General features: G+C 46.4%; 1 long non-coding RNA gene and 1 pseudogene across 1 annotated transcript; both read left to right on the forward strand.

Annotated features, from left to right (window-relative positions):
• Window positions 1-14,985: 14,985 nt before the first annotated feature.
• Window positions 14,986-17,868, forward strand: LOC118476693 (uncharacterized; annotated as a pseudogene).
• On the forward strand, window positions 15,588-16,472 carry LOC109945277 (uncharacterized). Its single transcript, XR_004857188.1, has 2 exons — window positions 15,588-15,814; window positions 15,897-16,472. It is a non-coding gene; the product is annotated as an uncharacterized lncRNA (long non-coding RNA).
• Window positions 17,869-72,089: the final 54,221 nt, after the last annotated feature.

Below are 72,089 nucleotides of genomic sequence, written 5' to 3' on the forward strand. Positions count from 1 at the left end.
GGCGGGAGTAAGTATTGTCTTGTAATAGTGGATGATTATTCTCGCTTCACTTGGGTGTTCTTTTTGCAGGAAAAATCTCAAACCCAAGAAACCTTAAAGGGATTCTTAAGACGAGCTCAAAACAAGTTCGGCTTAAGGATCAAGAAAATTAGAAGCGACAACGGGACGGAGTTCAAGAACTCTCAAATCGAAGGCTTCCTTGAGGAGGAGGGCATCAAGCATGAGTTCTCTTCTCCCTACACGCCACAACAAAATGGTGTAGTGGAGAGGAAGAATCGAACTCTATTGGACATGGCAAGGACCATGCTTGATGAGTACAAGACTTCGGATCGGTTTTGGGCCGAGACGGTCAACACCGCTTGCTACGCCATCAACCGATTATATCTACACCGAATCCTCAAGAAGACATCTTATGAGCTCCTAACCGGTAAAAAGCCCAACATTTCATATTTTAGAGTCTTTGGTAGCAAATGCTTTATTCTTGTTAAAAGAGGTAGAAAATCTAAATTTGCTCCTAAGACTGTAGAAGGCTTTTTACTAGGATATGATTCAAACACAAGGGCATATAGAGTCTTTAACAAGTCCACTGGACAAGTTGAAGTTTCTTGTGACGTTGTGTTTGATGAGACTAATGGCTCTCAAGTAGAGCAAGTTGATCTTGATGAGATAGGTAATGAAGAGGCTCCATGCATCGCGCTAAGGAACATGTCCATTGGGGATGTGTATCCTAAGGAATTCAAAGAGCCTCCAAATGCACAAGATCAACCATCCTCCTCCACGCAAGCATCTCCACCAACTCAAAATGAAGATGAAGCTCAAGTCGATGAAGAAGAAGATCAAGCAAATGAGCCTCCTCAAAATGACGGCAATGATCAAGGGGGAGATGCAAGTGATCAAGACAAGGAGGATGAAGAACCAAGGCCACCACACCCAAGAGTCCACCAAGCAATCCAACGAGATCACCCCGTCGATACCATTCTCGGCGATATTCATAAGGGGGTAACTACTAGATCTCGTGTTGCACATTTTTGTGAGCATTACTCTTTTGTTTCCTCTATTGAGCCACACAGGGTAGAGGAAGCACTCCAAGATTTGGATTGGGTGGTGGCAATGCAAGAGGAGCTCAACAACTTTACTAGGAATGAGGTATGGCATTTAGTTCCACGTCCTAATCAAAATGTTGTAGGAACCAAATGGGTCTTCCGCAACAAGCAAGATGAGCATGGTGTGGTGACAAGGAACAAAGCTCGACTTGTGGCCAAAGGATACTCTCAAGTCGAAGGTTTGGATTTCGGTGAAACCTATGCACCCGTAGCTAGGCTTGAGTCAATTCGTATATTATTGGCCTATGCTACTTACCATGGCTTTAAGCTTTATCAAATGGACGTGAAAAGTGCCTTCCTAAATGGACCAATCAAGGAAGAGGTCTATGTTGAGCAACCTCCCGGCTTTGAAGATAGTGAGTACCCTAACCATGTTTATAAACTCTCTAAGGCGCTTTATGGGCTCAAGCAAGCCCCAAGAGCATGGTATGAATGCCTTAGAGATTTTCTTATCGCTAATGGCTTCAAAGTTGGAAAGGCCGATCCTACTTTATTCACTAAAACTCTTGAAAATGACTTGTTCGTATGCCAAATTTATGTTGATGATATTATATTTGGGTCTACTAACGAGTCTACTTGTGAAGAATTTAGTAGGATCATGACACAAAAATTCGAGATGTCTATGATGGGGGAGTTAAAGTACTTCTTGGGATTTCAAGTGAAGCAACTCCAAGAGGGCACCTTCATTAGCCAAACGAAGTATACTCAAGACATTCTAAACAAGTTTGGGATGAAGGATGCCAAGCCCATCAAGACACCCATGGGAACTAATGGGCATCTCGACCTCGACACGGGAGGTAAGTCCGTGGAACAAAAGGTATACCGGTCGATGATAGGTTCTTTACTCTATTTATGTGCATCTCGACCGGATATTATGCTTTCCGTATGCATGTGTGCAAGATTCCAAGCCGACCCTAAGGAAGCTCACCTTACGGCCGTAAAACGAATCTTGAGATATTTGCCTTATACTCCTAAGTTTGGGCTTTGGTATCCTAGGGGATCCACTTTTGATTTAATTAGTTATTCAGATGCCGATTGGGCGGGGTGCAAAATCAATAGAAAGAGTACATCGGGGACTTGCCAGTTCTTGGGAAGATCCTTGGTGTCTTGGGCTTCAAAGAAGCAAAATTTGGTTGCTCTTTCCACCGCCGAAGCCGAGTACATTGCCTCAGGCCATTGTTGCGCGCAATTGCTTTGGATGAGGCAAACCCTGCGGGACTACGGTTACAAATTAACCAAAGTCCCTTTGCTATGTGATAATGAGAGTGCAATCAAGATGGCGGATAATCCCGTCGAGCATAGCCGCACTAAGCACATAGCCATTCAGTATCATTTTCTTAGGGATCACCAACAAAAGGGAGATATCGAGATTTCTTACATTAATACTAAAGATCAATTAGCCGATATCTTTACCAAGCCTCTTGATGAACAAACTTTTAACAAACTTAGGCATGAGCTAAATATCCTTGATTCTAGGAACTTCTTTTGTTGACTTGCACATATAGCTCATTTACATACCTTGATCATGTCTCTTTCATATGCTATGACTAATGTGTTTTTTAAAGTCTATTTCAAACCAAGTCATAGGTGTATTGAAAGGGAATTGGAGTCTTCGGCGAAGACAAAGGCTTGCACTCCGTAACTCATCCTTCGCCGTCGCTCCGTGTCACTCTCCATCTTTGGGGGAGAGAGCAAAAGGACTTCGTCTTTGGTATAATCTTAACTCATTTATTTATGACTAAATGGGAAGAAAGTACTTCAAGGGCTCTAATGATTCCGTTTTTGGCGATTCATGTCAAAGGGGGAGAAAGTATTAGCCCAAAGCAAAAGGACCGCACCACCACCTAATTTTAAAATTGGAGATTTTCAATTGATAAATTTCAAATTGGTATCTTAAATTTCAAATTGGTATCTTATTGTGTTCAAAAGGGGGAGAAAGTAGTATTTCAAAAATGATATATCAAAACCCTCTTGAACACTAAGAGGAAGATCTCATTTAGGGGGAGTTTTGTTTAGTCAAAGGAAAAGCATTTGGAACAGGGGGAGAAAATTTCAAATCTTGAAAATGCTTTGCAAAATCTTATTCATTTACCTTTGATTATTTGCAAAAGAACTTTGAAAGGGATTTACAAAATAGTTTGCAAAAACAAAACACGTGGTGCAAGCGTGGTCCAAAATGTTAAAAACAAAGACACAATCCATGCATATCTTGTAAGTATTAATATTGGCTCAATTCCAAGCAACCTTTGTACTTACATTATGCAAACTAGTTCAATTATGCACTTCTATATTTGCTTTGGTTTGTGTTGGCATCAATCACCAAAAAGGGGGAGATTGAAAGGGAATTAGGCTTACACCTAGTTCCTAAATAATTTTGGTGGTTGAACTGCCCAACACAAATAATTGGACTAACTAGTTTGCTCTAGTGTATAAGTTATACAGGTGGCAAAGGTTCACAACAAGCCAATTAAAAAGACCAAAGTTGGGTTCAAAATAGAGAGCTAAAGGCATCCCGAAAGGCTCCCTGGTCTGGCGCACCAGACTGTCCGGTGGAGCACCGGACAGTGTTCGGTGCACCAGGGGACTTCGCCCAGAACTCCTCAGCCTCGGGAATTTTCAGAGCCGGCGCGCTATAATTCACCGGACTGTTCGGTGTACACCGGACAGTGTCCGGTGCTCCATGAAGACGCGGCTCTGGAACTTGGCAGCCTCGGGAATTTGACACGGCTCCTCCGCTATAATTCACCGGACATGTCCGGTGTACACCGGACTGTCCGGTGCAACTACGGGGCAACGACTACTTCACGCCAACGGTCGCCTGCAACAGCAATTAATGCGTGCCAGAGCGCGCAGGCGTCAGGCACGCCCATGCTGGCGCACCGGACACTCTACAGTACATGTCCGGTGCGCCACCGGACATCCAGGCGGGCCCAGAAGTCAGAACTCCAACGGTCGGAATCCAACGGCTTTGGTGACGTGGCTGGCGCACCGGACATGTCCGGTGTGCACCGGACTGTCCGGTGCACCATACGACAGACAGCCTCCACCAACGGTCATGTTTGGTGGTTGGGGCTATAAATACCCCAACCACCCCACCAATCATTGCATCCAAGTTTTCCAGCTTCCAACCACTATACAAGAGCTAGCATTCATTGCAAAGCACACCAAAAGAGATCAAATCCTCTCCCAACTCCACACAAAGCTTTAGTGACTAGAGAGAGTGATTTGTAGTGTTCATTTGAGCTCTTGCGCTTGGATCTCTTCTTTTCTTTCGCATTCTTTCTTGTGATCAAACACTCACTTGTAATTGAGGCAAGAGACACCAATTGTGTGGTGGTCCTTGCGGGAAGTTTGATTCCCAAGTGATTTGAGAAGAGAAGCTCACTCGGTCCGAGGGACCGTTTGAGAGAGGGAAAGGGTTGAAAGAGACCCGGTCTTTGTGACCACCTCAACGGGGAGTAGGTTTGCGAGAACCGAACCTCGGTAAAACAAATCCTTGTGTCACACTCCTTATTTGCTCAAGATTTGTTTTGCACCCTCTCTCGCGGACTCGTTTTTATTTCTAACGCTAACCCGACTTGTAGTTGTGTTTATATTTGTAAATTTCAGTTTCGCCCTATTCACCCCCCCCTCTAGGCGACTATCACAGGCCAAGCTCGACGAGGAAGCAGGGCAACTTGTGCAGCTCCGGCAAAACATCGAGCAGGAGTGGGCAGGCCGAGCACTCGCCGGAGAAGCGCGTCATCAGGCCCGGGACGTCCAGCGTCGTATCGTCGACGATGCCAGGGCAAGGCTGCCCCCGGCCTCCAGCGGGGTCAGCCAGAATCTGGCTGCAGCAGCAATACTACTCCGAGCGATGCCGGAGCCATCCACCAACGAGGGGCGGCGTATCCAGGGAGAACTCAAGAATCTCTTGGAGGATGCCGCGGTCTGATGGGCCGAAAGTTCTGCCTCCCGAAGGCAAGGGTGACCCCCGGAGCATCGCGCAACAACTTCCCGACTCATGCGGGAAGCCTCGGTCCACACCGGGAGCACGCGGGACGCGACGCCTGCAGCCTCGGGTCTCCTCGGCAACGAGCACCACCGCCGCAACCGTCGAGCCCGCCTCGACAAGAAGGTGCGCCGAGGCTACCACCCCAGGCGTGGGGGACGCTACGACAGTGAGGAGGATCGGAGCCCCTCGCCCGAACCACCAGGTCCGCAAGCCTTCAGCCGGGCCATACGACGGGCGCCGTTCCCGACCCGGTTCCGAGCCCCGACTACCATCACCAAGTACTCGGGGGAGACAAGGCCGGAGTTGTGGCTTGTGGACTACCGGCTGGCCTGCCAGCTGGGTGGAACGGACGATGACAACCTTATCATCCGCAACCTCCCCCTGTTCCTCTCAGACGCCGACCGAGCCTGGCTGGAGCATCTGCCTCCTGCGCAGATCTCCAACTGGGACGACCTAGTCAAAGCCTTCGCTGGAAACTTCCAGGGCACGTACGTGCGCCCTGGGAACTCTTGGGATCTCCGAAGCTGCCGCCAGCAACCAGGGGAATCCCTGCGAGAGTACATCCGGCGGTTTTCGAAGCAGCACACCGAGCTTCCCAACATCACCGACTTGGATGTCATCGTGGCGTTCCTCGCCGGCACCACTTGCCACGACCTGGTGAGCAAACTAGGTCGCAAGACTCCCACCAAGGCGAGTGAGTTGATGGACATCGCCACCAAGTTCGCCTCTGGTCAGGAGGCGGTCGAAGCCATCTTCTGGAAGGACAAGAAGCATCAGGGACGCTAGCAGGAAGACGTCCCCGAGGCGTCCGCCCAGTGTGGCACGAAGAAGAAGGCGAAAAAGAAGTCGCAAGCAAAATGCGACGCCGCCGACGCAGATCTTGTCGTTGCCGCCAAGCACAGGAACCCTCGAAAGCCTCCTGGAGAGGCCAACCTGTTTGACAAACTGCTCAAGGAGTCGTGCCCCTATCACCAGGGCCCCGTCAAGCACACCCTTGAGGAATGCATCATGCTTCGGTGCTACTTCCATAAGGCCGGCCCCCCGGCGGAAGGTGGCAAAGGCTAAGACAACGACAAGAAAGAGGGCGACAAGGCAGAGGAGTTCCCCGAGGTCCACGGTTGTTTCATGATCTACGGTGGGCGAGTGGCGAACGCCTCGGCTCGGCACCGCAAGTAGGAGCGCCGGGAGGTCTGCACGGTAAAGGTGGCAGCGCCAGTCTACCTAGACTGGTCCGACAAGCCTATCACCTTCGACCAAGGCGACCACCCCGGTTGAGTGCCGAGCCCAAGAAAGTACCCGCTCGTTGTCGACCCCGTCAACGGCAAAGCCAGGCACACCAAGGTCCTCATGGACGGGGGCAGCAGGCTCAACATCATCTACGCCGAGACCCTCGAGCTCTTGGAGATCGATATGTCCACGATCCGGGCCGGTGCAGCGCCCTTTCACGGGATCATCCCCGGGAAGCGCGTCCTGCCCCTTGGACAACTCGATCTGCCCGTCTGCTTCAGAACTCGCTCCAACTTCCGAAAGGAAACCCTCACGTTCGAGGTGGTCGGGTTCCGAGGAACCTACCACGCGGTGCTGGGGAGACCGTGCTACGCCAAGTTCATGGCTGTCCCCAACTACACTTACCTCAAGCTCAAAATGCCGGGCCCCAATGGGGTCATCACCGTTGGATCCACGTACCGACACGCGTATGAATGCGACGTGGAGTGCGTGGAGTACGCTGAGGCCCTCGCCGAGTCCGAGGCCCTCATCGCCGACCTGAAGTGCCTCTCCAAGGAGGTGCCTGATGCGAAGCGTCACGCCGGCAACTTCGAACCGGCTGAGGCGGTTAAGTCCGTCCCTCTCGACCCCGACAATGACGCCTGCAAGCAAGTTCGAATCGGCTCCGAGCTTGACCCCAAATAGGAAGCAGTGCTCATCGACTTTCTCCACGCAAACGCCGAAGTTTTTGCGTGGAGTCCCTCGCACATGCCGAGCATACCGAGGGATGTCGCCGAGCACTCGCTGGATATCCGAGTTGGGGCCCGACCCGTGAAGCAGCACCTGTGCCGTTTCGACAAAGAAAAGCGCAGAGCCATAGGCGAGGAGATCCACAAGCTGATGGCTGTAGGGTTCATCAAAGAGCTATTCCATCCCGAATGGTTAGCTAACCCTGTGCTTGTGAAAAAGAAAGGTGGGAAATGGAGGATGTGCGTAGACTACACTAGTCTAAACAAAGCATGTCTGAAGGTTCCCTACCCTCTGCCTCGCATCGATCAAATTGTGGATTCCACTACTGGGTGCGAAACCCTGTCATTCCTCGACGCCTATTCAGGCTATCACCAAATCAAGATGAAAGAGTTCGACCAGCTCGCGACTTCTTTCATCACACCTTTTGGCATGTACTGCTATACTACTATGCCATTTGGCTTGAGGAATGCAGGTGCAACATACCAAAGGTGCATGAACCACGTGTTCGGAGAGCACATCGGCCGAACGGTCGAGGCTTACGTCGATGACATCGTTGTCAAGACGAGAAAAGCCTCCGACCTCCTCTCTGACCTTGAAACGACAATCAAGTGTCTAAGAGCGAAGGGCGTGAAGCTCAATCCCGAGAAGTGTGTCTTCGGAGTCCCCCGAGGCATGCTCCTGGGGTTCATCGTCTCCGAGCGGGGCATCGAGGCCAACCCGGAGAAAATCGCGACCATCACCAACATGGGGCCTATCAAAGATTTGAAAGGAGTACAAAGGGTCTTGGGATGCCTTGCGGCTCTGAGCCACTTCATCTCGCGCCTCGGCGAAAAAGGCCTACCCTTGTACCGCCTCTTAAGGAAGACCGAGCGCTTCACTTGGACCCCCGAAGCCGAGGAAGCCCTCGGAAACTTAAAGGAGCTCCTTACAAACGCGCCCATCTTGGTGCCCCCCGATGCAGGAGAAGCCCTCTTGATCTACGTAGCCGCAACCACTCAGGTGGTCAGCGCCGCGATCGTAGTCGAGAGATGAGAAGAAGGGCATACACTGCTCGTCCAGAGGCCGGTCTACTTCATCAGTGAAGTGCTATCCGAGACCAAGATCCGCTACCCGCAAATTCAGAAGCTACTGTACGCAGTAATTCTGACACGGCGAAAGTTGCGACACTACTTCGAGTCTCATCCGGTGACTGTGGTGTCATCCTTCCCCCTGGGGGAGATCATCCAGTGCCGAGAGGCCTCGGGTAGGATAGCAAAGTGGGCAGTGGAGCTCATGGGCGAGACAATCTCGTTCGCTCCTCGGAAGGCCATCAAGTCCCAAGTCTTAGCGGATTTCCTGGCGGAATGGGTCGACACCCAATTGCCAACAGCTCCGATCCAACCAGAACTTTAGACCATGTATTTCGATGGGTCGCTGATGAAACCAGAAGCAGGTGCTGGCCTGCTCTTCATCTCACCCCTCGGGAAGCATCTCCGCTACGTGTTGCGCCTCCATTTCCCGGTGTCAAACAACGTGGCCGAGTACGAGGCTCTGGTTAATGGGCTGCGCATCGCCATCGAGCTAGGGGTTCGGCGCCTCGACGCTCGTGGTGACTCACAGCTTGTCAATGACCAAGTCATGAAGAACTCCCACTGCCGCGACCGGAAGATGGAGGCCTACTGCGACAAAGTTCGGTGCCTGGAAGACAAGTTCTACGGGCTTGAGCTCAACCACATCGCTCGACGGTACAACGAGACTGCGGATGAGCTGGCTAAAATAGCCTCGGGGCGGTCAACGGTTCCCCCGGACATCTTCTCCAGAGACATACATCAACCCTACGTCAAGACCGACGACACGCCCGAGCCCGAGGAGGCCTCGGCCCAGCCCGAGGTATCCTCGACCGCCGAGGGTGAGGCACTGCGCGTTGAGGGAGAGCGGAATGGGGTCACGCCTAACCCAAACTGGCAGGCCCCGTACCTGGAATATCTCCTCCGAGGAGAGCTACCCCTCGACAAGGCCGAAGCTCGGCGACTGGCGCAGCGCGCCAAGTCGTTCGTCTTACTGGGTGATGAAAAGGAGCTCTACCACCGCAGCCCCTCAAGCAATCTCCAACGATGCATATCCGTCGCCGAAGGACAGGAGCTATTGCAAGAAATACACTCGGGGGCTTGCGGTCACCACGCAGCACCTCGAGCCCTCGTGGGGAATGCCTTCCGACAAGGCTTCTATTGGCCGACCGCGGTGGCCGATGCCACTAGGATTGTACGCTCTTGCCAAGGGTGTCAATTCTATGCGAGACAGACACACCTGCCCGCTCAGGCCCTGCAGACAATACCCATCACCTGGCCGTTTGCTGTGTGGGGTCTAGACCTCGTCGGTCCCTTGCAGAACGCACCCGGGGGCTTCTCGCACCTGCTGGTTGCCATCGACAAATTCTCTAAGTGGATCGAGGTCCGACCCCCTAACCAGCATCAGGTCCGAGCAGGCGGTGGTGTTTTTCACAAACATCATCCATCGCTTTGGGGTCCCGAACTCCATCATCATCGACAATGGCATGCAGTTCACTGGGAAGAAGTTCCTGAACTTCTGCGAGGCCCACCACATCCGTGTGGACTGGGCCGCCGTAGCTCACCCCATGACGAATGGGCAGGTGGAGCGTCCCAACGGTATGATTTTGCAGGGACTTAAATCGAGGATCTACAACGACCTCAACAAGTTTGGCAAGCGATGGATGAAAGAGCTACCCTCGGTGGTCTGGAGTCTAAGGACGACGCCGAGCCGAGCCACGGGTTTCTCGCCGTTCTTTCTAGTCTATGGGGCCGAGGCTATCTTGCCCACAGACTTAGAATACGGTTCCCCGAGGACAAAGGTGTACGATGACCGAAGCAACCAGACCAGCCGAGAAGACTCACTGGACCAGCTCGAAGAAGCTCGGGATGTGGCCTTACTACACTCGGCGCGGTATCAGCAGTCTCTGCCACGCCACCACGCCCGAGGGTTCGGCCCCAAGGCTTCCAGGTGGGAGACTTGGTACTTCGGCTGCGACAGGACGCCCGAGGGCACTACAAGCTTACTCCTCCCTGGGAAGGGCCGTTCATCATCGCAAAGATTTTGAAGCCTGGAACATACAAGCTGGCCAATGATCAAGGCGAGGTCTACAGCAATGCCTGGAACATCCAACAGCTACGTCGCTTCTACCCTTAAGATGTTTCAAGTCATTCATATACCTCGTTCTCTTTACATACATAAATAAAGTCTAACCGTCAAGGATGGGTCAGCCTTGCCTCGGCAAAGCCCGACCCTCCCTCGGGGGCTAGAAGGGGGGAACCCCCTCTGCATCAAAATTTTCCTCGGAAAAGTTTTCTACCAAAACGACTTTCGTGCTTTCCGACTATATCAATAACAGAATCCTACAAAGCGAGTAAGAGCGCACGTAAGCGGCAAGGCCGACCGAGCCGAGTGACTCCTACACCTCCGGGATACGGATACCTCACTCATCACTTTCCGCAAAAAGTAACTCTCAGTCAGATAAGCGATTCTGCTACCGACGAACAAGTCCTGATACTCGAAACAAGAGGGAAGGAAACACAGCTTTATAACACGACAATAAGATGTTTGGGCCTTGGCGTCCGCAAAAAACATACGCATACTACAGACAAAGTGTTCCTGCAGGTTCAGACATCGACAGAGGGAGCAGCAGTACCCTCGGTGTCGTTTCCACCTTCGGCGAAATCTGGCCCGGCCTCGGACGGCGACACGGGCGGAAGGATCTCCACCTCGAAGGAGGACGCCAGCACCGCGCTTGGGCCATCGCAGCCAGGGTCTCCTTCAGGGTCCCGACCCGAGCAGACACCTCGGTTGGTCGCTCCGTAGCCATAGCCAGCTGTCCCCCGAGGACCTCAGCCCGGCTCACGGCCTCGGCAGCATGACTCCGGGGTTGGTCCCGCTCGCGGATGACCTGGCCAAGCCCCAGCCGCCGCTGCTGCACCTCCTCGGCCTGGGAAGCCACCTGCTCCTGGGCCGACGAAGCCTCTTTTTGAGCCGACTCCGCCTCTGTCCACGCCGACACCGCTGCCTCCGGCTCCAGCTCATCACAGAGCGGCCGAAGGTTCTCAAACGGAGCAAGAGAGGCCTCGAGTGGCAAGGCCGACCGAGCCGAGGGACTCCTACGCCTCCGAGATACGGATACCTCACTCGTCACCTTCCGCGCAGGGCAACTCACACTCGGTTAAGCGGTTCAGCTAGCCGACAGGCGAGTCCTAGTGCTCGAAATGAGGAAGAAACACGGTATTACACTCAAATGTTCAGGCCTCGACAGCCACAATGAACAAACACCGGTACTCAGGGTGCCATTACAAACGAAACTCTGGTTCCACTCCCGCGGGTATGAACAACCTCCACACCAGAGGGCCTGCGGGACAACAAACTCCGGGTGGTTCGCCGGCGACCGCTGCACCAACAGCGCGGCAACGACCTTGAAGCCGAGCGATGGCTGAAGGGTGCCAACCCCCGTGAGGTTGCGCTCCTCCAACAGTAGCAAGACAAAGGCAACACGAACTCTCCCCATCCGGGGCTCGGAAGGAGGAAGGGCGCGATGCATGAGGGGAGTGCGAAAACACGGCTACCGCCCGGGGGATCGATCCCTTTTTAAAGGCGGCTCTCCCCACTTGCATCCTCAAGCGTCATGGGCAAAGTCTTCACCGACGTGCTCTAGGGTCCTCCCCCTACGGCACGGGAGCTGGGTCCCGCACGTCGTGCAAGCTAACCCGAAACGGAAGAAGCCAAACCGCCGCACGCGGAGCATGTAACCGCCCCGCGGTTACAAGCACTCCTCCATCCTCGCCGAAACCAGCGGTCGAAAGGGTGGACCGCCATGCAGGTGGCGTGCAACCGCACCGCGGGGGCGCACCCCTTCGGCTTCGTCGCATCCAGCATGGAGGCCCAGGATCACATGTCATGTAACCGGCGCGCCGGTTACTATGTGCAAGAAACTACACCGCCACTTGCGCCAATGCCGCGCCTTCTCGACTACGGAACCGGTGCCGCGACTCGAGGCAACCCTGCGCATGGCCCAACAGTGCCAATTGAGCACCACGATCACGGGTCAGTAAGCCGCGGGAGGAGGCGCGATGGTTGATATGGCCAAAAGTGGACCGGCAGTAATGGCGGCAGCAGACGAACGGAAGCAGCGGTCAAATCTCCTGCAAGCTCACGTCCCCTCCTGAAGCGGCAAGGGAGCCCTCTCCCACGACGTGAAGACGACGCGCCCGTGTTCCGTTCCTTGAACGACTCGTGCACGCGACCGTCCCGCGAATCTCCCGTCTCGTCGCATTAACTCCACGGCAAGGCAAGCGACACCTTTGGCAGGCGAAGCGGGCGTCGTTTCACCTCCGCCATGATGACCGCGTCAAAAAAGGTGCGCTACACCATTTAAATTCATATCCTTTTCCTCTTCACCTTTCTCTCTCTTGCTACAGGGACCGGGAAAAGGGATATTTCGAAAGGGATCCTTCTCCGCGAAGGAAGCGGGCCCCGAGCCCTCCTACTGATTAGGGGTTCGAAGGCTGGCCCCTCGGAAGGGTTCGATAGCCGCCCCAGAGCACTTGGGCTTCAAGCTCATTACTGATCAGGGGTTCGAAGGCTGGCCCCTCGGAAGGGTTTGACAGCTGCCCCAGAGCACTCGGGCTCCGCGCCCACTACTGATCAGGGGTTCGAAGGCTGGCCCCTCAGAAGGGTTCGACAGCCGCCCCAGAGCACGCAGAGTGAGGGATGACTCTGGGTACGTCCGTTACATGGCCGAGGCTCGGGCTACACTCCCGAGGTACCCTAGGACATTTTCGAGACCAGCAGGAGCGATTTTGTAGTGGAATCCCACCAGAGGGTGGCATCGAGCCCTCGGACCCTATCGAACGGGTCCGGGTCTGGCAAATCACCTGCACGTACTTTTGGAGCGTGCCTCTGGGCCACTAGCCGACCCTTATCGAATGGGGCACGGGCGTCCACTCAGATCACCCGTTAGCAACTCACTGGAGACACCATGTTCGGCGCCCTCCGAGGGCAACATGGCGCTTTTCCCCCCCTTCCTCCTTGCGGAAAGGCGACGAAGGGGCGTATAATAAAAGTCGAGACAGTCCTTGATTGTCCTCTCGCTCCGTGCAGAGGCTCGGGGGCTGCTCTCGCAACCCGGCTACGGCCAAACCGTTGACAGCGTCAACAAACCAGCCCAAAAACTCGGAACCTGACCATGCACCCGGGCTACGGCCAGACCGCATGAGGGAACAACCAGGCCGGCCGAGGCGTCACGAAAGGCATTAAGACCTCAGAGGAGTCAAACCACTCCTCCGAGGCCTCAGGGGCTACACCCGGCGGGTGCGCTCGCGCGCACCCACCGGAACAAAGTGTAACCGAGAAAGGTCGGTCCCCTCGCAAAAAAAGTGTGGCAAAGCCTCCAAGCGAGTACCAACACTCCCTTCGAGGCTCGGGGGCTACTGTCGGGTACCGTAATTAGGGGTACCCCCAACACTCCTAAACACGGCTGGTAACCACCATCAGCACGAACCGCAAAGGCTGATGGACGCGGTTCAGGTCAAGGCCTCGTCTACCAAGGGACGCGATCTTGTCTCGCCCGAGCCTGGCCTCGGGCGGTAATAGTAGTCCCGGGCGAATTCACGCCTCGCCCGAGGGCCTCCTCAAGCGACGGGCGCACCCTCGACTCGCCCGAAGCCCAACTCGGGCAGGCTTCGTTGCGAAGCAACCTTGGCCAAATCGCCTCACCAACCGACCGTATCGCAGGCGCATTCAATGCGAGGATCGCCTGACACCTTATCCTGACACACGTGCCTCAGTCGGCAAGGTCGAAGTGACCACAGTCACTTCGCCCTTTCACTGACCGACCTAACAGGAAAACAGCGCCGCTCGCCCCGCTCCGACTGCTGTGCCACCCGCCAGGGTGAGGCTGACAACAGCTAAGTTCAGCCTCAGGCGCAACAGGAAGCACCGCCTCGCCCGACCTTGGGCCTCAGCCTCAGGAGGAGGTCTCCGCCTTGCCCGACCCCAGGGCTCGGCCCCCACCTCGGCCTCGGAAGGTGGTCTCCGCCTCGCCCGACCCTAGGGCTCGGCCTCAACCTCGGCCTCGGAAGGTGGTCTCCGCCTTGCCCGACCCCAGGGCTCGACCTCAACCTCGACCTCGGGAGGAATCGCGTCCTCGCCCGACCCCGGCCTCGGCCTCAGGAGGATTCTCCGCCTCGCTCGACCTTGGGCTCGGACCGATCGCACCACGGGGGATACATCATTACCCTACCCCTAGCTATCTCAGGCTACGGGGGAACAAGACCGGCGTCCCATCCAGGCTCGCCCCGGTAACAAGTAATGATGGCTCCCCGCGTGCGTCCATGACGATGGTGGTTCTCAGCCCCCTACGGAAGCAAGGAGACGTCAACTAGATCCCAGCAGCCCCGACAGCTGTGCTTCTACAGGGCTCAAGCGCACCTCCGACGGCCACGATACCGCGTACACAGGGCTCTAGCACCTCTCCGACAGCCACATTGGCATGTACACAGGGCTCGGGCACCTCTCTGCCGGACACGTTAGCGCATAGCTACACCCCCCATTGTACACCTGGACCCCCTCCTTGCATCTATAAAAGGGAGGTCCAGGGCCTTAATGCGAGAGGGTCGCACGGGAGAACGGGCTGACGAACAGGCTCACTCTCTCTCTCTCGCGAACGCTTGTAACCCCTACTGCAAGCACACCCCCGTGGCACAGGGCAACACGAGTCGTGTTTCCCCCTTGTGTTCTATCTCGCGCCAACCCATCTGGGCTGGGACGCACAGCGACAAATTTACTCGTCGGTCCAGGGACCCCCGGGGGTCAAAACGCCGACAACTTGATTGTACACCTATATATCAATTCTACATGATTGTTGTTTTTTATGGATTTGATGCTTACATGTAGATGGATAAGAAGACCAAGGTTATAGTTTGTGTTGCTGCTGCACATAAGTTGCTGTCAATGATGGCTATGATTATTCATTCTAGAAAAAGAAAACGAAATGCAAGGAGGATAGGGATTACCTATGCACCAATGCATGAAAGGGATTGAATTAGAATTGAATATCTCAACACAAAGATTTGGAGGGATGACACAACATGTATAAACATGATTAGAATGAAAAGGGCTTGTTTCTTTCACCTAACTAAACATTTTAGAGAGCATGGTTTACTTCAGGACACTATCCATATGTGTGTTGAACAACAAGTGGCCATGTTTCTAAATACAATTGGGCATAACCTAAGAAATAGGTTGATTGGCACAAATTTTGGTAGATCTAGGGAAACAGTTAGTCGATGTTTCAATAAAGTTCTTCGTGCAATTGGTGAGCTACGAGGGGAACTAATTAGTCCACCTTCATTGGACACTCCAATCAAAATATCAGGGAACTACAGATGGGATCCGTACTTTAAGGTGTGAAACTCATCACTATTTTGTTTTTAGGTCTATATTCATGTTGCACATACGGCCCCTAATGTTTCATGCTTGTATGGCCCTTAAACTAGGACTATATTGGAGCTATTGATGGTACACATGTAAGAGCCAATGTTCCTAGAGATATGGAGCATGCCTTTCGTGGTAGGAAGTCCTATGCGACTCAAAATGTAATGGCGGCTGTAGAATTTTGATCTACGCTTCACTTATGTGTTGGCTGGTTGGGAGGGAACAACTCATGATGCTAATGTATTACGAGATGCTTTAGAACGTGTGAATGGCCTTCGCGTTCCACAAGGTAATAGTTTCACTTATGTGCTTATAAATGACAATGTTTATGGAATTATGACCATAATATATATATTATTATTATATTATAGGTAAATTCTACCTTGTAGATGCGGGATATGGAGCAAAACCGGGATTCTTGCCTTCTTTCCGTGGTGTGAGATACCATTTAAACGAATGGGGAAATAATCTCGTACAAAATGAGAAAGAGTTGTTTAATCTAAGGCACTCATCTCTTTGTGTCACAGTTGAGCGTGCATTCGGGTCATTGAAGAGAAGTTTCAAGATTTTAGATGATGCATCTCCTTTCTTCCCTTTTCCAACACAAGTCGATATTGTTGTTGCTTGTTGTATCATTCATAATTGGTTCATACAAGATGGGAGTGATGATTTTATTATACAAGATTCTAATTGGCCTAGTCATAGCCATGCTACATCTTTAGTTGGCCAAGTAAGTCAGCATGCTGCTATGGTTGCTTTGAGGCAAGGAATTGCAGACCAGATGTGGACAGACCATCAGAACTACAATGGAAACTAGTATCTTGTAATATTTGTAAGAACTATTTGTAAGGATGCTATGTTATTGAAAGGATGTATTGGCTACTGTCTTTTATCTGTAAGAACTATTTGTAAGGATGCTATGTTATTGTAAGGGCATATTGGTTGCTGATTTTAATGTTGCTATGTCATTGTAAGGAAGTATTGTTTGCTAATTTTAATGTTGCTATGTTATTGTAAGGAAGTATTGTTTTCTGATTTTAATGTTGCTATGTCATTGTAAGGAAGTATTGTTTGCTAATTTAATGTTGCTATGTTATTGTAAGGAAGTATTGTTTGCTGATTTTTATGATCTTGATACTTGTAGGGAAGAAATGAAAGCTGAAGGACAAGACTTCACTAATGGGCATGCTACCTGGACATCAGCAATGTCCTCTTTCATGTTGTCCTACCTGTCCAATGTGGTGTCAAGTGGCGAAAGGACATCGTCTGGTTTTAAGAAAGTTCATTACAATAGTTGCGCAAAAGCTATCAATGAAAAGTTCCAAATCGCCCTGAATGGCGAGCAGATTAAAAATCATCTAAAAACTTGGTCCAGAAGGTTTGCCAAGATAAATAGGATAAGAAAAGTGAGTGGTACAGGCTGGGATGAAGATAGTTTTATTATTACTATGGATGAAGAGCACTATAATGGCTATGTTAAGGTATTATTTTTTCTACCTACAATATGTGTTCAATCTGCAATATGTGTATAATCTGCTATTTAGTTTTCTATAATCTGATGCTTGTAGTAGTTGGTAATAAGCCTCTTGAACACTTCGCTGAGATGCAAACAATATTTAGTTTTCTACAATATGTGTTCAATTTGCAATATATGCAGGTTTCTATTGATCTGTTTGTCCAAATGTAGGATCACAAGAATGATGCTGATTGTTTAAATAAGCCTCTTGAACACTTTGCTGAGATGCAAACAATATTTGGAAACACCATGGCCACAGGTAAGTTTGCAAAGGATTCTAATGCAGCTTTAGGCGAAGATGATGATGTTGATAATGAAGAGGTGATGGCACATGCTTTCACTAAAAGGATGTCCACTTGTGATGATAATGCCACAACATCTTCTACAAGCAAGATCAGGAAGAAGGCAAAAACGTGATAGTGAAGAGGAGGGGTTGATTGCTGCATTCAAAAGTGTCGGGGATACCTTATCCAGTGCTATTGAGAAGGTTGCCACAGGGGACACTGATGTGCTAGATGATCTTTTTGACAGTTTGATAAACCTTCCAGGTGTGTGTGCTTTGTTCTTAACTTCAGATGTTGTAACCTGTTTTCTATTGATCTGTTTGTCCAATAAAAACTATTGTAACCTAAAACCTGAAAACCATTGTAACATATTTTTTTGACAATTTGCTAAACTTTGCAGGTTTTGAGCAGACCCACATATCTCTTTATTTGAATTATCTGGTGGCGCACCCTCACATTGTTAGAGCCTTCAACAAATTGCCATTCGACCACAAGTTAATCTGGGCTCGCAATTTCGTTAGTGAAAAGTTCCCTGGAGTGTGAGGGCAGTTGGTAGGTAGGCTTGGAGGGTTCTTTTGCTTGAACCACATGAAACAATGAAATGTGGTCTAAGTACGTCAGCGGATTTTGCTTGAACATGCAGATTTTGTGGAAGCCTTAAACTTGATATTATGTGTAATGCTAGGACATATTATTATGTATTGTGTGGAATTAATAATATGTGTGTTTTGTGGACTTAATATTAGTTGTAACATATCATGAGGTGGGGGCAATGGCTGCAAACATTTTTTTGTGCTCTGTTCTCGGACCAAACAAAGGATGGGACCAATCCATCCCCAGTTATACCTCTAACCAAACAAAAAACAAGGATCATCTCATCCTTCCGACCAAACAATACGAGGAATCATTCCATCCCCCAACCCAGGGGCCACTCTATTCCATCCTCATTTGTCCCGTAACCAAACACATCCTTAGTTTATATTAGTTAGGTAGGATTGTTGATTGCAGATTTTTGTGGGTCAGAAAATAAAAAAAAGTTGTGGGGTTGGACAGATACAGTGGAAGTGGATGGATGGATTACTCCTGGTAATTCATTTTGTGGTGGCAAATTAAAGCTTAACATAAAGCCTCCAAATTACTAATTCTTGCGTTGCAATATTTTATTCTTATTTGTAACAATGTATTTGATAACATAAGAAAAAATCAAGTGAAATTTTTATGCATATCTATTTTAAAATATTAAATTTATTCTAACAGTCTGGATTACCACTTTCAACCCTAGGTGGAGCACTACATCGACGTCCGAGTGCAGTGAAAAAATATGTAAGGGTTTTCACATCATCTATAGGCGAAGTATAAGGAAGATAGCCGAACCAACTAGGATTCAAAGGTAGTTCGAATATAGGTAAGTTAAAGGAGGTTAGTACACGTCTTTTCTTTGCCGAGTACTGGTTGACACTCGGCAAATACTTTATCGAGTGCCCGACAGAAAGTACTCGACAAAGAGGCCGTCGTCGACGTTTGGTTCACTGAAGGTTCTTTACCGAATGTATAGACTTCGGCGAGTGCAATTGGTTCTTTACCGAGTGTTTTTTTGCACTCGGTAAAGAAGCTGTCTCCAACATTGATACATCTGTCTCCACCACCGTTGTTGACCCATCTACCCGTGTTCGTTTGATATCGAATTATCGATCTGTAATGCACACACCTAGCACATTGTTGCTACAATATGTCGAAGCAATTCCGACACCGAGAAACGGGTTAGAAAAAAAATATGTTTGTGTCTAAACACATGCAACCGATCGATCTCAACCGGCCTGACCAACTGCTTCATCACCACTGGTACAGACATGTACGGACTACACGTGCAATTGTATGCAGACGTCTTGGCTGGGTCCAATAACACATCTGAGAAATTTTGAGCCCGGAATGCACGCAACGCAACATGCAAAGCAGGACCACTACTGCTCACATGCGTGTCTAGCTAGCATACAGAGAGCTCAGGTTCTTGCTTTGCTAGCTAGCCATATGATCAGCGCATCATGCATATATATCGCCCTGAAGTTTCTGTCCTGTCTAGCGTATAGCTGTCTGTAGTACCGTTTTTAAAGAGAGGCAAAAACATTGCCAGCGTATATTATCAGAAGAAGAAAAAAAATCGATCTAGTTTTTAAGGGGTCGTCGTCCTTGCATCATGAAGCCAGTTCATTTCATATATTAATTGCTGCTCTCCAGCGTCGGTCATCTGCCGGTGATCCATACTTCTCATGGACAGTGCTTGTCGCTACCAAATCCTTTCATCAGGTTGATCGTACGTTGGCATCAGCGCACACACTCACACACGTACGTACAATTCTTTTTTTTCTTTTCTTTACTTTTAAAAAACACGGCTACAATTTAATGTGTGAGATGGCTACTCCCTAACCGTCTCCTCTGTTCACATCATCGCCACCACGTACATATTGTTAAGAACTACGTTACCACGGATCACCAGATCCGCTCCCTTCCCTCCCGTCAGCAGTAGAGGCGCAAGAAGATGTAGAGAACCCGTCTCCCTTCCCATAAGCACGACAGAGGAAACACACGAGACACTGGATATAGGGTTGGGCCTCTGGCCTCTTTCTCTTCTCTATTCCATATGAGGGGTACATGTTCTATATATAGAGACGCGATAGCCCTCAGGGCTATATTCGGTATTTGCCCACATAACCCTTCATTAGGGTTTCTCAACACTCCCCCTTGGGCGAATACCACAACCAACACATGCCTCGTTAAAACTCCAAAAAAAAACCCAGTGGGAAAAATATGGAGAAAGAGTGCATGGTGATACAAATTGCATTTGCACTTTGTTGCCTCGTTAAAAACCTCATGTGAGAAACTTCAAGAAAACTCACCAAGGGAAAAAGAGTACAACAGCTGTCATCGGGACAGATTTCGATCCTCTGGGATCTAGATTCTACCGAATCTTCTACAAAGGCTAAGTTTAGAAATGTGCTCCCCCTGATCCTTGCAAAACTGTATCAATATGGCAAAATATTTTCTTCTGGAAGTATATGCACATATAGATTTAGCAAATGGATTGCATATCCTTGCAAGGACTATTTCAGGAACTTTACCTCTACTCACTTCTAGGATATACGAGGTAAGTGCACGTATCAATATAAATAAGCCACTTTGATTGATGGTGTTCGATCGGCTAGATCTATATATTTGATAGAAAGTTCCATAAAGGTTCACATATTGATCATCAAGCTCACGTCTTCAGGGCATAGAATATGACATTTATTGTCTCACGGTTGTGATCAATATAAGCATTCGCTCCCCCTGACGATGACATCTGTCAAAGTCTTTATCCCTCATAACTCAAGCATATTCTTCAAGATATATGTCTCATTGTTCATCTGGAATAACGAGAATGAATGAGGTTGGGGTGCTATCATTTTCTATCTTACACCACAATTTATACATAGTTGTGCAAAGCAAATAACATGTCCTTCAATAGGACTTAGGGGATAATATAGTTGCAATAGTACATATTCTAAATATGACACATCGCTCGAGGCGTTCATCCATTGCAACATCTATGATGGTGTAACAAAAGTCCATCTAAGATCGTAATCCATCAGGGATTTTTCATCGATCAGATACATCATTATAGTCTGTCATTCTGGCACAATGGGGATATGTTGCCAGTAACACCTAAACCTTATAGGTTTCTGCCATCAGGGCTTTAGAGGATACCGTAATTCCACATCTAGTGGAAATTACCATGAGTAAAACTCATGGAATGCACATGTGCTTATTCGGTGAACTTCAAGTCCTTTGGTACCTCATCTTATTCCTTTTCGGGTCTATATGGGTCTTTATCCCTTTATAGGGATTATCAAACTTTGGTGTTCAACACAGACTTTGTTTCTTCTGGATAGGTTCCATCTGGGAACGATAGTCTCAACTACGAGATATTCTCCCTACATAAGAGAGTGATCATTCATCAGGAATGTATTATTCGGTATGAGATTTATATGTTGCATATTTATAATTCAAATATATGAGTCCTCCTAGGATCTCATGATGGATCTTCAGAATCCTATTAACTGCATATTTTAATTCATGTCATTTGCCAGATATATTACATAGCGGAACAGTGTTTATTCAACACATACGTGGGATGGGTCTCTCACAAGACCACTTGAACCATCGCATTCACCACACATTATTTCAATAGTGCCCATAAATGTCCGAACTTCAAGCTCGCGACTTTCATTTTGCGATTATTGGTTCAGCCTCGATTGCATTTATCAATGACCCGATAAGAGAGCTTAAAGCACTCATGCCTAGGACTTTGTTTTGGATCCATTTGCAATCTAGAGGGGCAAGATAGGTGTCGACATATTTGTCTCCCACATTTAATAATGATCTCCGTTATTTCCCAAAACGAAAGATTCATTGTTCTGTATTCCCAGCATAATGATATTGCGCGCATTGCTAGGAATTTCATCATCAAGATGAACCTCTTCGTGAGGCAAATCACCATCAGGGTGAATTAATCGGAGGAGAGTTATCACAGACCACGTGAATCTGCAATCAGAAACATATGCTTTGACTAAGGCTGATGGATCATATTCGCAGGCGTCCCCGAGAATAGATCAAATGCCAACAAGTCAAATGTGGATATGATATTAATCCCGGGTATATCCACATCTACATCAGGTAGAAGCATTCAGACCAATATGGTTACTCCTCAACGATTTCTGGCAAACTCCATATACACAGGAGTACACACTAAACGACAAGTTTAGTTTGTCTTTTGTGCGTTTTATAAATATTGAGGCATTACACTATATGGGCATTCCTCCCCCTAATGCCGATATCTTCTAAAAGCATACAGATAAAATCCCCAACCACAATCATCTAGTTGTGGCCAATGTATGCTATTGTGGTGATTTATTTGGGAAATATTACGCACATTACAGATAGGGGTTTTATGCAGTGAGCTTTGGACTTAGATTAATGTAGTGGCATGAATACTACATATTTCTCCTTCAACATGAAGGGTTAGTCTCAACATCCGGCGAGACACGCAACAACAAGTTGCTTCGTGGTTACAATTCTGCAAACTTATTGTTATTACTACCAAATGCATAGTCAATCATTAAGATTTAGACTGATATGCACAACACTATTTTGTCCATAAGGGTCCTTCAGGGGCTCATGCATACCATTCGTCATTTGGAGCCATTAGTTGACTTCAGATCAACAAATAAAATGACCATCAGGGTCTAACGCTCACAAAGACATTCACTGGTTGCATTATGCTTTTAAGCACATAGGAAAAATGTGTGTGTTTATATTGGTAGTGAAGTGCACGGTATCAGGCCAATGCTGCCAAGCAAAGATTTTTATATGCAGAGATGTATAGTCCAGCTCGTTTTTATCACTGCCCATGGTTTACCCAATTACTCATACCGCTCTGAAATTGGGTATCGATTTATGCAACTTTTTTTTAGGTATAATAATTTTGAGAGAGAACTTATAACAATAGTTAATTATTTGTGGTGTTGCCAGCAGGGCAAACATTTCTCCTCATATTATATACCAAATTGTTCTATATAGCATTATTTCGATCTCTTCATTGTTCAGCAAAAAGAGAAGCTTTGAAATAGAACAGACAAGGCCAAGAATTCATTTTATCTGGAAAAAATCACCATATAACTAGCTTTTGATGAAGCAAATGATGATAATTGCTTGGCAAGAATGAAACAATACTGGTATCCGCCTAGGATCCATCTTCAACAACAGATAGTACTACTCTCATACGAAGAAAACATCACGAGTAGAGAGGATACAACAGGTCTCTACAAGATCTTCATATTTCTATCACAAATTATCATCACTAGTAGTCTAGTGGTCAATATATATGGCTCTTCTGGCTCCAAGGACCAAGGACATGTTAATGTCTATTTTAGCTTCAAGCTCTGTGGTGATGTGGGATTTCATTGTTATTTATCTACTCTTCTCACTTCTGGTAGATCGGAGGTAGATAATGGTAAGCATGCAAAAGAGTGGAATTTAGTGTAGTTCGGCTACATAAAACCCAGGTATGTGTCCATTCAGGACCGACCTTTACCATTTAGCTTACAGTGTATACCAAACTTATCAAAGGACTATCTTGAGTCAATTCAGTGACTATAAGTATTTACAATTATGTATGCGACACAAGCATAGAGGTCCTAGATAGAACGAGTAAAGTGGTTCTACAGGAACACACTATGGTTTTCACACCGACATAGTGAAAAAAATTCTCAAAATAACCTCTCGGTATACTCGCAACTTCGTGTTGCTAGCGATTACATGTCCATTTATCCCATAGTTTGCTTCATGTCATTCAGCGACAAAGAGAGCAATGTGCTAACATCTGGTTGAGCAATGTATGACTGAGATTTCTGGTCTTAAATTATTTGGTAAAGTCTTTTTTTCTTACTAATAGAATCCCAATTTGTGATGTCTTATATGCCAAAAAGGCTTCCATGCATTATATATCTCCAGGTTACTTCAGGTAAAACTTTATGCGTGAGGAAAGAGAGCACGAAATTAACTTACCTGTGTTCTATATTATTTCATTTACTTTCCCAGATTATTCAAGCACTATAGAGCTTGATATAGTTGTATGGCCACTTGGCAATATAAATAAATATATGATGCCACACAACACAAGCAAATAAAATATAGAGCTAAGCAAAATTGTTTACGAAGGTTGCGCATAATGTGACTTTAGGGCTTGAACGACCCACCACAATCCACGTGAGTACAAGCTCTATCGTATCTAGCGTCAACGCGTGTGTGGCCATCTGGGCTACGATAACGCAACAAGCCTCCATAACAAACGCAACAGGCGCAGTTGTGGTTCGGTAATTGGGGTACACGACAAGTCCACACAACGTGCGCAACAGACGCAATTGTGGCTCGGTGATAACGACAGACGAACAGTGCCTACAGGGCATGCGAAAAATACGTGACTCGGCGATGCCGGTCCAACTCAACAGGAGTGGTCCTATTAAGCGAGAGTGAGACATAGCAATCACATGACGCAGCCAAGTTCGAACGGCACAAATACTGCGTCGTGTTGCCAGGGCGCAGTCAATATTCAGCTAATGTCATAACTCAACCGATAATAACATAGCTTGATCAGTGTGTCCGAGTACCCCTATAATATTTAACCGCTCGACGTGAGTCAAAAACTCAACATAATATAAATATTTAGAGCGATTTAAGTATGCACAATACAACCTTCGTATGTATTTTTATTTTCTACTAATTATCTACTACAGGAAATAAAAGCAGAAAACAAACACAATAATTAATGCATAAACATAACACGGGTGTAAAAGATATTTTCTCATATATTAAGCATGTATTTTCTACTAATTATTTGCTTCATAAAATAATTAATGAAGATAGAAATTGTAGCATGCATACAAATTGTATAAATTTACCAGAAAATTATTCATACAAGATATGAGTAAACTACATAAAGTTTTTTTTGTTCAAGATTTCCTTTTCTCCGATGGCTCATGCCGTGCATGGAGGGAGGAGAGCTTCCGGTATTTATGGATCTTAAGGTAGGCGTCACAGCTATTTTGTGCTTATCCAATCTCCATGCGGTGGGATGCTTATCCATGCTGAGTCCGTGCATGCCGCATGCTGAGTGCGTTCGTGCATGGCGGCAGCCGCTTGATTAGCTCGTCCAAGACGCGGACAAGGCACATAGTCTGGCACGATGCCACCTCGCCTCGGTTCCACCGTACAGCGAGCGCCGCCAGGTCCACGGGCGGGCGTCATCAAGCCGCCGCGCCGTCACGCGCGAGTCAGATCCCTGCGCGCTTCTCTGTACAGCTACCTCCTTCACCTCCTCGCGAGCACTTCCGGTGCGGTACGCGGGCGTGGCTCCGGCTTGGGCGCACGGGGTCATGGAGCTGCCAGCAGGGCGGTTTGTGCGGCGCAGGAATGTGAAGTTCCGCTATCGGAGCAGTTCGTGCGGCGCGCAACGTGCGACTAGGAGAGTCATCGCCAATTTACTTTCTAGGTGAACAGTTCCTATGAAATGTATGCAATTTATCGACGAAAAATTATACCGGTCGATTGCGTAGAGGAGTAATCGAAGACTGTCGCGTAGGACAGTTTGGCTAGGCCAGAGACCTGCCGGTTTGACGGAGAGTTGATGCAGATCTGATCCCGCAGCAACGTCGAGGTAGAGCGTGCTGATAACGTGTTAAGAACTACGTTACCACGGATCACCAGATCCGCTCCCTTCCCTCCCGTCAGCAGTAGAGGCGCAAGAAGATGTAGAGAACCCGTCTCCCTTCCCATAAGCACGACAGAGGAAACACACGAGACACTGGATATAGGGTTGGGCTTCTGTCCTCTTTCTCTTCTCTATTCCATATGAGGGGTACATGTTCTATATATAGAGACGCGATAGCCCTCAGGGCTATATTCGGTATTTGCCCACATAACCCTTCATTAGGGTTTCTCAACACATATGAGCGATTCAATTCACCGTCTTGCTGTCATGACCCCTATTGGATTCAGACATCCGAATTGTAGCTTCAAGTTGGCCAAGCAGGCTGCTGTTTGAATGTCGTCCATATATCTGAATATGTTCCATCCAGGTGCAAAAAATTTCACCTTCACATGCAAGCTGGTTTTTCGGAAGGTCAAATTATCCAGATAGCTTTGTTTCACGGATTTTTCATACCGTGAATATTCTGTGGCCAGAAATCACAAAGCAACGCATGCATGTCGTATCACAGCTCTAGCAGAACCGAATAGAGCGAGTGGTCTTCAGTGTGGGCATGGGTACTGTTGGGGACTTGCTCTCAAATGCTATGAATTAAGAACAAGGCAACATAAAATGTCAAATATCAATGCCCTTCGTCCGCTGAAGCATTATTTTCTCAAGGATTTAATGAACTTCAGACAAAGACCATGAGCAGAATATTACGAAGGTTATACCTTCGTAATTAAAATTACAAAGATAATACAAGGTAACATACAATATGAAACATTAAAGGCGAATATATCGAAAATAAGTGACATTATTCACATATCTTATCATACGAATTTAAGATGCTTGAACATAATGTTTTATGAACATTTATACCTCTGCCTTGACAAATAATAATTCCCGAGTGAAGCGTTTGCAATTACAAGAATGCATGAACAGTAAAGGAATACTGTTCACTATTTATAGGCACAGGACACGGCCCGTGAGAAATTACAATCATACCCCTCGTAAAAATTTACAACAATGACTCGTACTCTTATGGACTAAAAAGTCATTCTATCTTTAAGTCGGTTTGTAATTCCGAAGCTTCACGAAGTGGCACCTTCGGTATCGCATACAAGCAGCTTCAACCGAAGCTGTTTCTTTCTACAGGACCTTCGGCGACGAAGCATGGTCCCAACAGTAGCCCCTTCGCGGTGCTAGATCGTTTTTCGTAACGAGCTTGATCCGTGAAAAAAGTCTCTTAGGCTTCAGGAAGCCGAAGGTCCGAAAAACACCTTCCCTGAGCTCGTTGTCGAGAAACGATACAACTTTCAAGCGTGCAGCGGTCCCACCATGCAGATTCACTGTTCTGGTTCTTGCGGCCCACCGTTCAGCGGGTGCGAGGAACTGTTTGCCTGGTGTAAAAATCCTGATGATTCACCTTCTTACCTGTAACACTATATAAACAGACGGGTAGGTGTGAAGTTACCACAGCATTCATTGCTATTGTACTGTTTTGCTGCCAAAATTTTTGACCATAGTCGAAGCTTAACTTTCGCATTCAAACGAAGCTCCAATTTAGAATTTGCTTCGTCAGAAGAATAGCTTCGGAAGAGAAGACTATTATTTTCAAGAAAATTTTCAAGAAATTCAAAATTAAATGGTCAGAGTGCGCTCTACTGCTAGAGTTGAACGTGAGGGAGACGAAGCCGAAGGTGTGGAGACTGTTCCTATCTCGGAAGCAATGCAGCGATCTGGATTGGTGACGTCGGGAGAAGCTCCCGCTGACGAAGCAGAACAGGCTGCTGCCGAAGCAGAACAAGGAGATATTGAGGAGGCTGATTCTGATGATGATTACAATATCTTAGTACCGAGCAAGCCTAGCCATCTGGACTTTGGAAAGTCGACTATCTCCAAGGCTGATCTTTCCAAGATGGTGAAATCGGGCTACTTCAGTGAAGATGAGAAAAAGCTGATTCGCTTCGGTGGAGAGGAAACTACCCCGAAGCCAGAGAAGGATGAAATAGTGATTTTCAAGAGTTTTCTTAAAGCTGGCTTGAGATTTCCTTTGAATAGGATGATTGCTGATGTGCTTCAAAAGTTTGGGATTTATTTTCACCAACTGACTCCTAACGCCATTGTTAGGCTCAGGGTTTATATTTGGGCTCTCCGAAAGCCAAGCAGTGGAGCCATTTGCCGAAGGTTTCTGCCGAGTACACGAGCTACACTACCAAACAAAGGCCAGAAAGGATGGGCTACATGAAAATTTTGGTTGTTACAACTTTGCATATCGAAAAACCACAAAATTTCCTGTCATCAGCTATCGAAGCAAGTGGCTAGCAGGCTGGAAATCGGAATGGTTCTACGTCAAGGTTGATGACGACAAGGAGAAGCTTGTGCAGAGTCCGCTTGAACTAATCTTCGGAGAAACCCGACCTCAGTGCAATATGACACCAAAAGGTCCAACCCAAAAAGCGTTGGCTGAATTCAGAATTTTTGCAGAGCACATTGGCACTAGGGATTTAGTGCAGGAATTTCTTGCCTTCAGAGTATTTCCAACTATGAAGGAGTGGACTATGCCGAAGCCTATAGGGGAGAAGAAAGAAGGGGAGCTTGTCCAGCTACCCTACCATTATAAGTTCAAGAAATATTTTAAGGCTCCTTGCCAAGAATGGCTCGATACAATCGAAATAATGAGTACTGAAATTCTTGGAAATTACTCTAAAAAGGAGGACCAATTGATGACAGCAGCCTTCGGCACCCGGCCGAAACGAAGGCTAAACAGAGTACTTGATGCTATAGGCTTCGAATATCCTGACTATGGGCGATTGGGCGGAGATGCTGGCGGCCCGAAGAGAAAAAGAATTGCTAGCGCTGTTGACGAAGAGAGCACCCAGGTGGCTAAAAAGAAAAAGGAGATTTCTGAAAAACTGAGTCCTGAAAAGCTGAGCCCTGAGCCGAAGGTGGCTGCTGCAAGAAATAGAAAAACTGCATCTCCAGAACCAAAAACGTTGGTTCGGGAAGAAGATACTCCTACAACACCTTCTGTTGCCGATGTAGAAGAGATTATGAAGGTAATGACTGAACCCTTGCCTGTCAAGCTAAGTCCGCTGGCGCCGGAACTGACGAAGTTTTTTCAGAAGGACAAAGCAGCTTCGGCAGAAGAAGGTCCTGCACTGCGGAAAAAACGAAGAATTATTCAGATAGCAGATGTGATTCATCAGACGCCGCCACCGGCGACAGTGTCGAAAGTTGCTTTTGTCGAGGCCGCTGAAGCAAAAGGCGCCACAACCGAAACTACCAGGGTGGAAACCCCCGAAGCTGAAACCGGCGCAGCCGAAGCTACCGGGGCTACAGAAGATCTGAACCTGGAAGACACACTTGAAGTTATTGATAATATACTTCTGAAAATGGCTGAGGAAGAAGCTGCTGTGGTTACAGCGAGCACAGCTACTGAAAAGGGGAAAAAACAAGTTGAAGAGACTTTGGAAGAAAAAGATTTTAACTTTCAAGATTTACTTGGGCAAGAATTGACAGATGCTGAAAAAGAAGAGCTTAAAAAATATGCCATATCCTGCGGATATAAGCCAGGAGCTACACTGTTTGGTGGGGTTAACGAAGGAAAGCTGAGATGCCTTCGAAACCGCAGCGAAGCTAAAATTGTTAGGACCCTCTCCAAAAATATTGGCCTACCGAAGCTGGAAGCGGACCTCTGCCGCTACCAACGACACCATATCGCTGGAAGCTTACTTTATGCTAATTTTAAGGTAACAAATATTAATGCTATTTTATTATTATTATTATTATTTAGGTCGTTTTTTAACGAATATTGTTTTGACAGAGCATATTGTTAAGTAAGGTTCTAAAAATGCAACAAGATCTCGAAGACGAGAAAAACAAAGCCACCATCCAAGATTTGGCTGAAAAAGTTGAAAATTACGAAGTTGATCTGAAAAAGAAGGACTTCACCATCCAAGACCTTGAAATCATGGTTAAGGAGCACGAAGGTGCATTAGAAAAGAAAGACTTTGTTATCCAGTCTATAGAAGGCTCCTTGACTGAAGTCCAAGCAGAGAACGACAGCTTAAAGAATGAATTGCTGAAACAATCAGAAAAATTTGAGCAAGAAAAGAAACACCTTGAAGCAAGCCTAAAAACTGAGATGGATAAAAATTCAAATTTGCAGAAATCCTTGAAGGACCTACAAGAGAAATGCCTAAGCTTCGGCAGCCGATGCGTGCAGCGGCTGAAGGATGTGTTTCATTCTGTCGGAGCCAGCTCTGCAAAATTTACACCTTCAGCTGAAAATCTGCCCAGCACATTAGAATATATTGAAGGCGAGGTTGATGCCCTTGACGAAGGTATTGGTGGGCATGCCGACTTCTGCGCCCTGGTAGCTTCTCGAGGCACAGCTACCGCTTTTCTGAAGGCTGGCTGTACGCATGGAAATATTGTGAATAGACCAAACTTCAGCTTATCAGCATCAGATCTGATAGATATCCCAAGCCTGGCCCGAAGCATTGGGAATAGATTCATGACCCAGATCTGGGTAAGTGGCGGGCGAAAAATGGCGGGTGACGAAGCTCGTAGTCATTTTAAGCAGGTAAGAAACTGATATTTGTTACTTTTACCTTTTCCTTGAAATTTGCACCTTTCTTATTCTGCTATTTGGTATACGCAGGATGACGAAGCTGAAGTTTGACGAAGCCTAGCCTGAAGCTTGATAGTTGCTTACAATGTATTTTTCTGCAAAAATTCTAGAGAAACTTTTGTAATATAGTTATGGAACAACTCATGTAAATTTGTACATACCTTGTAATATATTTTGTTTCTGCTATCTGTGTACAATCTGCTTTGTTGTGGACGAAACTTCTCTTTTGAGCCGAAGGTGAAAAACACCTTCCCTTCTTTTCGTACACAACGAAGCATAAAAAAAATTTCCTTCAAAGTTTTTCCTCATTGCTGAAGTACCTGTCTTGTTTGTGTGGTATGATGATGATTCTATATATATCTAAATGAATGTTTATGAATGCAAATGACATAATGAAAATGTATCGTGCAAATGAATATTGGGACACATGTTCAAAAACCATAATCACAGCCCTTCATCCCCTTAGGAATGATTCAAATCTTTTTGCCGTTTACTTTTCGGCCTCACCGTTTACTTTTCGGTGTATCAGCGTTGACTTTTCACTGTAAGCCTCCCTTGGGAGCTTCTTCGCCTTTTACTTTCAGCGGAATCAGCGTTTATTTTTCGCTGTAAGCTCTGCATTCCCTTAGGAACGACTTTTGAGCTTCTCCCTGTTTCCTTTTTCTTTTTTCCTTTGCATTTACATTTACATTTTTGGGGGATATCACTCTTATAGAATTGAAATAAGGAAAATTACATGTTGTGGCCCCATTAAAAATCTTTCTCCCCCTTTGGAAAGGAAAAGGGTGCCACAAAAAAGAATAGAAAAAATTACATCAACCTAAACATAATATCGCTGAAGCTCATCTGCATTCCATGATCTAGGAATGTCGTTGTCGTCCATATCCTTCAATCTGTAGGAACCGGGTCTTGACGAAGATACTACCAAAAAGGGGCCTTCCCATTTCAGCTGTAATTTGCCTACTGTTTCAGGGTTGGCTACTCTTCGAAGTACCAAGTGTCCTGGTTCAATGTTCTTCAGCTTGACCTTTCTGTCACGTCATTTTATTGTTTCAGCTTGATATTTATTGATGTTTTCCACAGCCTGAAGTCTGAACCCTTCTATAGCATCTTTTTCTACAGAGCAATCAGCTTCGTCTTCGCCTTCTGCCGAAGCTACTGTTCTTATTGATCCTGCTTTGGCCTCCTCCGGGGTTATTGCTTCGTCATCAAACAATAATTTGAAGGGCGTAAAACCTGTTGATCTTGACATGGTTGTGTTATGGCTCCACACCACTTTGATTAACTCGTCTGGCCACTTTCCCTTGGGCTGATTGAAGATTGACTTCATTATTCCTGTCATTATGATCCCATTAGCTCTTTCGACAAGTCCATTTGACTCTAGATGTCGGACTGATGCAAAATGGATTTTCGTGCCAATTTGATCACAAAATTCTCTAAAGGCTTCGGAATCGAACTGTGTCCCATTGTCCACAGTAATGGCCTTCGGCACTCCGAAGCGACAAACAATGTTTTGCCAGAAAAACTTTTGAATAGTAAATGAAGTTATTATGGCTAAGGGCTTTGCCTCAATCCACTTGGAGAAATATTCCACTGCCACTACCACATATCTTAAGTTCCCCTGTGCTGGTGGTAATGGGCCTAGCAAATCAAGGCCCCACCTTTGCAACGGCCAAATGGGTTGTATTAATTGAGTTAAAGACGAAGGTTGTTTTTGATCTCTTGCACATTTCTGATAACCTTCGCACTTTTGGACTAAATCCGCTGCATCTGAAGCTGCCTTTGGCCAATAAAATCCTTGACGAAAAACTTTCCCAAGCAAAGGCCTAGGTCCAATGTGAGATCCACACAGGCCTGCGTGTATTTCCTTCATCAATTCTATGCCTTTGGCTCTAGATAAACACTTGAGCAACGGGGAACAGACCCCTCGCTTGTATAGTTCCCCTTCTATTATGACATATGGTCGAGCTCTTGCTTCTATCCTCCTGTTATAAGCTTCGTCATCTGAAAGAAAATTACCCTGAAGGAAAGAGATGAGTTCAGTTCTCCAATCTTCACTATAGACAGGGGATATGTTAAGAACCGCTCTTTCAAGAAGCTCAACCGTAGGTGCTTTTATTGTTTCAAAAAATACTTCCAAAGGCAAAGGCAGCCCCTGTGCTGCTGACTTAGCCAATAGATCAGCGTATTCATTTTCTCCACGAGGAATATTTTTAACAGAGAATCCTTTGAAGGAAGCCTCAATCCTTCGGACTGTATCTAAATATTTTTCAAGCTTCGGGTCTCTTGCTTTATAGCTCTTGTCAATATGACCAGAAATAACTTGGGAGTCAGTTTTAAGAATGGCCCTTCTGATTCCCATTGCCTTTAACTTCCAAAGACCCAAGAGCAGAGCTTCGTACTCAGCGATATTATTTGTGCAACTAAAATCATGTCTTGCCGCATAACAAGTTTTAACTTTGGAAGGTGAAATCAACACAGCAGCCGCTCCTGCCCCGAAGGTTCCCCAAGACCCATCGCAAAATAATGTCCATGCTTCGGCATCTTTATTCGTTTCTTCCTCCTGAGCCCCTGGCGTCCAGTCAGCAATGAAGTCTGCCAACGCTTGGGACTGAATCAAAGATCTATGGACATAATCAATACAAAATTCATTGAGCTCTGCAGCCCATTTTCCAATTCTTCCAGTAGCTTCTCGGTTTCTCATAATATCCTTCAGAGGTTGTGAAGAAGGAACAATTATGTTGTAGGCTTGAAAATAATGCTGAAGCTTCCTGGAGGCTATCAAAACAGCATACAGTACCTTCTCCAATTCTGTATAATTTTTCTTTGATAAACTAAGAACTTCGGATACGAAATATATTGGGGCCTGCCTCTAAACTTGGCCTTCAAGCTTCTCCTGGACAAGTGCTGCACTTACTGCTGAATGCGAAGCTGCCACATATAACAAAGGAGCCCCTGGTGTTGGTGGAGTTAATGTTGTTAGATCTATCAGATATTGCTTCAGTTCTTCGAAGGCCGTCTGCTGAATTGGTCCCCATTGAAAAACTTTGGCTGACTTCAGCACTTCGAAAAATGGTAAATTTCTTTCTGCTGATCTAGATATGAATCTGTTGAGAGATGCCAGCCTTCCTGTCAATCTTTGAGCCCCCTTCTTTGTACTTGGTGGTTCCATTCGAAGTATAGCTTCGATTTTGCTTGGATTAGCCTCAATTCCCTTTGTTGAAACTAAGCAACCAAGAAATTTCCCCTTCTTTACTCCGAAGACACATTTTCTGGATTCAGCTTTAAGCCGGCCTGTCTAAAATTTGCGAAGGTCTCCTGCAGATCAGCAATGTGGTTATCCTGCTTTGTGCTTTTTATAATGATATCATCAACATAGGTTAGCACATTCCTGCCTATCTGAGAATGGAGGACCTTCGCTGTCATTCTGCTGAAACTTCCTCCGGCATTCTTGAGCCCCTCAGGCATCCGAAGGTAACAATATGTTCCACTGGGGGTTATGAAGCTGGTTTTCGGTTCATCCTCCTTCTTCATCCAGACTTGGTGATAGCCTGAATAACAATCCAGCAGACTCATAAGCTCTGATGAAGCTGCTGCATCAACTAAGGAATCTATCCTTGGTAATGGAAATTCGTCCTTCGGACAGGCCTTATTGAGATCAGTAAAATCGATGCACATTCTCCATTTGCCATTGGCCTTCTTTACCATAACAGTGTTAGCCAACCATTCTGGATATTTTACCTCTCTGATAACTCCAGCACTGAGGAGTCTTTTCACTTCGTTGCGAGCACCTTCGGCTTTGTCATCAGACATCTTCCGAAGCCTTTGCTTTCTTGGTCTGAAGGATGGATCAACATTGAGCGAGTGCTCAATAACATCCCTGTTTACCCCGCAAAGATCATTAGCTGACCACGCAAAAACATCTTTGTTGTTGAACAAAAACCTTATCAAGGTTTTCTCCTGCTCTTCGGACAGTTGAGATCCCAATAGCACCTTCTGCTCTGCTATGTCCTCACATAAGAGCATGGGCTTCGGCTGATCAGCCGAAGCAGCTTTTTTCCTTCTGAACTTGTATTGCTCACAAGCTTCAGCTCCATCTATGTTATGGATTGCTTTGGAGTCTGTCCAATTTCCTTCGGCCCTTCTGGCAGCTTCCTGACTTCCATGAATAGCAATGGGCCCTTGGTCCGAAGGTATCTTCATGCAAAGATAGGCTGGATGAAGGATTGCTTCGAAGGCGTTGAGAGTACCACGACCAATGATTGCATTGTAAGGGTATTCCATATCAACAATATCAAATACAACTTGTTCAGTCCTTGTATTGTTAATGAATCCGAAGGTTATTGGCATTGTGATTTTTCCAAGTGCTACGATCTGCCTTCCTCCAAAGCCACAAAGGGGATGTGTGGCATCATGAATTTTATCCTCGGGCTCTTGCATCTGTCTGAAGGCCTTAGCAAATATGATATCAGCTGCGCTGCCTGTATCAACCAAAACATTATGGACCAGAAATCCTTTGATCACACAAGAGATAACCATAGCATCGTTGTGTGGGTAATCCTTGAGTTGAAGATCCTCTTGGGAGAAGGTAATTGGAATGTGAGACCATCTTGACTTGATGAAGGGTCCCTGCACCCCGACATGTTGTACCCTTCTTTGTGCCTCCTTCTTCTGCTTCTTGTTGGCTGGCTCTGAGCATGAACCGCCTGTTATCGGGAGTACCAGCTTCGGAGCCGAAGCAGCTCCAGCTTGATTGTTGAACGAAGCCATCAGCTCAAAAAAGTGGAAGTGAATTCACCGGAGGTGGGCGCCAATGTTGGGGATTTGCTCTCAAATGCTATGAATTAAGAACAAGGCAACATAAAATGTCAAATATCAATGCCCTTCGTCCGCTGAAGCATTATTTCCTCAAGGATTTAATGAACTTCGGACGAAGACCATGAGCAGAATATTACGAAGGTTATACCTTCGTAATTAAAATTACAAAGATAATACAAGGTAACATACAATGTGAAACATTAAAGACGAATATATCGGAAATAAGTGACATTATTCACATATCTTATCATACGAATTTAAGATGCTTGAACATAATGTTTTATGAACATTTATACCTCTGCCTTGACAAATAATAATTCCCGAGTGAAGCGTTTGCAATTACAAGAATGCATGAACAGTAAAGGAATAATGTTCACTATTTATAGGCACAGGACACGGCCCGTGAGGAATTACAATCATACCCCTCGTAAAAATTTACAACAATGACTCGGACTCTTATGGACTAAAAAGTCATTCTATCTTTAAGTCGGTTTGTAATTCTGAAGCTTCACGAAGTGGCACCTTCGGCATCGCGTACAAGCAGCTTCAGCCGAAGCTATTTCTTTCTACAGGACCTTCGGCGACGAAGCATGGTCCCAACAGGCACCATGCTCTCTAAAGCTGAAGATGTGCGTGGCAAAATCAAGTGGGAAACGGAAAGTAGAAGGAAAGCTGCACTGCACACAGTGTTGTAATTATGCTCACAAAAATCAGGCAATAAGCGAACACTGCCACACGTTGGGTGGGTGCGTCCAGCACATGTAATATATCCATGCATGGACTAGCACTATCGGAATTATCTTCTTTGCCGAGTATCTGAAGCACTCGGTAAAACCTGAAAAACACTTGACGAAGACTTTATCGACTGTGACACTCGGCAAAGAAAGATCGGCGAACTATACAACGGCAACAGTTTGTTTATCGAGTACTTTTTATCAAGCACTCGGCTCTCAGGAGGTACTCGGTAAAGAAAGTCGCATTCACAGCACTAGGTGACGGCGACGGAGTCTTTGCCGAATATCATAGAGTGACAATCGGTAAAGGCTCACTCTTTGCCAAGTATACACTATACTGATGCTCTACAGCGCCACAACCACAGTTGCTTGCCTGTGAGTGTGCTGATGCTCTCTTCCAGTTATTTGCACTGTTTTTTCCTTCTTCAAGGACTCAATCAGCAGCGGTGATTTCGCTCTCATCATCATGGCCTTGGTGGCATCCTTTGTACTGTTGATGTAGTATTATGGATAGATTCCTCTGGTAGATGGTTGATTTCGAAACGAAACAAAGCCTGAATTCTATCCTAGTTTTGTTGTCGTCGTCGTCCATCCTTTGCACTGTTGATGTAGTATCGGGAGTATGAGATTCTCTCAAAGGGGGAACAGTACTATGAAATCATGCATGTGGAATAATAATATCACGTGAACCAGCTAGCTAGTGCCGTATATGGGTGAATTTGGGGTCAGCGATTTGTGGAATGTTGCTGTAGAGAATCGCCATAATTCACAAACGGTCCGAGAAGTCCGTCCGGATGTCAACTTGGGCGGCGGTAGGTCAATGATGATAGAGGGTTAATACCCTACCATAATGCAGAGCCAGCGTGTATCCACTGATCTTAATCGAATGGAGCTGACGGAGTGTCCGATCTGACTTGCAGCAATATTACTTGCAACAACTTCCTGCTACTTAATGGATGCATGCTAAAAGCTAGCATCTAGGTCTACACCGTTGATTAATGATGACAGTAGATTTATTATGAATAACGTGTATTTTGCATATATAATACTCCCTCCACTTCATAAAATACTATATATGACATGATGCTTTTCTTCATGTGTAGTCTATCCCTAGTTTATTTAGCGCTTGTTTTAGCATTTAACTTAATATTTAAAGTGTGCGATTATCTAACAATCCAAAAAGCTTTGCTAATGTGATGAAATCTGGTACGTTCAGTGGATCGAACTTTAAGAGATGGTATAGAAAACTTGGTTTGTGCCTAACCTGTGGGGAATAGTATCCTCCGGTTCCTCATGGGCACTAAAATAGATCATGTGCCGCCTGATGGGTTTCGTGCTGAGTCGCCCTGCGGGATGGACTAGCAGCATATAGCCAACTTAGGTAAGCGCGACCCAAACTGATGAAGATCGATGTCCGAGTTAAGCGCCGTTGAAGCCCGGATGTGTCGGATGATGCCGTTGCAAACACCCGAAGGGCTTGGCATTCGACGATAACTCGGGCAGTTATACGATGAAGGCTCCAGATATGAAGGGACACGATCTGCGGCAAAGAAGGAGATAAGCAAGTAGATAGTAATCGCAACTTGTAATGGGACAACTCTCTCAGGTTGTGTATATAAGGCCGAGGGGGACCCCCTACCATTTCATCTATCATCACCCACCACTCGAACTCATCTTCACCTACAATCCTTAGCTTGTAATCCTCATACTCCGGAGATCAATATCAGGCCCCCAACAGGAAGTAGGGTATTACGTAATTCTAAGAGGCCTGAACCTATATAACTCCGCGAGTAATCCCAGCGTGCCTCTACACGAACCATCGAGTCGCGATCAACGACGACGTCCTACCCAAAAGTTGTAACACCCTGAATTTGGGGGTATAAATTTTCGTCTCTGATATTCACCAAATTCAAGCGTTACTCTCTTTTCTCTTCCCGTTTCGCTCCTTCTTCCCATTTTGAAAGTAGTATAGAGACTGGTGTCCGTATCGCATGTAAACAAAAACCTAAGTTGACATGTATGTTGCATCATGCCGAAGCATATTTATTTTGTCTGATGTTATGTATAATCGCGCATTCGTATCGTTTCGGTTTTCGGTTCGCGATTTAAATGCGATTAGAGGTAAGCGAGTGCGAGTATTGAGTTGTCGGCCTGGCCTGCGGCTCGGCCTGGCCCATGGCGCGGCCCACCCCGGCCCAGCCTAGGCGCGGCCCACCCCGGCCCAGCCCAGGCGCGCCCCTAGCGCCCTCCCCCCATACGCCCCCTCTCTCTCATTTCTCTTTTCCCAGCAACTTCCCTCTCCCTCTCTTCCACCTCTCTCCACCTCCCCTTGCCCTAGGTGGGATTCCGGTGAGCGGTTGCCACCGCTCGTGGAGCCCCGAGTTGAGCTCCCCATCTCTTCCCCTCTCCTCTCCTCTCCCTCCTCCCTACCTCCCCTGCGCGGCCCCTGGCCGCCCCTTCCCTGGCGCGCGCTTGGCCCTGCCCGCCGATCGCCGCCTCCCGACGCGGCCCCTGACCGGCGCCCCTGGCGCGGCCCCTACCGGCCCCCGGCGTGGCTCCTGTACGACGCCCCCCCGGTGCGCCCCTATCCGGCCCCCCCCGGCGCGCGTAGCCCTAACCCCGTGTGTGCAGCCCTAACGCTGGTAGCGTTTAAATTCAGTTCAAATTCTGTTTTAAATTCAGTTTAATTCTTGTGCTGTGTCGCGCGCTTCGTCGCGCGACGATTCATTTTAAATTCAGATTATTTAGTGTGTTACGTCGTGCACATTGTCGCGCGACTTTCATTTTAAATTCAAATTTATTAGTGTGTTGCGTCACGCGCTTCGTCGCGCGACGTTTCGTTTTAAATTCAGTTTATTTAGCATATCCGTCGCGCGCTTCGTCGTGCGACGCTTCGTGTTAATTTAAGATTTAATTCAAGTATTTCGTTGCACGATCTACCGAGCGACAATCCAATTTAATTTCAGGTTGAGTCGCGTTGCGTCGCGCGACGGTTCGTTTATTTTCCGTTTAGATTATGCATTATGTTACTCGTTTCATCGCGCGACAATCCTTTTAAATTTACATAGAGTTGTTTATAATAATTAAGCGTATAGTGTAACTTTGGTTTATGCATAGCACGATTATTAAATTAATGTAGTTATGTTCAGACAAGTATTGTAATTCATAGTTGCTTAACATGATCACCTTTCGACCGTAGCATCGACCGCTGTATTTTCTTTCTCGCATAGATGCGAGCTCTGCACCAAGCGTCTGCTTATTGGTGGCATTCTATTATGTGGTGTATTGTTTCTTTTTATATTAAGCTTGTGGAATGTATGTTTGAACTCGTATAGATAACGATCCGCTGGCGGAGTCCGAAGGAGTTGCAGGTGAAGATCCTGAGCAGCAGCTAGTTAGTGAAGGTAAGTGTCCCTTGACCCATCTATGTCCCATACAATTTATAATTCACCTTTCCGCATTTACACAATTTATACCTAAGGGTTGACTAGCTTTGTTTATCATGTCCTTGTTCACCTATGTGGGTTGGGTCATTTTGGTTTAGCTCTATGCTAGTGCTTCACCCTAATCAATGAACATGATGAGATTATTTATGCTACGTTGTTTACCCCTTTTGATTATGATGATGATATTGTGACATTTATGGGGGCTCGAGCAGTTTCTCGAGTGCCTCTCCGTAAGGACTGGTTCGTTGGATGACCACCCGGGAAAACAGTACAACCATGAGGGTGGTATAGGACGCCCTTAGCTGAATAATTTGAGGAACTAAGGTGCAGTTTGCTTCGCCGACGTGCCGTCAATGGGGCTTAGTGTATGTGGCTCGCTCTGCTGAGGGTGGTTTGCCCCTTGGGGAGGACAACAGTACATTTAGGAAACCTAACGGGCGACTACAACTTCAGAGAATCTTTGTAAAGGCTACGTAGTCAAACCTTGCCTATTCACCTTGGTAGTGTTTTGTCACACCCAGATTTGAGGGACAAAGCCGGGTGCATCTCATATATGCGCCAAAAAAGACAACACATTTAATAACATAGTGTATAGAGATAAATGTCACAATATAATCAGAGTACTTATTACATAGCGGAAGTCTTTACAAAATAAAAGATAAATATAGATCGAACTAAAGTCCATCCTTGGCACTATAAAGTCAACTAGGAGACGCCACCTAGATCAAATCAAACTCCTCGTTGTGTGGCTCCTCTTGAACCACCTATTCTTCTCTTGGGGGGTGAGACAGCAAGGGTGAGCTCACATATGTTCATCACTCAACAAGTTGTGAGGAATAATGTGCATGAACTCAACAAAGGTGGGAGTTCATGTGATGTGTAAGGCTGATCAACAATAGGGGTTAAAGCTGGGCATTGCTTTTAATAAGTTGGTCAAATTTTATTAGCAATTACTAAATGTAAGTAAATACCGAACCATAATAAATAACTGAACAAAATTAATAAATAATCCCATGCAATGCATATGACAAATTGAATTTAAGTTTCATAAATTAATCATGCGAGAGTCCTGAGCTGCTCAAGACCGCGAGCTCGGCTAGTATACCAGTTTTACACTCTGCAGAGGTTGTACCCTGTACCCACAAGTCATGTTACCCATCTGCCAAGCGGTCATGAATCCCATACACCTCTACCAAAGAAGCAAGGAAGTGTAACACTACAAGACCTTTACAAAGTTTCACTAGCTTCCAAAACCCCACTACAGTTTATGGGAAGAGCACTTGCAAGAATCCCACGTCTGACCCATCGCAGCAAAATCAACCCGAGAACCTCCCTGCATGCAACTGCCCTACGGGCAAGGTAGTCTTCCACTAACTTTCCTAATTAGTCAGCCAAGAGCGTCCCATTCCACCCTTGTGGTGGCACATGTTTCTCAAGTTAAGCTCCATGTTCCAATTAAAGTTAATAATGATCTTGACATGAACATAAATTAAATAACAAAATAATTGGAACATGTATATAATGAAATATTAACCCAAAACCAATAAAGCAATATCAAAACTACCCAAATGATTCAGGAGTAAACAAGGTAAAAAGGATAAACAGACTAGGGTGATCTATTGGGTCCCATCAAAATTAAACCTATGTATTAATGAGTGATAATAAAGAACATTATTGGGTAAAAAGTCGTCAAGGGCACAACTTACCTTCAATGAGCTCCTGCTCATGCTGAACACCAGAATCCCCAGCCACTGGTCTTCTACTCACCACAATACAAACAAGCATATTATATAGAGAAAATTAACATCACACCAAACATGTAAACAAAATACATAATAATAATCTACACATTAAAATAGGATCATAGGAACATGAATCATTAATTTTGGAGTTATAGATTTTAAGTTATGAATTTCTAAAGATTCTATGTGTTTCGTACAAGATTAAATAGGATATAAATTTTAATTTGACTTTCATGTCAAAACAGTGGAACTAATTTATAAACAATAATATTATAAAATTATAGAAATTGGAATGGATTAATTTGGACTTCATATGAATTTTGTATGAATTAAACAAGTTCTAGGATTTACTTTCACATTAAAAATCATTTTCTAATTACTTTTACTGGATTTTATAACTCTCTGGACTGGGCATCAAATTCTTAGAATACAGGGGCCTCTACACAAGATTTCCTAGACTTAGTAAACGGTCACAAGGGACTATGGGTTGGTTACTGGATTCTACAAGGGCTCTTTAGAAGTATGTCTCGATGAAGAGGTACGCGGCCATCTGAGCCGTCCAGAATAGATCCCGCGGCCCAGATTAAAACATCCCAACAACAAAACGGTACACATTTCTGACCGTGCGATCAGAGATCCACGACCAGGAGTTTACCATGATGCGAGTTCGTCTCAGCCCTCGGATCATCGACCAACGACCATGATTTAAAATAGCAGATCGATTCCTACGCGCCCGATCTAGATCGGACGACCCCAATCGCATCAATCCACTCGACACCAGGACTTGATTTTGATCGTCAAACACATATCCTATGGTGGACACCATCACTCACCGCGCCACCTGATCATGTAGGCCCATTTCCTGATCTACGCTCCAAATTCTATCTTCCCCCTCCTTTCTTCGTCGCTCACACGGCGGCGCCAGGCTTCCTCGCGGCGGAGCGCAGGTCACCGGCGCACATCGATTGGCCGACACACGGTCCTATCCCACAATCCACTGACGCTACACCACCCCCGGATGACGACGAACATGCATAGGTAACACTTACCGACGATCGAGGCGCACAGACGCTGAACCGCGGCGAGGTGCGGATGAGCGAGTATTCCGAGCTACCCGAGGTACTTTTATCGGTAGCACGCGCCAATACGAGCTCTCCCCCGGCCACAGGACGAGCGCAGATGAAGGTTTAGGCGAGAGGTCCGGACGGCGGATCCTGCGGCTGGAGATGGATTAACGTGGTGGCGCCCTGTATGTCCAACAGAGGGAGAGAGAGTTGCAGCAGAGGAAAAAGGATCGATCGAGGACCACGACTCTTCATATAGGCATAAGGCGGTCGGAGTTTGAGCAACGAAATTCCCGAGTCCGCGGGGTGACTTCCGCCATTGGTGGCGAGGTAGTCGGAGCGGACGACCAACGACCTGGTCCCACCATCAGTGGTTGATAGAATTTGCGCAGATGGTGTAGTGGGTCTCGGCAGGCCGCCCAGGTTGTCACGGGTCCGGAAATTTTGCTGCCACGATCACCGAGCATGGCGACATCAGATTCGGTCTTCGGTTGAAGGAGAGAAGGAAATGGATGACTGATGGGCCCACCAGACAGTGCGCGTGAGGCGACGGAGGCGGAATGGTAGCGAGTCTGACCCAGGGGCCCCACCTGCACGAGGCTTGGACCAGCGCTCACAGGGAAAGTGGCTAATGGGTCGGTCCCGCCCGCCAGTTGAGCTGGAACGCGGGAGGTAGTAGGCCGCCCGCGGGGAAAGGTAGAATGGGTCACGACAATGGTTTGGGCCCAGGCGCTTTCTCCTTTTATTTTTTTCTATTTTCCTTGCTTCTTTCAAAATTCATATTTAAATTCCAATTTAAATTCAAAGTTTGGAGTGAATTTGTCTTAACACTAAATGTTCAATTTTTTCTGAACGTAGTACAGATAAGTTGTATTTATTTATAAATTTATTTTGTTTTGTATAGTATTTTCTCTCTTGCTTTATATATATATATATATATATATATATATATATATATATATATATATATATATATATATATATCTCCAATTTCCTAAAGTGCACCTTTTTGGGTTAACTTCAAATTCTCAACTCAATTATTGTATTTTATTACTACTCTTATTTTATTATTAAATGCACAAACAAACTCCGATATGATGCATTAAATATTTTTATTAGATATCTTGTCCTTTTGATTAGGGTTAATCCCATGTTATAATAATGAGATGGCAAACCTTGATCATATCCTCTTTTTTTTATTTACAAAATTCAAATTCCTAGATAAAGTTTAGGAATTCACCTTTTTAATACATACACAAAATAAATTATGAAGCAATAGATATATATTTATTTTAATTGATTTATTTGTTTGATAGATGTTTGAAATATGAAAAACACTCATATTGTTTTCTTTCTTTTTTTAGAAAAATAGTATTTTGAATGTGGGATAAGAAGTAAATGTTACTTCAAAATTAGATATTCATGTAAATAAATGCTTATGGTGCATCATTTAATGATATGCATCATCATTTAGTTGAATAGAAAACTTTTTATTACTTATTTTCTAAGATAATTCTTGGTTTTCAAAATCCAGCCCTCAATTTTCAATACTCAAGTATAATTTGAGATATCTGAATTTACTATTTTATTTCTTTATACATTTATTTCATTATTTTTTTCTTATACAAATTTTGGGCCTTACAAATCCTACCCCCTTAACAGAAATCTCATCCTCAATATTTGTAAGAAAAGGGTGTATAACTATGTTATCTCAAAACATATGCACAAACAAAAATCTCGGCATGATGCATAATGTATTAGCTACACATAGGGTCAATTAGACCTTATTATTCCTCCTAAAATAGTATCATACCAAATACTAACTAAAGTAACATTTAGGTCTTACAAATAGTAATAATGTATATATATATTTACGTAGCTTGGTGGAGCTGGTGGTGGTGGAGGTAGTGGGCGTTGTTGTTGTTATCTTTCCAACCGTGCTTACCTCATTTCTTGACGTATCTCCAGCCGGTCCTGACGTATTTCCTGGCGTTCTTGTCTTATCTGATTTTGCATTTCGGTAAATATGTTTGCCATTTGTTGTATTACCATCATTTGGGCAACAACCACTTGATCGATTCCAACCGATGGAGGATCTAGAGGATTCATTTCTGTTTGCTGTTGCTTGATAATCTTCCCTTCCTGGTATTGACCATGAGAGTTAGAAGCATATGGTAGGATAGTTTTGCAATGAAAAGTATTTGGTAAGCAGAATGAATAGGCCAGTAGCTAGTTATGATCTGAAGATTCTTTAGCAGGGCTTAATCTTTGTTTTATGTCAATCTTGGGATAACTAGTCGTATAAGGTGAATGTCCAAAGTTAATATAGAATTTGTCAAGATGAGATAAACTATATGGTGTAGGTCAAAAACTTGTTTGACATTTCGTGGGGACAGATAGATTATGCAATCCATCATGACTCTATTGGTTGGGTTAGCTCTTATGCTCATGGTTGAGTTGGTCTAATGTGCTAAGTTAAGTTAACACCTGGCTAGTAGGGTTTAATCTCTTCCACCAGTACCACTAATATGTTTAAGTAGACCACATTAGATTAGGTCATATTAGCTTAGATCACATTAGATTCTGTAATCCTATTTAGGAATACCATTTAGTTAAGCATAACAAGCTGACTTTATCTTTATGAAATTCTAGTATTTTTTATACACCTGAAATTCTTTTTATGTCATTAGAAGGTGTGGTATAGAAACAAGGGTACATCATGTTTTAGCTATTTGGTGAGTGTTGACATAGAATGAGTGTACTATGGCATAATCGAGCTTCCTTTGGGGGTCTGAATTAGGGACCATCGGTCGTGGTGTTAGATGCCATCATCTGAGTTGGGATAACAATTGTGGGTACATGGGGTAGGTAGATTAAATAGACTGTTACTTTGCTTTTGGGATAAATGGGTTGGGCAACCTATAACATAGGCTAGGTCGTGGTTTCACGAACGAGTTTTGGTCTAAGACACCAATTTAGGTTTAAAACTCATTTATAGGAATATGGTCCAATCTATGTGACCAGTATTAAATACTTGTTTAAGTAACTTCCTTTAAATTAGATCATGTCAGATTAGGTAGGGTCTAGGTTAGATTGGATATAACTAGATTAGACTAGTCTGAGTTAGATAGATCTACCAGGGTAGAAGATATATTATTAGGATATGTTAGAATCTTTTGAGATAGGAGTGATTATATGGTGTAGGTAGATCAGAATCTCTGTTGGGTTAAAATAGAGGAGTTATGCAACCATCGAATGGTTAAGGTAGTTGCATATGGCCAGGTTGGACTAAGACTCCAATTCAGATTAAAACATATTTATAAGAGTATGATCCAATCTTATTTTACCAGTATTATCTAACATGTTTGTCCATTATATTAGATCTGATAAGATTAGATGTGATCAGAATTAAATTAGTGTAATCATATTAGACTAGATAAGATCTACTTAATTTATTTTGGAATAGATCATGAGGTAAGCAAAATGGTGGGGATAAGTATACATACTAGGACAAGATGAATTTATAAGAATAAGATAGAATCTTTTGAGATTAGTTAGATCTATTGGGATAAGATGAAAATCTTTTCGAGATGAGATGAATCTATTAAGGTAAGAGAGTATCTTTTAAGATAAGATGGGTCTATTAAGATAAGAGAGAATCTTTTAAGATAAGATGGATCTATATGAAATAGGTACACATTTATGGAGGATAATCTAAGTTGTTTAGTTATCTTATGAATTTTATTTATTTATATTTATGCCTATACTTATATGCAGATGTAATTGTGGATGTTACTCCACGACTCATCACACTCAATCAATGATCCAAATCAGACAAATATCATAAGAACAAACACTTAAGCGTATAGATACCTATAAAAATAGTTTTGTTTTTGTTCCTAAGAGTAGGTCTCCTATTCCTAAAGGTCACTTTAGGCACAGGATTTCAAAGTGTGAAATCCACATTTGTCTTTAGAAGGAAAATGTAAGAATAATCAGAGTAAATCGGAAATAGATGAGAAAAGATTATGATAAGTTTAGAAAAAAATCAGAGTACGTTAAGTAGGTAATGGTTTTGTCCATTTCTATCTAGGTTTCGTCCTACAGTCAACATTTCCTCTGATACAACTTCTGTCACACTAGGATTTAAGGGACAAAGCCGGGTGCATCTCATATATGCGCCAAAGAAGACAACACATATAATAACAGAGTGTATAGAGATAAATGTCACAATATAATCAGAGTACTTATTACATAGCGGAAGTCTTTACAAAATAAAAGATAAATATAGATCGAACTAAAGTCCATCCTTAGCGCCATAAAGTCATCTGGGAGACGTCACCTAGATCAAATCGAACTCCTCGTTGTGTGGATCCTCTTGAACCACCTGTTCTTCTTCTGTGGGGGGTGTGAGACAGCAAGGGTGAGCTCACACATGTTCATCGCTCAACATGTTGTGGGGAATAATGTGCATGAACTCACCAAAGGTGGGAGTTCATGTGATGTGTAAGGCTGATCAACAATAGGGGTTAAAGCTGGGCATTGCTTTTAATAAGTTTGTCAAATTTTATTAGCAATTACTAAATGTAAGTAAATACCAAACCATAATAAATAACAGAACAAAATTAATAAATAATCCCATGCAATGCATATGAAAAATTGAATTTAAGTTCCAAAAATTAATCATGCGAGTGTCCTGAGCTGCTCATGGCCGTGAGTTCGGCTAGTATACCAGTTTTACACTCTGTAGAGGTTGTACCCTGTACCCACAAGTCATGTTACCCATCTGCCAAGGGGTCATGAATCACATACACCTCTACCAAGGAAGCGAGGTAGGGTAACACTACGAGGTCTTTACAAAGTTCCACTAGCTTCCGAAAACCCGCTATAGTTTATGGGAAGAGCACTTGCAAGAATCCCTCGTCTAACCGCCATCGCACTAAAATCAACCCGAGAACTTCCCTGCATGCAACACCCCTACTGCCCTTGCCCCTTTCGGGTAAGGTAGTCTTCCACTAGCTTTCCTAATTAGTCAGCCAAGGGCGTCCCATTCCACCTTTGTGGTGGCACGTGTTTCTCAAGTTAAGCTTCATGTTCCAATTAAAGATAATAATGATGTTGACATGAACATAAATAAAATAACAAAATAATTTGAACATGGATATAATGAAATATTAACTCAAAACCAATAAAGCAATAGCAAAACTACCCAAATGATTAAGGGGTAAACAAGGTAAAAAGGATAAACAGACTAGGGTGACCTATTGGGTCCCATCAAAATTAAACTATGCATTAATGAGTGATAATAAAGAACATTATTGAGAAAAAAGTGGTCAAGGGCACAACTTGCCTTCAATGAGCTCCTGATCATCAACTTCTATCTGCTGAACACCAGAATCCCCAGCCACTAGCTCTTCAACTCGCCACAATACAAACAAGCATAGTATATAGAGAAAATTAACATCACACCAAACATGTAAACAAAATACATAATAATAATCTACATATTAAATTAGGATAATAGGAATAGGAATCATTAATTTTGGAGTTATGGATTTTAAGTTATGAATTTCTAAAGATTCTATGTGTTTTGTACAAGATTAAATAGGATATAAATTTTAATATGACTTTCGTGTCAAAACAGTGACACTAATTGATAAACAATAATATTATAAAATTATAGAAATTGGAATGGATTAATTTGGACTTTATATGAATTTTGTATGAATTAAACAAGTTCTAGCATTTATTTTCACATTAAAAATCATTTTCTAATTACTTTTACTGGATTTTGTAACTCTCTACACTGGGCATCAAATTCTATAGAATACAGGGGCCTCTACGCAAGATTTTCTGGACTCAGTAAACAGTCACAAGGGAAGGCGGGTTGGTTACTGGATTCTACAGGGGCTCTTTAGCAAGTATGGCTCGGCGAAGAGGTACGTGGCCATCTGAGCCGTCCAGAATAGATCCCGCAGCCCAGATTAAAACATCCCAACAACGAAACGGTACGCATTTCTGACCGTGCGATCAGAGATCCACGACTAGGAGTTTACCATGACACGAGTTTGTGCTAGCCCTCGAATCATCGACCGACGGCCAGGAATTAAAATAGCAGATCGATTCCTACGCGCCCGATCTAGATCGGACGACCCCGATCGCATCAATCCACTCGAGTCCAGGACTTGATCTTGATCGTCAAACACATATCCTACGGTGGACGCCATCACTCACCGCGCCATCTAATCCTGTACGCCCATTTCCTGATCTACGCCCCAAATTCTATCTTTCCCTGTCCTTCTTTCTTCGTCGCTCACACGGAGGCGCCAGGCTTCCTCGCGGCGGAGCGCAGGTCGCCGGCGCACATCGATTGGCCGACACACGGTCCCATCTCGCAATCCACTGACGCTACACCACCCACGGAAGACGACGAACACGCATAGGTAACACTTACCGACGATCCAGGCGCGCAGACACTAGACCGCGGCGAGATGCAGACGCGCGAGTATTCCCAGCTCCGGCGAGCAATTGGGAAGCCCCCAACCAACATCGAGCTACCTGAGGTACTTTTATCGGTAGAACGCGCCAATACGAGCTCTCCCCCGGCCACGACGGATCCCGCGGCTTGAGATGGATCACGGTGGTGGTGCCCGGTATGTCCAACAGAGGGAGAGAGAGTCGCAGCAGAGGAAATAGGATCGACCGAGGACCACGACTCTTCATATAGGCATAAGGCGGTCAGAGTTTGAGCAACGGAATTCCCGAGTCCACGGGGTGACTTCCGCCATTGGTGGTGAGGTAGTCGGAGTGGACGACCAACGGCCTGGTCCCACCAGCAGTGGTTGATAGAATTTGCGCAGATGGTGTAGTGGGTCCCGACAGGTCGCCCAGGTTGTCACGGGTCCGGAGATTTCGCCGCCACGATCACCGAGCATGGCAGCATCAGATTCAGTCTTTATTTGAAGGAGAGGGGGAAAGGGATGATTGATGGGCCCACCTATATGTGTACATTTGGGCCGGGTCTGATGGGCCGACCCGAAGCACGGAAAAAAAAGCATGGCCCAGGCACGGCACGACCCAAAATAATTTAGTGCCGGGCCGGCACGGCCCGATATATCCGACCGGGTTTGGGCCGAGGTCACGGCCCATGGGCGGGCACGAGCACGGCCCGTTTAAGGCAGGCACGAAATGGCCCATATAGAGGCACGAAAAGGCTCATATATTTATTAAAACCACACTTCATTCCACACTTTCATATACTTGATAAAAAACACAAAGCTAGAGATAATGCTAGTTAGATGTTTTTGTAGCTTTGAATTAGAGTGTGTGATGTAATTTTGCTTTTGTTATGAACATTAGATAATAAATTGAACTTACGAACTTTGTATAGAGCTGATTATACTCTTTTTCCTTCAAACAAAATGATTTATAAACGAGGTAGTCATTGCATAGCTGTGGTAACTTTAATACAAATATTAAGTTTGATTTTGTTCAAATTTATTCGTCTTATCTTTTATTTGTTTTATTATTTTTTTGTATTTGGGGCTCTAATGTGAATTTTGGGACAAAAACTGAATTTCGGGCCCTAATGTGAATTTTGGGCTTTTATAATTTTGGGCCACCCGAAATGAGCCCGGCACGTTTAAGCAATTACGGGCCGTGCCATTGGCCGATGGCTAGGCCCATGGGCCGGCCCGGCACGGCCCGAAATTCAAACGGGCCGGGCCGACCCGAAATTCAAACAATACTGGCCTTTTCGGGCTTGGGCCGGGCCGGGCGGCCCGAATGTACACCTATAGGCCCACCAGGCAGTGAGCGTGAGGCGACGGAGGCGGAATGGTAGCAAGTCTGACCCCGGGGCCCCACCTGCACGATGCTTGGATCAGCGCTCACAGGGCAAGTGGCTGACGGATCGGTCCCGCCCGCTAGTTGAGCTGGAACAGGGGAGGTAGTGGGCCGCCCGCGGGGAAAGGTTGAATGGGCCACGACAATGGTTTGGGCCCAGGCGCTTTCTCCTTTTATTTTTTTTCTATTTTCCTTGCTTCTTTCCAAATTCAGATTTAAATCCCAATTTAAATCCAAAGTTTGGAGTGAATTTGTCTTAACACTAAATGTTCAATTTTTTTCTAAACATAGTACGGATAAGTTGTATTTATTTATAAATTTATTTTGTTTTGCATAGTATTTTCTCTCTTGCTTTATATATATATATATATATATATATATATATATATATATATATATATATATATCTCCAATTTCCTAAAGTGCACCTTTTTGTGTTAACTTCAAATTCTCAACTCAATTATTGTATTTTATTACTACTATTATTTTATTATTAAATGCACAAACAAAACACCAATATGATGCATTAAATATTTTTATTAGATATCTTGTGCTTTTGATTAGGGATAATCCCATGTTATAATAATGAGATGGCAAACCAAATAATGATATCCTCTTCTTTTTTTATTTACAAAATTCAAATTCCTAGATAAAGTTTAGGAGTTCACCTTTTTAATACATACACAAAATCAATTATGAAGCAATAGATATATATTTATTTTAATTGATTTATTTGTTTAATAGATGTTTGAAATACGAAAAACACTCATATTGTTTTCTTTCTTTTTTTAGAAAAAATAGTATTTTGAATGTGGGATAAGAAGTAAAAGTTACTTTAAAATTAGATATTCATGTAAATAAATGCTTATGGTGCATCATTTAATGATATGCATCATCATTTAGTTGAATAGAAAACTTTTCTATTACTTCTTTTGTAAGATAATTCTTGGTTTTCAAAATCTAGCCCTCAATTTTCAATACTCAAGTATAATTTGAGATATCTGAATTTACTATTTTATTTCTTCATATATTTATTTTATTATTTTTTTATTATACAAATTTTGGGCCTTACAATTTAAGGGTTTGATCGGCCCGAGGCAAGAAGGAATCACGGCTTGTGGGTAAAGTGTGCAACCTCTGCAGAGTGTTATGAAACTAATATATCAGCCGTTGTAACGCCCTGAATTTGGGGGTAGAATTTTTTCCCTTCTTCTCCCCCACCAAATTCAGGCGTTACCCTTTCCTTTTCCCTTTTCTCCTCGCTAAACCTTGATCTTTTCCAAAGTTATAGCGGGTTTTGGCTTTAGATCTCGTGTAAAGCAAAACCCTAAAATGCTTTATTTTGTTTGCCGCACCATGCCGAGCTATGCATTTATTTTGTTTGGTTGAGATTGTGGAAATCACTCATCTAAAATTGAAGAAAAGGAAAACCTTTTTCTCTCTCCCCTCCCCCCTCCTTCCCCATTTCGGCCCAGCCGCGCCCCCCCTTGGCGCGCGCGGCCCAGCCGGCCTTTCCCCCCCTTCCCGCGTGGGCCCCGCGGCAGCCCAGCCGCGCCCCCCTCCCCCGCCGTGGGCCGCCCCAGCCGGCCTAGCCGCGCCTCCCTCCCCCTTTGGGCCCAAGCTGCCCAGCCGCCCCCTTCCCCTTTTTTTTCTTCCAAAATTTCCCTCCCCGCGGGCCCCGCTCGTCATTCTCCCTCCCTCTCTCCCTCTCCCTAACCCTAACCGCCACCGCCCTAGCGCCGCCGCCGCCCGCCTCGCCCACGGTGAGGTCCTCCCTCCCCCTTCCCTCTTCTCCCTCCACTTCCTCCTCCTTCCCCCTCTCGTCGGCGCCCTCCCCCGCGCCGTGGGCGAGCTCGCCCCGGCCTCGGCCGCCCCTCCGGCGAGCCACCCCGCCCCGTCCACTCGGCGCCCCGGCTCGGCCGCCCCTCCGGCGAGCCGCCGGCCGCGCCCGCCCTCGCCCGCGCCGGCCGCGCCCGCCCCGCACCGCCCGACCTCGGCCGCCCCTCTGGCGAGCCGCCCCGCCCCGTCCGCTCGGCGCCTCGGCTCGGCCACCCCTCCGGCGAGCCGCCCCGCGCCCGCCCTCGCCCGCGCTGGCCCCGCCCCGTCCCGTGCCCGGCTCGGCCGCCCCCCGGCGACCCGCCCGCCCCCGTGCCCGGCTCGGCCTCCCCCGCCGCGCCCGTCCCCGGCGAGCCCCGCCATGGCTCGGCCGCCCCCACCCCGCCCCGGCTCAGCCGCGCCGTCCCCGCCCCGGCGTGGTGGCCGGCCGTGTCCTCGCCCCGCCCGTGCCTCGCCCAACGTGGTCCGCGGCGTCCTCGCTCGCCCGTGCTCGCTTGCCCCAGCGTGCTTGCCCACTCGCCCCGTCGTGCCTTGCTCGCGTCGTGACGGCCCCGGCGCGGCCTCGAGCTCGGCCCAGCAAGCCTATGGCGCGCGGCCTTGAGCTCGGTTAGCGCGCGGCCCCGACGTGCGCACAGCTAGTTCGCGGCGCGTGCGTGCGGCCTCGCGCGCGTGCCCGCGTAATGCGCAGTGCCTTGGCACGGCCGTCGTGCCTTCGTCTACCCCCCGTATCTTATGCTCGCTAATCACATTGTTTATATTAATAAGATAGGAGTCTCAATTTAGAAATTGGTTACATTAGTTAATTTGTATAGCTAATCGTCTACCTCATTCAATGTTAATCTACTAAAAGTGGTCACGTTTGCATTAGTGCATGTAGCTAATCCTTATTATTGAAGCTAAGCAGAACTAGAGCACGTAACACTTAGCTATTCGTTTACCCGTAATACGTTTCGAGTAAGCTTTAACCCCTGCGAGACCTTCCCCTATTTTCTTTCTAACCATGGTAAATGCATTATCGTATGTGATATTCTATGCACATTTACTTTATTTGTTCTCTGGTATGGTGTACTGTTTGTTTCCTAATTTGAATGGATGGATGTATGTATGCTTGCAATCGCATAGAGAACGATTCGGTCGAGGAGCCCGAAGAACTCGCAGGAGAAGCCCCTGAGCAGCAGTCGGTTGGTGGAGGCAAGTGTCCCTTGACCTATCTCTGTCCTATTCATTCTTTAATTCACCTACCGCTTTACACATGTATACCTAAGGATTGACTAGCTTTTGTTATCCATGTCCTTGTTAACCTATTCGGGTTGGATTATTATTGTTTAGCTTTATGCTATTGCTCAAACTCTAATCAATGAACATGATGAGATTATCTATGATACGCTGTTTTCCCTTCTCTTATTATGATGTTGTACTTGTGGCCTTTAAGGGGGCTCGAGCGGTTTCTCGAGTGCCTCTCCGTAAGGACCTGTTCTATGGATGACCGCCCGGGAAAACAGTGCAACCATGAGGGTGGAATGGGGTGCCCTTAGCTGAATAATTAGAGGATCCGGGGTGTAGTTCGCTTAGCCGTTGTGCCGTCTATGGGGCTCGGTGTATGCGGCTCGCTCTGCCAAGTTTGGGTTCGCCCCTTGGGGAGGAGTGCGGTGCATTTAGGAAACCTAACGGGCGGCTACAGCCCCGGGGAATCTTTGTAAAGGCTACGTAGTGATGCCCTGCTAGGCCACCTAGGTAGTGGTCAATGGGGAGTAGCTCTCTCCAGACAGAAAGGGAATCACGGCTTGTGGGTAAAGTGCACAACCTCTGCAGAGTGTTTGAAAATTGATATATCAGCCGTGCTCGCGGTTATGAGCGGCCAAGGGAGCTCCAGTGATTAGTGGTACTTGATCAGAGACACTTTGGTTTACAGGTGGCAATGAGACTGATGGTTTTGGTTATGACTATGGTGCTGGTAAGTGGTATTCTTTCCATTTGGAAAGGGTACATCGGGCTAATAACTTGGGTTAATGCTAAGACCTGGCTTTCTATTAGTAAATAATAATTTGACCAACTAAAAGCAACTGCTTGACTTATCCCCACATAAAGCTAGTCCACTACAGCCAAACAGGATACTTGCTGAGTATGTTTATGTCTACTCACCCTTGCTCTACACACCAAACCCCCCCCATCCCCAGGTTGTCAGCATTGCAACCACTGCTCAGGAGAAGATGAAGTTGTGGAAGGAGACTTCCAGGAGTTCCAAGACTACGACGAGTTCTCGGCGTGGGTTAGCGGCAACCCCCAGTCGGTTGCCTGTGAAGGCCGCGTTTATCTACGTTTCTTTCCGCACTTTGATTTATTGTAAAGACTATGTGGATGTCTCAGACATATGATGTAATCGACTATTATTTCCCTTTTTAATACTATTCGAGCACTGTGTGATGATGTCCATGTTATGTAACTAATGTGTACGTGAATTGCTGATCCTGGCACGTACATGGTTCGCATTCGGTTTGCCTTCTAAAACCGGGTGTGACATAAGTGGTATCAAAGCCGTGCTGACTGTAGGACCGCTAACCTAGAGTAGAATGGTTGTTCTAAGGACTATAGACCTCTGTCCCTGCCTTGACTTTGATATACCTTGCTGAAAATTGTGTTTTATTCTAATCCTTCATTTATTTATGGTTCATTACTTGTTGGTCATATTAATTCTGTTCTCACTCTTTTGCTTGCGGTGTCTTTTGTAGATGGCTCGTCTTAGACACACTGCACGAAAGTCCGTCATCCCCTTCTTACCCTCCCGCCTTGCTGAGCGTCCGCTTCGCCGTCCCATGACCGGACAGTCCAGCCACTTGGAGAGGCTGCACCACCGCCTGCATGAGGAGCAGGAACGTCGACGACAGGAGCAGGAGCAGCAGAGCTCTTCTTTCTCGCTCCACCAGGAGATAGAGTCCGTGAGGAGCTGCTCCCCTGTGCTTCCTCTGGAGGCGCCCCCTGCTCCACCACTGGGCGCCCCAGCCTCTAGAGTAGCTGCTGGAGGAGACCTAGACGACGGAGGCGGCGACGACAGCTCGAGCCATGACACCGACTTCTCTGCTGACCAGGAGCCGGAAGGATGGGTTGCTCGACCCATCACTCGCGACGCTGCTCGCGGGTGTCACTTCCATGATGTGCTCGACACCCTGCTACATCGGGCACTTAACCGGCGTACCTGGTCCATCGAGTATCGCTGTGTGGTCTACCAGCATAGTCGCGGGGTCTACCCGGACTGCTGGGAGGCGACCTGCTTGGTGCGCCGTCCGGAGAACAGTCTCCAGGGCACGAAGGCCTGCTCAGAGCATTATTCTATCTCTGAGCGGGACTCAGCTGAGGCAGCCATGCAAGATGCTGCACGGCGTGCGCTTTCGCACTACTGCTCGGTTCTCGGTGGGGTAGCTGATGGTCTCAACCTAAAGTATTACCCCCACCGTCCATCTGGCAGCACAGGAGGCGTGATTGTTTCACCTGTCGGTGAGGACAATCCTAGGTTGAGCAGCACAGTCAACCTAGCCGTCGTGCTAAACACGGAGCTGGACCATGCATTAGACGAGCTGAGTAGGGCTCGTGCTGAGATCGCCCTGCTGTGGGCTGAGCGCGCGGAACGTCGTCACCTGGATGATGGTTCCCCCGCTCCCGTCAGGACTCAGCACCCGTACCGTTCACCTCGGCGTGGACACCAGTCTTATGGCAACCCCGACTGCAAGACCAAGATAAATCTAGAACCATAGATCGTTATAGTTGGATCTTGTAATTAATACAAAATATATACGTAGAAGCTACAGTCTTAGCGTTAGTCTCGCTCTTAGTTAGTCTTAGTTAGACAGGATAGTTTGCTATATCCTGTGCATTTATGTTTGTCATGATGAACTATGTTTGGTTTGGATCTTTGTAATGACTGTCACCAGAGTGCGGGTATCCCCTACATTTTGGTTTACCTGTTATGTTAATGGAGTTAGTTATCTAGTTGGGAAACCTTTTAGTCCACTTTCCTCTTTATCTGAGAAGTTGTGCGGTCTGTGTTGGAGATCAGTGAAGATGCTCATCTGTTCAGTGTGGTGGAGAATTCTATACTCTTTTCTTATGCTGCAAGGTTTGCAAGATCAGTTCTGATGTGTGGTTGCATTCTACAGATGTCAGAGAACAGGCGCAGAGGAGGAAGGCGTGCTCAACAGGAGCGAGCCGCTCAGCAGGATGAGGTGCCTCCGCAACAGCACCTGCCGCCCCCGCCCCCGATGTCGATCGAGCATATGTTTCTGATGCAGACTCAGGCAGTTCAAGCCATCGGTCAGACTCTGGCCGCCATTCAGCAGCAGCAGCACCAAGCACCACCTCAGCCTCAGATGCCTCAAATGCCCAGGGACAAGCGTGCTGAATTCATGAGAGGTCATCCACCAACGTTTGCTCACTCTTCTGACCCCATGGATGCTAAAGACTGGCTGCGCACTGTGGAGCGAGAGTTGCATACCGCTCAGTGTGACGATAGGGAGAAAGTTTTATATGGTCCCAGTCTGTTGAGAGGAGCAGCTCAGTCATGGTGGGAGTCTTATCTCGCCACCCATGCCAACCCCGACGCCATCACCTGGGAAGAGTTCAGAGGTAGCTTTCGTCAGTACCATGTTCCTGCAGGTCTGATGACAGTGAAGAAGGAGGAGTTCCTGGCCCTTAAGCAAGGGTCGATGTCAGTCAGTGAGTATCGAGACAGGTTTCTGCAATTGTCTCGCTATGCTCCTGAAGATGTCAACACCGACGCCAAGAGACAATACCGTTTCCTGAAAGGCTTGGTTGACCCTCTGCACTATCAACTGATGAATCATACCTTCCCGACATTCCAGCACCTGATTGACAGAGCAATCATGACAGAGAGGAAGCGTAAGGAGATGGAGGATCGTAAGCGCAAGATCAGTGGACCCCAGCCTGGAAGCAGCAATCGTCCTCGTTTCTCAGGCAATCAACCTCAGCAGTTCAGGCAGAACCAGCGTCCACCTCAGCAACATCAGCAGTTCCAAAGGCAGTATCCTCAGCACCAGTATCAGAATCATCAGAGCAATCAGTCAGGAGGTCAGTTTCAGAGGCAGAATCAGCAGGCACCTCGTCTTCCTGCCCCAGCAAACCAGCAGAACAGTCAGGCAGCACCAGCTCAGGTCGGAAACAGAGCATGTTTCCACTGTGGAGAGCAGGGCCACTGGGTGATGCAATGTCCGAAGAAGGCAGCCCAGAAGCAGTCAGGCCCCAATGCCCCAGCAAAGCAAAACGTGTCTCAGCCTAGAGCAGGCAACCGCTCTCAGCCGCGTTACAATCATGGAAGACTGAATCACTTGGAGGCTGAAGCAGTTTAGGAGACCCCCGGCATGATAGTAGGTATGTTCCCAGTCGACTCCCATATTGCAGAAGTGTTATTTGATACTGGAGCAACGCATTCTTTCATTACTGCATCATGGGTAGAAGCACATAATCTTCCAATTACTACCATGTCAACCCCCATTCAAATTGACTCAGCCGGTGGTAGAATTCGAGCCGATAGCATTTGTTTGAATGTATGTGTGGAAATAAGGGGGATAGCGTTTCCCGCCAACCTCATAGTAATGGGTACTCAGGGAATAGATGTCATCCTAGGGATGAATTGGCTAGATAAGTATCAGGCAGTTATCAGTTGTGATAAGAGGACAATCAAGTTGGTGTCTCCACTAGGAGAGGAAGTGGTGACCGAGTTAGTCCCGCCTGAGCCAAAGAAAGGAAGTTGTTATCAGATGGCCGTTGATAGCAGTGAAGCAGACCCAATTGAGAGTATCAAGGTTGTGTCCGAATTCCTAGATGTGTTTCCAAAGGACTTACCGGGCATGCCACCAGAGCGGAAAGTTGAGTTTGCCATAGAGCTTCTTCCTGGAACCGCCCCCATCTTTAAGAGAGCTTACAGAATATCCGGACCAGAGTTGGTTGAACTTAAGAAGCAGATTGATGAGCTGTCAGAGAAAGGTTACATTCAGCCAAGCACCTCGCCTTGGGCCGCCCCTGTCCTATTTGTGGAGAAGAAAGATGGCACCAAAAGGATGTGTATCGATTATCGACCTCTGAATGAAGTCACAATCAAGAACAAGTACCCCTTGCCTAGAATAGAAGATCTGTTCGACCAGTTGAGAGGAGCCAGTGTGTTCTCCAAGATTGATCTGAGGTCAGGTTATCATCAGCTCAGGATCCGACCTTCGGACATTCCGAAGACGGCATTCATTACCAAGTATGGTTTGTATGAGTTCACTGTGATGTCTTTTGGTTTGACCAATGCGCCAGCCTTCTTCATGAATCTGATGAACAGTGTATTCATGGATTATCTCGATAAGTTTGTGGCGGTATTCATCGATGACATTCTGGTTTATTCTCAAAGCGAAGAAGAGCATGCAGATCAATTGACGATGGTATTGCAGAGATTGCGAGAGCACCAGTTGTATGCAAAGTTGAGCAAATGTGAATTCTGGATCAATGAAGTCCTGTTCTTGGGTCACATAATCAACAAAGAAGGATTGGCTGTGGATCCAAAGAAAGTGGCAGACATTCTGAACTGGAAAGCGCCAACAGATGCTCGAGGAATCAAGAGTTTCATTGGAATGGCCGGATATTATCGGCGATTCATTGAAGGGTTTTCGAAGATTGCGAAACCAATGACAGCGTTGCTAGGCAACAAGGTTGAGTTCAAGTGGACCCAGAAATGCCAAGAGGCCTTTGAAGCGCTGAAAGAGAAGTTGACTACAGCGCATGTCCTAGTCTTGCCTGATGTGCACAAGCCCTTCTCGGTGTATTGTGATGCTTGTTACACTGGTTTAGGATGTGTGTTGATGCAAGAGGGAAGAGTTGTGGCTTACTCGTCCTGACAGCTGAAGGTTCATGAGAAAAATTACCCAATCCATGATCTAGAGTTGGCAGCAGTGGTTCACGCACTGAAGACATGGAGGCACTATCTGTATGGATAGAAATGCGATGTTTACACAGACCACAAGAGTCTGAAGTACATATTCACTTATTCAGAGTTGAATATGAGGCAGCGAAGATGGTTAGAGTTGATCAAAGACCATGAGTTGGAGATTCATTACCATCCAGGTAAAGCGAACGTAGTGGCAGATGCTTTGAGCAGAAAGAGTCAGGTCAATCTGATGGTCGCTCGTCCGATGCCTTATGAGTTGGCCAAAGAGTTTGACAGGTTGAGTCTCGGATTTCTGAACAACTCGCGAGGAGTCACAGTTGATTTGGAACCTACCCTGGAGCGGGAAATCAAAAAAGCGCAGAAGAATGATGAGAAGGTCAGTGAAATCCGGCGACTGATTCTAGATGGCAGAGGCAAAGATTTTCGGGAAGATGCAGAAGGTGTGATATGGTTCAAAGACCGCTTGTGTGTTCCCAATGTCCAATCCATTCGAGAGTTGATCCTCAAGGAAGCTCATGAGACAGCCTATTCGATTCACCCTGGTAGTGAGAAGATGTATCAAGATCTGAAGATGAAATTCTGGTGGTACGAAATGAAGAGGGAAATCGCAGAGCATGTGGCTATGTGTGATAGTTGTCGACGGATCAAGGCAGAGCACCAGAGACCTGCTGGATTGTTGCAACCGTTGCAAATTCCTCAGTGGAAATGGGATGAAATCGGTATGGACTTCATAGTCGGATTGCCTCGCACTCGAGCCGGCTACGATTCCATTTGGGTAGTAGTGGACCGCTTGACCAAGTCAGCCCACTTCATACCTGTCAAGACCAACTACAACAGTGCAGTATTGGCAGAGTTGTATATGTCTCGGATCGTTTGTCTCCATGGTGTGCCAAAGAAGATAGTGTCAGACAGAGGAACAAAGTTCACCTCTCATTTCTGGCAGCAGTTGCATGAAGCCTTGAGCACGCATCTGAATTTCAGTTCAGCATATCATCCGCAGACAGATGGTCAGACCGAAAGAACCAACCAAATTCTTGAAGACATGTTGAGAGCCTATGCGTTGCAAGATCAGTCCGGATGGGATAAGAGATTGCCTTATGCAGAGTTTTCCTATAACAACAGTTACCAGGCCAGTTTGAAGATGCCACCATTTCAGGCGCTTTATGGAAGGAGTTGTAGGACTCCATTGCAATGGGATCAGCCTGGAGAAAAACAAGTATTCGGCCAGACATTCTGCTGGAAGCTAAAGAGAACATCAAGATGGTCCGAGAAAATTTGAAGATAGCGCAATCAAGGCAGCGAAGCTATGCAGACACAAGAAGAAGAGAGCTGAGTTTTGAAGTTGGAGACTTTGTCTATCTGAAAGTGTCACCGATCAGAGGAGTCAGAAGGTTCAGAGTCAAAGGCAAGCTAGCACCCCGCTACATTGGTCCGTACCAAATTCTCTCAAGGCGTGGAGAAGTGGCCTATCAGCTCAGTCTGCCAAAAAATTTGTCTGCTGTGCATGATGTTTTTCATGTGTCTCAGTTGAAGAAGTGTCTGCGAGTGCCAGAAGAGCAATTGCCAGTTGAAGGTCTTGAAGTCCAGGAGGACTTGACCTACGTTGAGAAGCCAACACAAATCCTTGAGACCGCAGACAGAGTCACTTGAAGGAAGACCATCAGAATGTGCAAAGTCAGATGGAGTCATCACTCTGAGGAAGAAGCAACCTGGGAGCGTGAAGAGGATCTGATGGCCAAATACCCTGAGCTCTTTGCTAGCCAACCCTGAATCTCGAGGGCGAGATTCTTTTAAGGGGGATAGGTTTGTAACGCCCTGAATTTGGGGGTAGAATTTTTTTTGCTTCTCCTCCCCCACCAAATTCAGGCGTTACCCTTTCCTTTTCCCTTTTCTCCTCACTAAACCTTGATCTTTTCCAAAGTTATAGCGGGTTTTGGCTTTAGATCTCGTGTAAAGCAAAACCCTAAAATGCTTTATTTTGTTTGCCGCACCATGCCGAGCTATGCATTTATTTTGTTTGGTTGAGATTGTGGAAATCACTCATCTAAAATTGAAGAAAAGGAAAACCTTTTCCTCTCTCCCCTCCCCCCTCCTTCCCCATTTCGACCCAGCCGCGCCCCCCCCCTTGGTGCGTGCGGCCCAGCCGGCCTTTTCCCCCCCCCTTCCCGCGTGGGAACCGCGGTGGCCCAGCCGCGCCCCCCTCCCCCACCGTGGGCCGCCCCAGCCGGCCCAGCCGCGCCTCCCTCCCCCTTTGGGCCCAAGCGGCCCAGCCGCCCCCTTCCCTCTTTTTTTTCTTCCAAAATTTCCCTCCCAGCGGGCCCCGCCCGTCATTCTCTCTCCCTCTCTCCCTCTCCCTAACCCTAACCGCCACCGTCGCCGCCCCTTCCCCCGCGCCGCCACCGCCCGCCTCGCCCACGGTGAGGTCCTCCCTCCCCCTCCCCTCTTCTCCCTCCCCTTCCTCCTCCATCCCCCTCTCGTTGGCGCCCTCCCCCGCGCCGTGGGCGCGCTCGCCCCGGCCTCGGCCACCCCTCCGGCGAGCCGCCCCGCCCCGTCCGCTCGGCGCCCCGGCTCGGCCGCCCCTCCGGCGAGCCGCCGGCCGCGCCCACCCTCGCCCGCGCCGGCCGCGCCCCGCCCCGGCCCGGCCTCGCCCCGCGCCGCCCAACCTCGCCCCGCGTCGCCCGGCCTCGGCCGCCCCTTTGGCGAGCCGCCCCGCCCCGTCCGCTCGGCGCCCCGGCTCGGCCGCCCCTCCGGCGAGCCGCCCCGCGCCCGCCCTCGCCCTCGCCGGCCCCGCCGCGCCCCGGCTCGACCGCCCCTCCAGCGAGCCGCCCCGCCCCGTCCCGTGCCCGGCTCGTCCGCCCCCCGACGACCCGCCCGCCCCCGTGCCCGGCTCGGCCTCCCCCGCCGCGCCCGTCCCCGGCGAGCCCCGCCCCGGCTCGGCCGCCCCCACCCCGCCCCGGCGTGGTGGCCGGCCGTGTCCTCGCCCCGCCCGTGCCTCGCCCGCCGTGGTCCGCGGCGTCCTCGCTCGCCCGTGCTCGCTTGCCCTGGCGTGCTTGCCCGCTCGCCCCGCCGTGCCTTGCTCGCGTCGTGACGGCCCCGGCGCGGCCTCAAGCTCGGCCCAGCGTGCCTATGGCGCGCGGCCTTGAGCTCGGCTAGAGCGCGGCCCCGACGTGCGCACAGCTAGTTCGTGGCGCGTGCGTGCGGCCTCGCGCGCGTGCCCGCGTAATGCGCAGTGCCTTGGCACGGCCGTCGTGCCTTCGTCTACCCCCCCCCCCCCCGTATCTTATGCGCGCTAATCACGTTGTTTATATTAATAAGATAGGAGTCTCAATTTAGAAATTGGTTACGTTAGATAATTTGTATAGCTAATCGTCAACCTCATTCAATGTTAATCTACTAAAAGTGGTCACGTTTGCATTAGTGCATGTATCTAATCCTTATTATTGAAGCTAAGCAGAACTAGAGCACGTAACGTTTAGCTATTCGTTTACCCGTAATACGTTTCAAGTAAGCTTTAACCCCTGCGAGACCTTCCCCTGTTTTCTTTCTAACCATGGTAAATGCATTATCGTATGTGATATTCTATGCACATTTAGTTTATTAGTTCTCTGGTATGGTGTACTGTTTGTTTCCTAATTTGAATGGATGGATGGATGTATGCTTGCAATCGCATAGAGAACGATTCAGTCGAGGAGCCCGAAGAACTCGCAGGAGAAGCCCCTGAGCAGCAGTCGGTTGGTGGAGGCAAGTGTCCCTTGACCTATCTCTGTCCTATTCATTCTTTAATTCACCTCCCGCTTTACACATGTATACCTAAGGATTGACTAGCTTTTGTTATCCATGTCCTTGTTTACCTATTCGGGTTGGATTATTATTGTTTAGCTTTATGCTATTGCTCAAACTCTAATCAATGAACATGATGAGATTATCTATGATACGGTGTTTTCCCTTCTCTTATTATGATGTTGTACTTGTGGCCTTTAAGGGGGCTCGAGCGGTTTCTCGAGTGCCTCTCCGTAAGGACCTGTTCTATGGATGACCGCCCGGGAAAACAGTGCAACCATGAGGGTGGAATGGGGTGCCCTTAGCTGAATAATTAGAGGATCCGGGGTGTAGTTCGCTTAGCCGTTGTGCCGTCTATGGGGCTCGGTGTATGCGGCTCGCTCTGCCAAGTTTGGGTTCGCCCCTTGGGGAGGAGTGCGGTGCATTTAGGAAACCTAACGGGCGGCTACAGCCCCGGGGAATCTTTGTAAAGGCTACGTAGTGATGCCCTGCTAGGCCACCTAGGTAGTGGTCAATGGGGAGTAGCTCTCTTCGGGCAGAAAGGGAATCACAGATTGTTGGTAAAGTGCACAACCTCTGCAGAGTGTTTGAAAACTGATATATCAGCCGTGCTCGCGGTTATGAGTGGCCAAGGGAGCTTGAGTGATTAGTGGTACTTGATCAGAGACACTTTGGTTTACAGGTGGCAATGAGACTGATGGTTTTGGTTATGACTATGGTGCTGGTAAGTGGTATTCTTTCCGTTTGGAAAGGGTACATCGGGCTAATAACTTGGGTTAATGCTAAGACCTGGCTTTCTATTAGTAAATAATAATTTGACCAACTAAAAGCAATTGCTTGACTTATCCCCACATAAAGCTAGTCCACTACAGCCAAACAGGATACTTGCTGAGTATGTTGATGTGTACTCACCCTTGCTCTACACACCAAACCCCCCCCCCCCATCCCCAGGTTGTCAGCATTGCAACCACTGCTCAGGAGAAGATGAAGCTGTGGAAGGAGACTTCCAGGAGTTCCAAGACTACGACGAGTGCTAGGCGTGGGTTAGCGGCAACCCCCAGTCGGCTGCCTGTGAAGGCCGCATTTATCTACATTTCTTTTCCGTACTTTGATTTATTGTAAAGACTATGTGGATGTCTCAGACATATGATGTAATCGACTATTATTTCCCTTTTTAATACTATTCGAGCACTGTGTGATGATGTCCATGTTATGTAACTGCTGTGTACGTGAATTGCTGATCCTGGCACGTACATGGTTCGCATTTGGTTTGCCTTCTAAAACCGGGTGTGACAGCCGTGCTCACGGTTATGAGCGGCCTTGGGAGCTCCATTGATTAGAGACACATTGATCAGAGATACTATGATAATAGATGATGATGAGGATAATGATGGTTTATTGTGATTATGACTATGATTATGATTATGGTTTCTGGTATTCTTTCTGTTTGGAAAGAGTACTTTTGGGTTAACAACTTGGGTTTAATGCTAAAACCTGGTTCTCTACTAGTAATAATTACCTGACCAACTAAAAGCAACTGCTTGATCTTAAACCCCAGATAAAGCTAGTCCACTACGGCCAAATGGGACAATTACTGAGTATATTGATGTGTACTCACCCTTGCTTTACACACCAAATCCCCCAAGTTGTCCACATTGCAACCACCGCTCAGGAGAAGATGAAGTCGTGGTGGAGGATTTCCAAGAGTACGATGAGTTTTAGGCGTGGGTTAGCGTCAAAACCCCTAGTCGGCTGCCTGTGAAGGCCATATTTAGCTATGTTTCGTTTTCACACTTTGATATGTTAATGACTATGTGGATGTCTCAGACATCATGATGTAATCAACTATTACCCTCTTTATGTTATTATCTTAGCACTGTGTGATGATGTCCAGTTATGTAACTGCTGTGTACGTGAATTGCTGATCCTGGCACGTACATGGTTCGCATTCGGTTTGCCTTCTAAAACCAGGTGTGACATAAGTGGTATCAAAGCCGTACTGACTGTAGGACCGCTAACCTAGAGTAGAATGACCGTTCTAAGGATTATAGACCCCTATCCTCACCTTGACCTTGGTGTTACTTCAAAAGTTGGTCATCTCAACCAATACTATGTTCTATTATATACATTATACCTTGCTGAAAATTTTGTTTTATTTTATTTCCTATTATTTTTATGGTCTACTTGCTGGTCATATTAGTTCTGTTCTTACTCTTATGCTTACGGTGTCTTTTGTAGATGGCTCGTCTTAGACACACAACACGAAAGTCAGACATTCCTGTCTTGCCCTCTCGTCTTGCAGAGCGTCTGCTTCGTCGCCTGGTGACTAGTTAGTCCAGCCATTTGGAGAGGCTACACCACTGCCTGCATGAGGAGCAGGAGCGTCGGTGACAGGAGCTAGAGCAGCAGGGCTCTTCTTCCTCGCCTCAGCAGGAGGTAGAGTCTGCGAGGCGCTGCTCTCCTGTGCCCCCGCTGGAGGCGCCCCTAGCACCACACTGGGCATCCCGGTCGCTGGAGTAGCTGCTAGAGGAGACCCCAACAATGGAGCAGTGATGACAGCAGCTCGAGCCACAGCACCGACCTTTCAGAGGAGCAGGAGCCAGAGGGATGAGTTGCTCGACCATCACTCGTGACGCCGCTCACGGGTACACTTTCACAATGTGCTCGACACCTTGCTGCGCCAGGCGCTCGACCAACGCACTTGGTCCATCGAGTATCGCTGTGTTGTCTTCCAGCACAGTCGCGAGGCATACCTGGAACGCTGGGAGGCAACTTGCTTGGTGCGCTGTCCGGAGGATAGTCTCCAGGGTGCGGAGGTCTGCTCGGAGCATTATTCTATCTCTGAGCGGGACTCAGCTGAGGCAGCCATCCACACGGCACGTGCTTTCACACTACTGCTCAGTGCTCGGTGGGGTGGCCGATGGCCTTGACCTGAGGTATTACCCCTGTCGTTCATCTGGCAGCATAGGAGGCGTGGTTGTCTCACCCGTTGGTGAGGACAATCCTAGGTTGAGCAGCACAGTCAACTGTCACACCCGGTTTTAAGGAACAAAGCCGGGTGCATCTCATATATGCTCCAGAGAAGACAACACATATAATAACAGAGTGCATAGAGATAAATGTCATAAATATCATAAATGTACTTATTACATAGCGGAAGTCTTACAAAAATAAATGATAAAATGAAGTGAACTAAATATTATTTCCTGGCGCCACAAAGCTGACTGGGAGACGCCACCTAGATCAAGTCAAAAGCCTCAGTGTTAGGCGGCTGCTCTTTGACCACCTGTTCTTCTCCTGTGGGGGGTGAGACAGTGTCACACCCAGCTCTAGGGGGTAGAACCGAGTGCATACCATATGTGTGCCAAGATCCATTTCCACACATATGTTGACGTCCCAAGTGTAATATATCAAAAGACAATGCATAAAGGCGTAAAGAGAGTAGAATACTTTATTACATCATCTGAATAATTGTATCTTTAACAAGTATCACATCAAAGTAAAGCGGAATTTAAATAACAGGGGCAATTTCCCACAGGTAGATGACCAGCGCATCGTTAGACTTAGGATTCGTCGTCGTTAAAATCTCCATCAAAGTCTCCAACATCACCCTCTAATCAAAATATTAGCAAGGGTGAGCTCACTTATGGTCGGGGCTCAGCAAGTGGGGGAAAAATTAATGCAGGTATAACAAGGTGAGGCTAAGATTGAGCAGTAAGCATTTTAGTTGGTCAATATTTTATTAACAACACCTGTCTTACTAATATGTGTGAATCCCAAATATCCCATTTAAACAAAGGAATATGAATATAACAAAAACACTCAAGTGAAACCACTTAAGCAAATCATTAGCAGATCATCGGATCTCAAATTATTTCCATCTTCAAGTTCAATTATCATGTGAGGAGTCCAGGTCGCTCTTAACCGGGAGCATGGCTGATATATCAGTTTTACACTCTGCAGAGGTGGTACAACTTTACCCACAAGCCATGTATCCCATCTAGCCTGGGTTGATCGGATCCTTAAACACTGCCGAGGTGAATGGCTAGGGATCCATTATGAGGCTTTCACAAAATACACTTAATACGAAGCAACCCGCTAAGGTTTCTAAAGCCGATAGTGGTGACCCCCTGGGTGAGGTACCTTAGCCAAGAATACGTCCCCATGATAACGTGGGCTGCCAACACCACCGCTCCTCCTCTTGCCCATATTTCAGGTAAGGTTGTCAGGCACTAAGCATATAAAGCTAATTACCAAAGCCAGAGCCATGATAGCACTCGTGGTTGCACTGTTATCCTGGGTGGTCACTCCATGTTCCAATTAATATGAAATAATATTGTTTTAACCATCGGGTTAATGTCATAATTGCCAATTTCATTATCGGAACATTAATATCAATTGATGAGTGACATAAAAGTTATTAAGTGGAGCGGTAGCACAAATTTGCAAAGCTTAATAAATTCCCCAGGGTAAACAAGGAATACAGTTGGTAAATCTAGGAAATCCTTAATTAGGTAAAACCCATCAAATTATGCAGTATATTAAAAAGTAAACATTATTTTATGCAATGATTGGGTACAAAACGAATATGCGGAGGGAGAATCCACTTGCCTTGCTCAAAAGCATCTTGCGGGTCGTCCTCGAACGTATTTGAATCCTCTACCACAAAATCAGCTTCTAATAACGTCGTACGTTGCCATACAAAGAGAAAACATACACCAATAAATAAACATGCACCATTACATAAACATACACCATTACATACATATTAATACATCGCACTTATCACACCTTAAATACGTCCTAAACGCGTAAATACTTATTAATTCAATTATAGCTATTATTGTGACTCCTAAATGGTGAATTTATGAGTGGGTGCTATAAATACAGTTTTAACTAGTATTAATATGTTTTAGCATCATCAATTAAAATAAATGATAGTTATCGTCTTTAGTACTAATAAATAGATTAATAGATTTTATCCTTTTTATTTCTAACTCGAATTATTATTGAGTATAGTCAAAAAATAAATTTAATATTCTAAAAATCCCTATAAATTACTAATTGAACTTTTTATAACACAAGCGAGGTTATTTTGATATAAACAAGTATTTTTCTTACTCTAAGAATTTAAGTGCTATACTTGCGAACATGTTTATTTGGCTAGTAAAAATCTACTTTCCATACTACTAGTGGTATTTTCTCCTTTCTTTATAAAAATAAAATATTAATAAAATAATCAGTGATAAATCATCTAAAAAATCTTATATCGTTTATATGACATGAATTCTATACTATTTTCTAAATCCATTAAAATGAACGTATGACTATAATTCTCCAAATAGTTTCTAAAGTTCCTTGTGGCCAAATTTATCTACAACATTTCCTATCTAGTGTTTTTATCACCAACGTGTGACTACTAAATTCTCGTCATATTTCTCTAATCCAAAAATCAACGCATCGACTAACATGAACAATTACGGTGCACTAATAATCGCATATATCTACCAAAAATTCCATAGCGCACATACACATGTATTTCAGATCACACATGTTCATATTACAACAAAATAAACATACAATTCATGAATTGAATCAAAAGAATTTCGAAAAGACACAAATTAATTTGGGGTTGTCTTCCACCTTGGGTTCTCGCTTGCGCAGGAAAATGGAGATGGCTCGACAAGGAGGTCGGTCGAGCAAGAGAAGCGGGCAGGGGTCCTCGACGTTGGGCGGGCTCCGGCGGGGCGAGCTCCGGCGAACTCCGGCGACGACGGTGAACTCCGGCAACAACGGCGAGCGAGTGAGTGCGAGGAAATGAGAGGGAGCTCGGGTAGGAGAGGAAGAGAGAGGTTCGGCTGTCCTTTTATAGGGAGAGGGAGGGGAGAGGGAGAGGTGGCCGGTGGTCCATCAAGGGCCATTAATGGCTACGACGGTTTCTTCTTGGCATCAATGGTGTGAGGGGAATGGGGGGAAGGAGAAACGGACGCCACTTGAAGCTCCATAACGCAGGGAAGTGGAATGGCGAGGGAAACGTCTCGGTCGCGCGGTTTGCGGGGGGGTTCGGTCGGCGCAGGGCGCCGGGTCGGCTGCTCGGGTCGCGAGAGAGAGCTCCTCGCGCGCGGGCTTGAGGTCGGTGCAGGCACGGCGAGTGCAGGGGCGCTCGGATGCATGGGCGCGCGGACGGCGATCTCCTTGGCGGCACGGGGGAGGGCGGCTGGGCAGCCCTGGCGCGGCGGCTGCACTCTGGCGCGCGCGATAGAGAGAGCCGAGAGGGTGGAGAGAGAAAGGGGAGAGAAGAGAGATAGGGAGGGAGCAATAGGGGCGGCGGCGGCTTGGGGAATGCCAGGGCGTGCGCGCGACTAGGGTTTGGGTGGCTAGGCCCCTAGTGGGCCGGCTAGGGTTAGGAAGTTTGTTTTTTTTTCAAATTGCGACATGAATTTTTAAAGAGCTCAAAAATTCATAAAAACTCACCAAAACTATTTATAAATAAAATATTTATTTTTAGACTAATAATTATTATATTATTAATTATGATATTAATTACTATGATTTTCTTTTAAGAAGAATTGCTATAAAACATCCGATCATCAATCATGCGCATACAAAGAAAAATGATTCAAAGTGCAAATAAATAATTAAACACTTAAAAAAATATTATTACCATATTTACTATAATAATCAAATTTATTATTTGTAGTTGATGGCTTTTATGGAGTTACAGACAGCAAGAGTGAGCTCACATACGTTCATAGCTCAACAAGTCATGGGGAATAATGTGCATGAACTCACCAAAGGTGGGAGTTCAGGTGAAGTGTAAGGCTGATCAACAAAATAAAGGTTGAAGTTGAACATTGCTTTTATAAGTTGGTCAAAATTTTATTAGCAATTACTAAGTATAAGTAAATACCAAACCTTAATAAATATAAGTAAAAGTAATAATAAGATAATCCCAATGCGATGCAAATGACAAATTGAGTTTTAATTTCATAGATTAATCATGTAAGGGTCCCAGCTGCTCATGACCGTGAGCACAACTAGTATACCAGTTTTACACTCTGCAGAGGTTGCACATCTTTACCCACAAGTCATGTTACCCATCTGCCAAGAGACGACCAATCCTATACTCCTCTACCGAGGAGGCGAGGCAAGGTAACACTATGAGGCCTTTACAAAGTTCCACTAGCTTCAGAAAACCCGCTACAGTTTATAGGAAGCTCCAATGCAGGAATCCCTCGCCTGACCGCCATCGCAGCAAAATCAACCCAAGGACCTCCCTACACTGACCACTTCCCTACTGCCCTTGCCCCTATCGGGTAAGGTAATCATCCACTATCTTTCCTAGTTAATCAGCCAAGGGCATCCCATACTACCCTTGTGGTAGCACTGTTTTCCCGGGTGGTCGCTCCATGTTCCCATTAACATAATGATCTTAACATGAACAGTAATAATAAATAGATAATAAAAGTGTAGTCATGAATAATGTATCTCCATACCCAAAACTACATGAAGCAATAACAAGTACTACCCAAAAATATTCAGTGGGAAAACAAGGTATAAAGATAGCCAAAACTGGGTAACCTATTGGATCCCATCAAAATTAACCTATGTAGATCATTATGAATAATAAGAATATGGCTGGGTAAAAATAAGTGATCAAGGTCACAACTTGCCTTCAATGAGCTCCTGCTCAGCAACTTCTACCTGCTGAACCTCAGGATCCATAGTGGCTTGCTCGTCTACTCGCATCAACAAAATACATAGATAGTATAGCAAAAATTAACATTACACCAAACATGTAAATAAAATACACAATAATAATCTACACATTAAAATAAGATCCTAGGAACAAGAATCATTAATTTTGGATTTATGGATTTTAAGTTATGAATTTCCAAAGGTTTTATGTGCTTGAAATAGGATTAAATGAGAAATTAATTTTTTTACTATTTTCATGTCAAAACAGAGACTCTAGGTGATAAACAATATTATTACAAAATTTTAGAAACTGGAATGGGTTAATTTGGAGTTCATATGAATTTTCTATGAATTTAGCAAGTTTCTGTAATTAATTTAATACTAAAATTCATTTTCTAATTGATTTTATGAATATTATTCCCTGTCTGGGCTGCGCCTCAATTATAGAAAAGGCAGTGGCTTCTCTAATAATAATCCCTAGACTCAGATCACTGCTATGTGGACTGCGAGTTTATTTTCTAATTTTAGAAGGTCTCTTATGCAAAAACGACAGGGCGAAGGGGTATGGTGGGTTCTGGTCCGCCCAATCGACAACCGACGGCGGTGAATAGATTTAGGTTCCCTCGAACCGGTACACACTGATAGCCATCAGATCTAAATCTAACGGCTACGATTTAAAACACCTATGACCGCATCTGCACCGGTCGTGATCAATCCAGCGGCCCAGATTTTATGACTTCGGACCTAACCGATGTCGTCCGATTATGCACGAAAGGCACAGATTCACTCTCGTCCATACGATGCGTACGCCTGGTCACAACCATCGATCACTGGATCAACGGTCGATCAATCGTCTTCCTCGGCGAGACATCCAGGTACAGTCGATGGCGCGCCCGACGGCGGACTCGCCATAGCCATGTCCATGCCTCCCCCCTCACCGCAACAATTGACCGGGCGCTTCGGGCTCTAACCCGCGCCCAATCCTAAGCTCAACAACTCACCAAAGTTCACTCATGATTCCTATAATACCACGGGTTAGCGCGCCGGAAGAAACTGCATGGTGACGCGGCCACCCGTGACGCGCTATAGCCGGTAAAGAGTCTTACACGAACACGGAACAACGACGAGCGAGGAGTGTTGTTTACTGAGGTGCTGGACGAGTTGGTGCTGCCCGCGACTCGACCCTGGATTCCGCCCACGCTCAGCAAGGAATTTGGCACCGCGCGCCCACCATCCTTCACAACTCCCTTCACGACGTCGTTGGTGAAAGGAACAGAAGAGAGGGAGGGCTGGCTCCTTATGTAGGATTACGGGGAGGCTACGCTAGCGCAAAACAAAATTTTCAACCCCATAAAACCAAGAACTACTGCGGTTATAGGTCATGGAATTACCACTAGACGCGTAGAGCAGCGGAAGACGTCTCGATGTAGACGAACGCGTCGAGCAGTGCCGTGCAGTCGTCGACGTCCTTCACGTCCTCGCACGGTTCGTCCTAGTGCTCCAGATGCAGCACCTCCGAGGTATCCACACGTACAGGGAGGAAGCGCCGCGTACCGAACTGCTAGGTTCGCGACGGCGGCTTGGCGAGGGCGAGAGGCGAGCGGCTACTCGTTTGCTGGTGGCGAATTAGGGTTAGCCTAACCGCGCCCCCGCCCCTCATTATATAGGCGTTATGGTGGGCTTCTGACATCGAGGCCCATCAGTAACCCTAAAGCCCAGTCTAATTTCGGATCTAATCCGAGTTAGGCTTCCTTCCCCTTAAGTGTGTGACCCTATAGGTTCACGTACAAATAGACATAGCCCGAGTACTCTTACTTGGCCCAATAATTGACAGCAGCCTCTAGCAAGACATGTCAACTCCTATGCGCACGTAAAGATCATATCAAACGAACCATTGCAACATTACGTACATGTTATTCCCTTTGTCTCACGATATTTGGTCCGGCTCTA

Source organism: Zea mays, chromosome 3, assembly GCF_902167145.1.
Source record: "Zea mays cultivar B73 chromosome 3, Zm-B73-REFERENCE-NAM-5.0, whole genome shotgun sequence".
NCBI classification, from domain to species: Eukaryota; Viridiplantae; Streptophyta; class Magnoliopsida; order Poales; family Poaceae; genus Zea; species Zea mays.